At 38.5% G+C, this 50,841-nt stretch overlaps 4 protein-coding genes across 7 annotated transcripts; 1 reads left to right on the top strand and 3 right to left on the bottom strand.

Moving 5' to 3' along the window:
- Positions 1-466: 466 nt before the first annotated feature.
- On the bottom strand, positions 467-12,327 carry LOC128204176 (zinc finger protein 26-like). The gene is made up of 12 exons (XM_052905551.1): positions 12,301-12,327; positions 10,244-10,338; positions 9,361-9,478; positions 8,249-8,358; positions 7,598-7,673; positions 6,953-7,077; positions 5,241-6,434; positions 4,376-4,558; positions 3,679-3,825; positions 2,412-2,545; positions 1,859-2,043; positions 467-1,278 (listed from the first exon to the last, which is right to left on the bottom strand). Exons 2-12 carry the CDS (start codon positions 10,334-10,336, stop codon positions 722-724), a joined length of 2,922 nt encoding a protein of 973 aa, XP_052761511.1. The 5' UTR covers positions 10,337-10,338; positions 12,301-12,327; the 3' UTR covers positions 467-721.
- A 1,944-nt stretch (positions 12,328-14,271) lies between these two features.
- Positions 14,272-30,385, top strand: LOC128205888 (hydroxyacid-oxoacid transhydrogenase, mitochondrial-like). Its single transcript, XM_052907933.1, has 13 exons — positions 14,272-14,451; positions 15,131-15,174; positions 16,939-17,045; positions 17,435-17,589; positions 19,626-19,822; positions 20,208-20,285; positions 24,066-24,171; positions 24,795-24,947; positions 25,920-26,018; positions 26,319-26,397; positions 27,694-27,790; positions 28,338-28,495; positions 29,978-30,385. The coding sequence occupies exons 1-13, from the start codon at positions 14,399-14,401 to the stop codon at positions 30,059-30,061; spliced, it is 1,410 nt and encodes a 469-aa protein (XP_052763893.1). The 5' UTR covers positions 14,272-14,398; the 3' UTR covers positions 30,062-30,385.
- Positions 30,386-30,404: 19 nt separating this feature from the next.
- On the bottom strand, positions 30,405-32,822 carry LOC128205889 (ankyrin repeat and SAM domain-containing protein 3-like). Of its 4 annotated transcripts, none has more exons than XM_052907934.1 (2): positions 32,568-32,822; positions 30,405-30,975 (listed from the first exon to the last, which is right to left on the bottom strand). In XM_052907934.1, exon 2 carries the CDS (start codon positions 30,951-30,953, stop codon positions 30,405-30,407), a length of 549 nt encoding a protein of 182 aa, XP_052763894.1. In that variant the 5' UTR covers positions 30,954-30,975; positions 32,568-32,822. The 4 variants fall into 4 exon arrangements, with proteins under 4 accessions (XP_052763894.1, XP_052763895.1, XP_052763897.1 ...); XM_052907935.1 differs by having other exon boundaries at positions 30,405-30,968; XM_052907937.1 differs by lacking the exon at positions 32,568-32,822 and adding an exon at positions 32,095-32,160.
- A 10,555-nt stretch (positions 32,823-43,377) lies between these two features.
- On the bottom strand, positions 43,378-44,118 carry LOC128204998 (uncharacterized). The gene has a single exon (XM_052906394.1). The coding sequence runs from the start codon at positions 44,116-44,118 to the stop codon at positions 43,378-43,380; it is 741 nt and encodes a 246-aa protein (XP_052762354.1).
- Positions 44,119-50,841: the final 6,723 nt, after the last annotated feature.

Raw genomic sequence — 50,841 nt, 5'->3', positions numbered from 1 at the left:
AACTCCGGAGTGTCTGAAGCACATTTCTTGTTATTGAATTCATCTCAAGGGCAACAACTCCGGAGTGTCTGAAGCAGTACTTCTTGTTATTGAATTCAACTCAAGGGCCATAACTCCAGAGTGTCTGAAGCAGTATTTCTTGTTATTGAATTCATCTCAAGGGCAACAACTCCGGAGTGTCTGAAGCAATACTTCTTGTTATTGAATTCAACTCAAGGGCCATAACTCTGGAGTGTCTGAAGCAGTACTTCTTGTTATTGAATTCATCTCAAGGGCCATAACTCCGGAGTGTCTGAAGCAGTACTTCTTGATATTTAACTAAAATCTATGCTCATTAACAGTGTAACAAAGTTTAGTACACTATAGATTGGATAAGTACTGCTCAGATTAGAGAGAAGCAAAATTTTGTAGATGGCTCTCACTTGCCATGGCTGATTCTTAACATTTTCTGTATAAAATGACAATGTTTTGACATCATATGTTATTAGTCAAAAAATTCCAGGCATATTTATAAACAAATAATGAACAAAATCAGTCAACAAAAACATTAAGAAATTCAAGATAGATATTAATATTAACGCAACTCTAACAAAAAATATTTCCAGACAACAAATCATTAGCATAAGTAAATCGCAGTAATTGGGTTGAAGGAGAGAAATAAATTACATCACCATATGCAATTGACTTTCTGTGAGTTCTTGTTTTTAATTGTTAAATATTTTTACATAACAATATGCAGCTGGTTGTCTGTGAGTCCTTGCTTTAAATTGGGAGGTCCTGAACCCGCCGGGTCCATATAATCCTCAATGGAGGAATAATGTCCGGCAGCTCGGGCCTTTCGTGCTGCAATGAGCAGGTCCGTGTCTCTTATATACGTCACCGGCTGACCTTTGTGAACCTGCTTCACGTGTTTGCGGGTATTACCTCCCGTTGCACAAGTGAATGAACAGTACGGACACCGATACGGTTTGAATCCCTTCAGCTGATGTTGAACGCGAACATGTTCGTTCAATTTTTTACTAGCTTTAGTCTCATAGGCACATTGGTTACATGAGTATATCTTATCCGAATGCATCCACTCTTTGTGACTTCGAAGAGCACCAGCAGAGTTGAATCCACGTTTACACGGTGCGCAGAAAAACGTTCGTGCATCAGTGTGTGTGTTAAGGTGGGTATTGAAGCGGTACAGCAGTATGGCGGTGTAGGGACAGTGAGGACATTGTAACACCTCCCGCTTATCTCCCTCCGCCCTCTCCTTGTGGACGTTGAACATGTGCGCTAGAAAAAAACACATCATGTGACGGGTGCAGTATTCATGAAACAGTTTCTTTCTATCTACATGTATAGTCAACTTTTTTTAATTAATTGTCAATTAAAAGAAGAGCACAAGTTTGTTTAACATAAAACTTTGTATTCCAAAAATGTTCATGAGTACTATCCCAGGTTGATAATGGTTATATTTCATATAAACATTCCCAGAGTATTACAGGTTTTATGGAATTGTTAACCTGTGAAATCGGTGGTCATCAGCATAATTGTAAAAGATCTAAGCCTGGGCCTTGTTTCAATAAGATATCGAAGTCATAAACCTAACGTTGCTTAAGAGTGCTTGGTTTCAATTGTAAAGTTACAGGAAGGTAAATATAAAATATTTTCCTTGAAAACATGGAACAAAAGTTTAACAGTTACTTCACAAACTATCCCTGTGATTGAAATGATACATTTGCACTGAAACATCCGTGTATAATTTCGAAGCTTGGACGGTAACTATTATTTAACAGATATCGATACAGAGAGAAACAACTCGATCATCTAATGCCTATAAATGAAAAAAGAGTAGAGCACAAGATACACTTACTTTGATATGTGCATTTGACAGGCGTGGTATACCCACAGTGTTTGCAGACATAAAGCTGCTCCGCAGCATGCTTACAGTTGGTGTGGGCCTTCAGGTGGGCCTCCTCGTGGAAACTAACCCCACAAATCTGACACAGGAAGGGCCTCACGCCCATGTGGACTCCCTGCACATGCCTCTCATGCGTCCTGAATACATGTGATGTGTAAAATGAGCACCAACAAACACTCCAGGGATTCTGACAGCAGTTAATTGTATGTATCCTAAAAAGTGGCCCGGGGTCTGTTGGAGCATACCATAGGGATACCTGCCCTGGCAATCAAATGGTCCTTCTTAAATTGTTTTCGAAGTCATTAATATTAATTTGAAGGTACTGCCTACTGTTTATGATACAAATGTCCGAGCAATGGGTTGCTTTTTATTGAAACAAATTAGAAATTTTTGTTTAGAATCAGAAAAACCAACAAAAATACCCCAAGCATGTCTTTTAGGACATACACATTTAATAGGACATTTACAATACAAATTGAAATCTTGTACAAAACAATATTCTTACGTGGCTGTTTTGAGTTTGAGTCCACAGTACTGACATGTGAACTGCTTGTCTTTGCGATGCTTGCTCTGGTGATTTTTTAGCCCAGAAGAGTTATGGGCCTTGTAATCACAGCCCGGATGATCGCATGCATACACCTGCAGTAAGCAATGAATTGTGAAATAATTTCCATACAGCTGTACTTTCTATGCTGACATGTGTATCCTGCGCTTTCTTAAATAAACTTATTTTTATTTTTTTTATATATAAAGCAAAGGCACAATTTAAAGCTGCACTCTCACAGATGGACTGTTTTGACAACTTCTGAATTTTTGGTCTTAGAATGAGCCAAATTTTGCGTAAATGTCTAAAAACAGAGATATAAGACTGCTAATAAAAGATCAGATTACAGTTTTTAATATTGACACTTGAAAATTTATGTTTTAAGGCTAAAAGTGTTACTAAACCTTTAAGAAATATGAAAATTTCGGCAGTTTCCAAACAATTGACATCTGTTCTATTGTGTTATCCTATATGACTGATTTGAAAACACTGATGCCAAAATCAGCTGATTCTGAGACAAAAAAATGAAAAAGTTGTCAAATCGGTCAATGTGTGAGAGTGCAGCTTTAAACCAGAATGCTGTGAATAAAATGTGTCACCCGACTTTACCTACTGACATAAAAAACAATAGGGGTCATCTACTGTATCATCACCATTGTGCATATATAGTTTGGAGACTCAAGTCATTCAAAGTCTTTCATAATTGTCTGATATGTTTTGCATGTGAAACCGAATGTCATATACAGAAAAACCTGTTGTTAGTGGCCTCCTTTGGGAAAGGTTGAATTGGTTGTCTAAGACAGGTGGCCACTTAATCCAGGTGCGTAATTCCATTCTTAAGCTTTGTTTAAACAGAAGTCTATGATATATCTTTTCAAATGACAAATGACTGGCACTTCATCTAATGCTGTTATGGTCATCCTTGACATTTAAAGAAGTTTAAATACAGATGTAGATAAAATAACTTGTACCGTTTATAATGATAGCCGTATTTTGGAAAATTTATTAGATGAAGTGTCAGTGACATTTTCGGCCATTAATTATTGTCTATATTGCTCCACGGTAACAAAGATTATTGACCGCAGCCACGTTAGACAGATGACCGCTTAATGCAGGTATTTAATATGGTAAAAACAAATGTGAGAAATTTTGAGTTGCCAGTTAATACAAGTGGCCACTTAAAACAGGTGGCCTTACGACCAGGTTTGACTGTACTGCAGTCTGGTACCTTTATTTTGTCATATGTAGCACCATGAACCCAGTGTTCATGTGTACGTGCCACAGCGCGCCTCGGGAATGTTTTGGGACAATAACGACACTGGTGGGACTTTCTCCTCTCACATGAGTGGACATGCCTTTCAAGCTGCAACCGCACCTACAAGAAATGGGATTAAACATGTGAGCTTATTGTGTAACTCATTTGATAAAATAAGTCTGCCCATCAAATATTCAGGGATCATTTTAAAAGACAAAATGAGCTCTGCTCCCAGATGCCAGCGCCAAGTCTCTTGTTTTTCTCAGTTAGTCAAGTGGAATCACTCAACAATCACTCATACCTGGCTACTCATATCCTACATAATTTTATGGTCATCTATAACAAATGTATTAAGTTTCATGCAAGTTTCTTTTGTTTTTTCAGTTATGGCTAATAAAAAACAAAACATAATGCCGCTGCGGATATTGATAACACCACCATATGGCAATGCCTCAAATTTTGGAATGAGAGTTGTCTTGTGATTTACTCATAGGCTTCCTAACACCCAGGAGGCCTTGGGTTCAAAAACAACTAGGGGCATCTCAGAAAGGACTTCAGTACCAGCATTCATTTAGAAATAAACTTGAGAGTGATTAAAGTCAGCATACAGATGTCTTCAATAAATAAGTGAATAAAAAAATGAAACAGATTGGCTCAAAATTGTTCCTACCCTGAACACATGGTTACAAATGCTGCACACATATTTGAGAAAAGGGTGTGTCTCTATCACGTGGGCGGACATTTCCTCCAAACTGCCTGTGGAATATGTGCAGGCCTTAACGTCACACATCACCGGGGTCGACAGTAGATGTTGCCTAGCAACAGCTTTGCTGTGTGAGTAGCCATGACGAACCTGCGAATGGATTAAAAAATGTCAATCTTCAAAAAGTGGGAATTAAATAGCACTTTTAAAACTTTTAATAGCACCAAAATATGGTGTCACAACTAAATGCGTTAAGGCAAACAATGTATTCTTAGTCCTAATTTCCGAACCTTAGAGTGATAAGTTAAAAAGTTTATCGGCTGTTGTAATTTGTAGTTTGCTGATCATTATATCATTTAAATACAAATAGCTAGCGATCGCTACACTGCTAAAATGCTATGGGCTTTCTCCAAATCTGGATTTCATATAAATGTACATGTAGTAGGGAAATTTTGTATGCCAAGTATTAGTATTTGGGCTCATTCATTCAAGTCTTATTTCAATTTGGATACAGCAATATAATTCAAGCAAACTTACTACATGAATCATAATAATATGTGGAATTTCATACACATGTAAAAGGAACAACAAAAATTATGTTATGATTCCTGTTTCATGCTGACCAAAAACAGGGGGGGGGGGGGGGGGGGGGGGGGGGGCGTTGTATTGTTTACATGTATTCACATTCTGACATTAATGTTTCCAAGAAAAATAAAGACAAGTAAACTGTATAACCTGGGTACAGTTATAATAATTATAATGATTTATCAATATAATTTGACATAAGACATAATTTCGATTTTCATATCTAAAATGCAGTAACACCTCTTACCTCCAAATGCTTGACGAGTGTCAAATCTGAGCTGAGACTGAGACCACAGTCGACACACCTGAACAAACCGCGAGTCCTATCACCATTCTGACCAGAGGTCCTAACTCCAGGCTTTGACCACTGCACATATTGGCCATTCTTCGATTGTACAACCCCATGTATGTGTTTAAGGTGAGCTTGCATGGACATGTTTGTGGCAAACTTTCTACCACATTTTTTACATAAAACACTCTTGTCAGTTTTTCGTCGCTGATATGAACGTTTCACTCTCGACTGGAGGGTCGTAAACTGTTCGTTGACTTTGTTCAATGCTTTTCTGTTCTTTGCCAGCTTAACAGAATCTTTAAGAATCTGAATGATTTTATTGTGCACTCCAATAAAGGAAGTTAAACATTTTCTGTCTTTACAATGTTTGTTATTTATGTGAAATCTAGCAAACTCATATTTAGTAAAAGACCTGTTACAAATTGTGCACAGATAAATTTTCTTTTCTGATTTACGTATTTTTTTAATATTCCTCCAACCTCTGTCAAACAAAGATTGTGATTTTAATATATGGGCCTTTACTCTGCGAAAAAGTTTATTGTGATAAAATAACTGATGTCTATTTAGCGAGAAAAATGACACAAAATGTTTATCGCAAATAGAACATGAGCAATTATTTTTACTTGGAATGAATATTTTTCGTTCATTCAAACCCTCAGGGATACCATTTAACTGCTTAAGTTCAGGAACTTTTTCTTTGTGCCCACCAGGAACACATTTCAACCAATTTTGATCATTAGCTTTTTTCTGCTGCTTAGTTCTTATGGTTAGAAAGATTGTTCCAGGTTTGTTGGATGACCCATTCCGGTTCTGACTTTCATCGGCACCAATTTCAAATACTGTTTGGTGAATGTCTTCTAAATAATCATCACATTTCTTCTGCTTCTGTCTTCCACTTTTTGTTATAACTTTGTTTGAATGGTTCAATTTTCTTGCACTTTTTCCATTTTTGCTATCCACGCTGGGGTCATAATTTGGGTCATTGTTATCATCTTGACCCCCAAAGCCTGACCTTGACCTTTTCCCGCATGTGACGTTGACATTTCCACCTTGTTTCGATAAATTGCTTGTGATATAAGAGTTGTTGGAGCCTATCACTGAGGAGTCATTGCTAGGAAATATTTCATGGACAGGGTCTACATCATGAGCCTACAATTAGGAGAAGAAAATGTTTGATGGAATTACTCAAAAGTATGTCATTATTAACAGGAGTTGATATGCCACTTCTTGTCTGCTATATTAAAGTTGAAAAAGGGGCATAACTCTACCATTTTTATATGCTCTGATGAACATGTGCTATTTTCTCTAGCATATTATGTACCCAGTTTCATTTAAATATTCTAAACAGGTTTACAAATTATGACAAAGATTAAAGTTTTTGCACAATGACAATGCCAACACAAATGACAATACCTTATTTTTTTTTGATAAGTTATATAATTAAGGCCTGGCTATGAAACTTGTTCAAACCTTTAAATAGCTTTTAAGCACCAAAGGCAGAGATTTTTTCAAAGTTTCCCTTGGCAGACCTACTTCAGTTTGCACTCTGAGATCTGTAGAGTTTTCCAGGTGGAGAATCTGGAAGGTCAGCTTATCTAACTTTTTTAAACCTGTTTACTCCTGTTTACTCCCATTTGTAGGTGATTTATCTCCCTTGGCAGACCTACCTCAGTTTGCAGTCCTGCAGAGTTTTCCAAGTCGAGAATCTGGGACGTCAGGTTATCTAACTCATGGTAATCTAGGTTATCTCCCTTAGCGTCACCGCCAGTGTCAGGGGAATCGTTTTGTACATCTGCAAAATAAAATGCGATAAAACAACAAGATCACTGCAAGTGGATGCCAATGCTAGATTTTCAATCAATTACGTGGCATAACTTCACTATCAATAAAGCCAGAGTTATGGGCCTTTATACAGTCATTGAAATTAGACTTTTGGATGAACAAATCCGAATTCTTTTACTATTGCTTGGCATCAAATTTTGGAACAAGCCCTGCTATTTAAAATTTAGAATTTGAGCAAGCCAGTGCAGGGTTTGCGGGCTTGTGTTAATTTCGACCAATGCTTTATACACATGTGCATATTATTACTGGTAACATGGGCACTATTAAAGCTTTAAGTGCATAATCATGAAAGGATTTGGAATTATGTCCATGGTTCATATTTTTGCATTACACTGTCACTGCTGCAGACATCAATACTCCAGACCTTGATGAAAATAACGTTTTGAGTATTTCGTTTTTAACAATTTTTGAAAAAAATGAGTCAACACACGAAATATGTGCCTTTAAACCCAGAAACAGAAGACATCCACCTATTGTGCTAGCTCCTAAAGGAAAGTCTAGATTTCCAGCCAGTTTTTGTTTCATCAGCTCTAAAGCAGCATACACCTGGAGGTAAAAAGAACATTGATAAAACATTTGATGAAAACATTGATACAAGCAACCAAGCTTGGTTGTTGCAATTGTTTTCGGTCAACAATTGACTAAAATTTCACAAGAGATATTTAAACATTGAAGTACTTTTTATACTGTTTTAATTAAAGATGCACTCTTACTCCCAAATAAGATATACTGCAATTAAAACAATTGTTTTAATATACCAAAAAGGATGAATAAATTTCATTAAGGATACCGAGTTTAATTTTAAAGAAATGTGCTGAAAACATTGTATTTCTACCTTATGAGACAAAAGTAAATCACAGTAAATCTTTCAACACTCAGCAATCATGTAATCTTTATGCGTTTTCAGCTATTAAATACACAGTTACAATCTTGTAATCAGTAACTAATATTTTCCATAAATGTATTATTTAGTAAGTAGTTGAAGCTTTATCATTTAAAATTAATGATTGTTATACATGAATATTTTTTAATTTTGAATAAGAGTGTCACTTTAACTACAGCTAGTCACCTTTAGGCAGAGTTTCATTTGATTGAAATTTATAACAAACAACATAACACACCTGTAGACAGGAAGCCACAGAATAGACTGGTTCCCATTGGTCAGCAGACACGTACAACTGTCCCGTGTAACAGAACTCCAGGACTGAGCCAACTGCGTCACTGCATGCATCTGTACAATACAAACATTGTTATACATAACCCTTAGACTGTTCACCACAGGTAACACTCCTCTAGATGTCGCTGGTCAGCTGATGGCATACAAAGCAATCAATTTGTTGTACACATCTGTGATACGAAACATTGATATGTGTAAAGAGGATGCCACCAAAAAGATTTATTCCAACTTGAAAGTGGACATGCTGGCAACTATACTGTGTAACAGAACTCCAGGACTGAGCCAACTACTTCACTGCATGCATCTGTACAATACAAACATTGTTATACATGAGCCATAGATGGAATGTCACAGGTAACACTCGTCTGGTTATCACATGTCAGCGGATGGCAGACACATATTCAACTGTTTTGTGTAACAGAACTCAAATACAGAGCAATCAACTTGTTGCCTGCATCTGTTTAATATGAAACATTGCTATACAAGATATATGTTAATTATTAAATAGGATACCACAGAAAAGATAAATTATAACAGGAAAGTGGAGGAGCAATCTGGTCATGGTCAGCATCTGCAGGTATGTGTATTGTTGAGTGTCTATTATTATCATGTCTGAAAAAAAATTGGCAATTAAAGGACAAGGAGCATACTGTAGGCAACTATTCTGGCTGCAGGACATGTCTTTCTTCATCATTTTTGCATTCAATGTTTTGTTCAGATACCATGGAAACAAAATAGCTGAAAACTTCCAATCTTGAAAAATGGCCATGGGTATGTTTGAATATATTTGAGTATTAGGTAATGACATACTCAATACAAGGGCTAAGGGCTTAAGATTCCTTTTGACTTTGTTTACAAAGACATGATTTCAGTACTAAGCCTGAACTTTAGAACCCCTGACACTCACACATATAATATTATGTAGATAATCCTCACATGTCAACTCAATATCTTCTCATAAAGAAGATCTAATTTACGCCTAAAAGAAAATTACCACACAAAATGACTGAAATCATTTTTCTTATTTTCTTTTAATTATAATTCAGAATGACCTACCGACTTCCACACTGGTTTTGCCCATGTTCGGTACAGACTGAGAGTGTATATATTGTGATGTGGCAGAAAGCACAGCCCTGTGTGCATGAAAAACTTTCCCATCTCTTGTAGATGTCACCTTAGTAAGAAAAAAGCGTAGCAAATAACACAGTAATGTTTTTGGAAATATATGTACCGCCTGTGCCTTGCAAATTGGGAAAAACAGTCCAGATTGGGAAAAATACAAAATCAGAACAAATATATTATGGCAAATATACATGTTTTCACCTTCTTATGCATACATTATGCTGTGAAAGAGTTAGTCTTGTCAATATTTTGTTTATTTTTGAAGGAATTCATTGCTTTTTTATTCATCAATATAATCTGCATTTATCAAATATCTGCATTTATCAAATTGGAAAAAGATTAAAACTTTTTGGGAAAAATGGACATTTTTTGGAAGGCAGTAAAAAAAATACAGATACACAAGCTACCGTGGGTACATGTATGACATACAGGTACTATCAAAAATTCAAATCTAAGAAATATTTAGTACGAAAAAATACTAATACAGTTGATTAGTTTTGCCAATGAAATAAGAAATTATTTCACTGTGCATGTAAAAATTTGTGTAATAATTTACTATTTTCTATTTATTCTCACTACTAAACAATACAGTTCTATTACAAAATAGTGTAGGACAACATTCACATAATCAAATTAATCATTATGAACAAAACACAATTATTAAGTACACTTGTAAACATACAAATCTTTTTTATTCTTTAATACTGAAAGTTTACACATAAGTTTGATTTGGAAAGCAAAACCGTAATGACTTGACCAAATATCTGCAAATGATCATTTTTGATTTTCAGCCGATTTTTCAATCTGTCAATTGTACCTGGAAATCACAGAGAGCATGTTCCTGGTAGAGTCTGTACAGGAATGCCTGTAGGTCGGTCGGGTGGCCTGGCCTTTCTAGTACCTCCATCATATCTGAAATATCAACATATACACATAGTTTCAAGTTAGTAGCGGAAAGTTATTTTTTTACCATTATCTATATTGCAAATCCTTCACATTCATTTTTTTTTCACCATTTTGGGCCATGCATTCAGATTCAGATTAAAGCATAATTTGCCTAAAAAAGATCATAAAAACAAGACACATTACCATTATATGTAATTTCACATGTCGTGCATGGAAAGTCCAGCGAAAAAATTACGAGTTTCAGTTTTATTTTTATTCCTTACTGTTAAAACATAATGTAAGAGTATAAACATGATGGGCACCTGCAGTTCACACATTCAAAATGTCGGTGTCATTAGAAGCTTCCATTACTAGATTTGATGAGATAAGTAAAGTCTGTTTATAATGCATTTAATTCTTGTTTTGTGCGAAACATCGCAAAATATGAATATAACCTTTAATAATCTATTTCAAACATTAAATACTTCTCTTGGTACAATTTCAATATTTTTCAAAACGCACCCTGTTTGATCACTGACTGCAGGGCTTGACATTAACAGATGCCCATTGAATTTTGGCAACCAAATTGCCAGTCTTGGCAAGTAAAACCAAATTGTTGTTGTCCTATGGGTCAAGTGCACATTTTAAAATGGTTATATTTTAAAGGCTTTATTATTGGACATACAGACATGTATTACGTATTGGCATCTACCTTGTTTGTAAAAAAACACACTAACATATGTATGAAAGCGCGAGGTTCATAAAACATTCTATGTCAACGACATCACCGGATACTGCTTGACATAATTTTGCGACAACCTCATTCTACTTAACGATTGTTTACACTGGCAACCCATCTAGTCTAAAATTATATACATGTTATACAGGATTCTTCCAATCCCTAACGTCTAAACGGGTTTGTGCAAAAATCGGGGGAGTTTTGAAAAATATTGAAATTGTATTAAGTGAAGTATTTTATGGTTTAAATTATTCATAAAGGTTTATATTCATATTTTACCATGTAAGTGAAAAGTTATTTTGCACAAAACAAGCATTTAATGCATTAAAACACATTATTTACCTTTCCAATAAAATGAAAGTTGACGGACACAGACAACAATTATGCCAAGCGGAACAACTCGACCCAATTGTAATGGCCGAAATGTTCCGATTGTTTAAAAATTGTGCCTGAAGCCTTGCAGGTGCCCTTCATGTATATATCGCTATGTTTTGACAGCAAGAAATGAAAAAAAACACGTCCAACTCATAATTATTCGTAGGATATGACATTTTTATGTATGGAACTGATATAAAATAACATAATCTAGTAATATTTCTTGTTTTTATGATATATTTTAGATGTTAAATGCTTTAACCCAGAATCCTGATCGGAATAACCACCCACTTATGATACTAAACAATTTGTACGTGAAGGATTTGTCATATCAAAAAAACGTAAAAAAATCCGTAATGTACAATTATTTGGACTAGCAACCCATCTAGGTCAACAAGTTTGAATTTTTTGCACAAAATAGGAAATTGAAAGGGTAATGATGATTCAAAGAAAGAATTATTTTATGAAAGAGAACAAAATGCTGGTTCCATATGCTGGATATTTCTATATATATGCCTTACGCCCTTAGCTGAATATTTATATCATTTGAAACTAATGAAAGTGGTTTATGTGCAACAACAAAGTTCTTCTTCTTTGTAAGATTGACAAGTATGTCCTTTTGCGCTGACTCTAGAATACAAGAAATAGAAGATGAGAATTAATGAATCCAAAATGTACACAAAAACAAACGAAAATAACAAAGACAGATTTTTTTATTTTTTTTTGGTCAGTCAGTCTCTAGAACACACAAAAAAAATAAGTGGAGCATTAATTGTGAGCTCTACCCCCAATAAGTGTGCGCTAGCATTTATCAAAGTAATGTAATTACACTTCAGATAGGAAAATAACAGAAAAAAAGCAAAAATATACATTACGTTTCAGGTTTCTTAGATCAGTATGTTTGTGAGTAGCTTCCCTTTGTAATATTTCAATAAAAACGGCGCAATTGAAAACGGTCGAAAACTGGACATTCGGAACTCCTCGGCCATTTTTTCAAAAACAACCTCGGATGTTATGGACGGTTTACATACTTAAAAAGTGGTACGTTTAAGTCCGCTGCAAATAGATCGCGTAGTAATCTTATTTAGTAGTTAAAATTTATGACTTAACTCTTGGGAATCGTAATTATGTTTGCAATAATACACTTCACTGGCAATCAATTTAAACTGAGAGCAATGAATACAACTCTTAAACACAACATTTAATTAATGCTTTTATTCAAAAAAATTCGGACTACTTCAACAGATGTACCGGCATACATCCGAGGTTGTTTTTGAAAAAATGGCCGAGGAGCTCCGAATGAAAACTGGAACGGCGACCCCATTCGGAACTCCTCGGCCATTTTTTTCAAAAAATGTTTTCGATAAAATGGCCGAGGAGTTCCGAATGCGGCGACCCATGGTGCACAGGGTACGAGAGAATGACACTAAATTCTCATTAAACAAGAAAAGTATGCCTTAAATGTATTTATCTCTTATAAGAACACCATCCAGAATCCAATCGGTCCCCCACATCTCTTATCTCTTATCATTCAGCATACAATTGGCCTCCCAAACCATAACTAGAAAAACTGCTGGGGCCTAAATCTGGAATGCATTTATAGCTAAGTGGTAACACGAATGGTATTACGTTAACTAGTTAGTATGTTACTTATTAAGTGAAATTCGAAAACCATAACAAGATAAATTGTTGGCACCATGGAATCTGGAATGCATTTATAGTTTAATAAATATGATTGATGCATTGACTCAAAATTGTTCAGTAACAGTGTCAGTGGCTTCCCGTTGGCCGTGTGGTTTTGATTCACTGCCAAATAGTATTGTACTGAGAAGGCGGGCCCGGTTCAACTCGAAAATCGCTAGAATATTTTTCAACTGTAAAGCATCTGGTACTTTGCGGAACCAATGAAACTGCCTCATCAATTATTCATGATTACGAGATTTTCGTAGCCAAATTGCCCACGGTACACAACGAAGCATTGCGTACTGTGTATCGGAGGTATCCGACGATGACGGCAGTTATATGCCACCATATTAACTAACTGTTTTGTGTTTGAATAACTTAAGTGAATAGTGGATAAATGCATTCTAATCAAAAGCCTAATTGTTTTTAACACACTTATATAAATGTATATTAATATACAAAAAGGTAAAATATGTTATATAAATTCCCGAAATTACACGTGGACATATCCGCGGTGCCACCCAGTGTACTCCTAATTTCTAACTCAATGATATTAGGTTATCAGATTCACATATTTCTATTGTCCAAATATTATCATGGGCGGTATTAAAGGGACTCGCCCATGGTTGGTAAAATCTGGGAGTTTGTTATTGGTCCAAGGTAAAATGCACATTTTTCTTTACGAAAAAAAGGTTGGCAAACCATAAGAAGTAATAAAACTAAAATACCCAAAGCTTGAAACCTTGAGCAAATGCTGATATTTGCTCATATACCGTCTTTGAAGACTAATATTTTCAATACCGTAACTAACGGGTTTAACGATTACAGCGAAACCATTCAGGATGTGTGATTGGTTGACTGACATTATCACGTGATGTTAACAATGTATGATCAAATTGTCAAAGTTTCCAGACCTTTTGTTTATGTCCTGATGGCCTAGTTTTTTTTCTTGAAGTTTACCGGCGTGAGTTCGCACCCCAATAAAACCAAAATAATTTTACTTTTTAAAATGTAATTGATTTTTTCCCATCAATTTCGATATCAAAGAGTAAAATAATGATAAAATAAGTGTTTTCAAATTCGTAACCGGAAAAACTAATTTCTGGCCCGAAAACATAAGCGAGTACCTTTAACGGTCAACAAGTAGTATTACTCGATTACTCTTGAGGCTTATCTGTTTCCCGGCTTTAGATGCTCTTGTTTTATCCTACAGCGTACTACATTTCGGCCAGTTTTGATGTAGTTTGTTTAAACCTGGATTTCAATAGGGTTTAATTTGCAAAATTCACAATGTCAGCTTTAAAAAACGCTGCCATAGGAGTAAGGAATACTAACTTTAGCAGGTTTGAGTTTTGCCCTTTCCATTAAATGTTTCTGTAATGAATATAACAAGTGTAGATTTATTTGTACATGCATGATCAAAGGTTTAAAAATCTATTTTAATACTTTCAATGAGAACGCGGTTAACATACACTATATATCTAGGATTTAATGAGCCGTGACAATTGATGCCGTTCATAGAAGTTTTAGTACAGTTATAATAAACACGCTTTTAAAAAAAACGTGCAGTCCAGTACTAACACAATATGAGATGCTTGCTATGCTATAATTTGCTATCGAACAATTTTTTTATCGATATGAAACGAACTCTGTAACTGAACGTTGTTATGTAAAATATTCATAAACGTAAAAATTGAGTACTGCGTAGCGCTACAAAACGTTCGTTAGTCTATGGACTAATCATTACCATACTGCATGCTAAGCATTTTTTTATCATATTTTATGTAAAGCTGAAATAATATGCTACTCACGATAAGGTTTAAGTATGCTGTTATCATGACTGCTAGATACACATGTACTTGCTGCGCGTTCTTGGTGAATATATGTAGATGAATAAATGGAATACAAAGTTTTGGTTGTATTTTATCTTACACAAACTCCAAGCATTTAACATATGCATCATGTATATTAACCCCTCTGCATCCTGTTATCATATAATAATATTCTAATATTCTGTTTCAGATGCTTGCTGTCAGCTTTGCAAAAAGTATCCCAGCATGGATCAGGTAATAACAATCAATGGTATTTAAGCCATCTTTTGATTAAAAGGGCATACCTTTGTATAGGTTTTTAAATTTCGGTCGGTCGGTGCGCCCCTCTTTTGATTAAAAGAGCACACATGTGTATAGGTTTTTAAATTTCGGTCGGTCGGTGCGCCCCTCTTTTGATTAAAAGAGCACACATGTGTATAGGTTTTTAAATTTCGGTCGGTCGGTGCGCCCCTCTTTTGATAAAAAGGGCACACATGTGTATAGGTTTTTAAATTTCGGTCGGTCGGTGCGCCCCTCTTTTGATAAAAAGGGCATACATGTGTATAGGTTTTTAAATTTCGGTCGGTCGGTGCGCCCCTCTTTTGATAAAAAGGGCATACATGTGTATAGGTTTTTAAATTTCGGTCGGTCGGTGCGCCCCTCTTTTGATAAAAAGGGCACACATGTGTATAGGTTTTTAAATTTTGGTCGGTCGGTGCGCCCCTCTTTTGATAAAAAGGGCACACATGTGTATAGGTTTTTAAATTTCGGTCGGTCGGTGCGCCCCTCTTTTGATAAAAAGGGCATACATGTGTATAGGTTTTTAAATTTCGGTCGGTTGGTGCGCCCCTCTTTTGATTAAAAGAGCACACATGTGTATAGGTTTTTAAATTTCGGTCGGTCGGTGCGCCCCTCTTTTGATAAAAGGGCATACATGTGTATAGGTTTTTAAAGTTCGGTCGGTCGGTGGTATCTCTACCTTATGAGACGATAGTAGACCACAGTAAATCTTCACAAATGATTTAATATTTTTGCGTTATCAGCTATTAAATAGAAGGCTACAATCTTGTTTTCAGTAATTAATATTATCCATAAATGCATGATTTAGTATTTAGTTAATGGTATATCACTCAAAATTTATGTTTGCTATACATATGTATGTAATGATTTTGAAAGAGAGTGTCACTTTAAGTGATCAAAAGATCAAGGTCACAGTCTTATTAACACCTTGTCAGCACAGTAAAGAAAAAAGACCTAAGCACCGCGAAACTTTAGTCTGCACAATAGCTCAAAGGTTCAAGTTCATGGACTTCAGTCTTAGGTCCGCTTAATAATTCGAGAACGATTTGTCGTATGTCCATGACACTTCAGTTACAGATTACCCTTGACCAAATGACGACCACATTGATGTTCTGGTCAGTACGTCAATGATCAGTATCTCGATTGATAGTCTTATGAACATTTTGTCCACACATTAACTCTAGACCCGTCTTACCTAGGACATTGACTCTTCAGCGGTATGTTGCGGCTGACCATCAGCTGAACCCTTTTATTTATGAGTTCAGTGGGTCATAGGTCAAGGTCATGTACAGCGATTTTATGAAACATTTGTCCACGCAATAACAGTTGGATCTAGGACAGGTAGCCCTTGACTACCAGATAATCCCTGTTGATTTTGACCTCATTTGCTCAAAGGTCACGGCAAACAGTCTTACTCCACCCAATAACTCGGGAATGTTGTAATCTAGGATCATGAAACTTTAGTGGTAGGTTGCCATTGACCAGGCGATGACCCTCATTGATTTTGAGATCAGTTTGTCAAAGGTTATGGTCAGCTGTAGTATGCAAACTTTGTTCGAACATTAACTCGAGAACCGTACATTTATCAGATCGAACACGAGATGTGCATGTACTTTTAGTCATAGCCACAAGTGTAGTGGCCGTATACGCGCATTGTCATTCATTCTTAGAGTAATAACCAAGAATGGGTTTTCAGCTTTGTTTACTTTGTTCGCACAGCCCCATACAGCAGCGGCGGTGGAACGGCGGTTGAGAAGGAGTACGCCTTGGAAATGGCCTGCTCTAACATCCGGTATGGCGCAGGCGTAACCCGCGAGGTTGGCATGGTGAGTGTTATATTTGTATGTGAGTCCAGTATCCGTGCAGAAGAGACGGGCCGGGTTCGCGAGTAAAGAGTACGCTTTTCGAATAGCCTGCTCTTACATTCGGTACGGAAAGGACATCCCACACAAAGCCGGCATAGTGAGAAGTATGTCGCGAGTTCAGCGTAAAAATGAGATAATTTTAAATAAATAATAAGCAAATCAATCTAAGTAGCTGTAAAATGTTCTGCCTCTGGTGAAAACTATCAAATTCCTTAAATCTCTAATCTTGTGAAAAAGGCTTTAAAATATCTTACTTTTTTGACGGTGTATCTTGGCTTCATATATTTAGCTTTTTTCCAAAGTAAGAAGTTCCAAAGAAACCATATTATTATTTATTTGTCTGCTTCAAGGATTGCGAAAACTTCGGCGCCCGGAAGGTGATGGTAGTGACCGACAAGCGTCTGTCGAAGATGAAGCCAGTGCAGACGGTTCTCCAGGCGCTTGACGAACAGAAGATCGGATACCAGCTGTACGACGATGTCCGGGTTGAGCCCACAGACGAGAGGTAAGCTCATGGGCGAGTTACGCTAGCATAGAGTACCACATAGCGCTATATGAAAAACCACATTACCTAGACAACGATCTGAGGTAACGACTGGGGCGAGTTGCGCTAGCATAGAGTATCACATGTAGCTATATGAGAGACCTCCGTACACCTGAGGTAATGGCCGGGGCGAGTTGCGCTAGCGTGAAGTATCCCTTTAAAAAGGAGTGTTTTCTTTTAATTCCCGTAGTGTGTCATTTTCATTCATCAGAGGTTTGGCAATGATAAATCCTAGGCCTAACATCATCGCTCTGGTGTATGAGAATGGAAGTGTGTCTGGCAAGACTCGTTTGAGAATTCACAATTACTTCCCTTTGTTTACATGTTCTATTTCCATGCTAGCGCGCTTCATGGAAATTGCTCGCGTGCATACATCATAAACGCAAGAAAAAATGCTATCAATCATTAAATATATACAATTAAAGAAAAGGTAAATTAATGTATTTTATTCGAGTTTAATATATTTTACCCATTTCGTGTGCGACAGGGGAACAAATATATATATTCCCATGTACATTCATTTTAAGGACTTAAAATCTAAGTAACATATGTACATTTTTGGGTTTATCATATGTCAGTATCAAATGTCATTGCACAGTTATGATAATATTCAATACATAACGTCATTGATAATTTATTAAATAGATCACATATGTAGTTGTACAGTCACTTTCATTTTACTTTTCTATTGGCGACCATTTGGCAGAACAAATCTTCCAAAACAACCTGAAGCCTATCAAACAATGCTTACATTTCGATTGGCTGATCTGTTGAAAAATTAAAGCTTATAAAACATAGCCGTAATTGTGAAACACTTACAAAATACTGCTTTTGATGAGGACACCAAAATGTTCCGTGAAAAACAAAACACCCTTTGTTCGTCTTGTGTATAGTTAGATTCATATGATCTTGTGTATATTTAGATTCATATGATCAAATGAAAATAAATAAGAATGATCAAATCTCATTTTCAAGTCAAGCTGGATCAAAAGCAGTTAAACCGTCAATACAATCTTTTATCTGGCTGTGATTGTAGCTTCATGATGACAGAAGTTTACTTTGTGCAATCAAACAAATTTATTCATCTGCAATGCAGTTAACTGATTTATCATGATATTTTTTGGTTATAATACATGTTAAATTAAAAACCACAACACTTCTTCATTTGTAGCGCATTTAGCTATTTTAACATTCAATATTCATGTTATATGAATCTTAGAATTAGCAATCGCCATACTGTAGCCTTACTGCACCACCCTTTCATTTTGAAAACCTGGCTAAAACCTTACTGAGGGCATATGTATGTGAAATACTACATTTCAAATTTGTAACCATGGCAACAAAAGAACACATTGATAAAAAATAAAAATAAAAAATCTCTTAACACAAGCTACTAAAAGATAAATTCCCATAGCATGCTTCTTGTTTTAATTTTTTTCTGATCTTACGCTAGAACATCATACTAATGCGAAAAACAATATTGTTTTGTCACAGTATTTCGTAATCTACGCTGTTTTACCATTCCATGATCATATGATTACTATTTTATATGCAAAAGTTTTGCAACTAAAACGATTTAAGTTGCTTTAAGGTTTTATAGAAATCCATAGTAACATTAATTGATAAATGTTTTTGATGTTGTCATAACACTTTTTCCCTTCATATGTGTAAGTGTGTTTTTAAACTATTCGTTTAATGTGTTTTATAAAATGTGAAAAATCATTTGTCTTTATGTTTATAAATGCCTCAATATTGCAAGCAATATCTGGTTATTTTTCATGTATTCTAGTTAAACGAACATTGCCATATCAACGCCAAAAGTTGAGATATTCTGATGTTCCTTCCCCTGAAATACTCCTAAGATAATAGTGCTTCGGGTTCAGTAAAAAACCCTAAACTCTGATATTTCCACCGTAGGTGCCATTTTTACAGGCGTCGTTACAATGAAAGTTTTATGGGTCTGTTTGTGATACTACCTTTTCGTAAACATTTTTCAGTTTTAAAGAATGTATCGACTTCGCGAAGGAAGGCAACTTTGACCTGTTTCTCGCGGTGGGTGGGGGAAGTGTGATTGATACGGCCAAAGCGGCCAACCTCTACTCCACCAAACCGGAAGCGGAACTTCTCGACTTTGTCAACGCCCCCATCGGGAAGGGGATGCCCGTCGAACACAAGCTGAAACCACTCATTGCTGGTAACGATCATGATCTTGAAGCTCATTCATTGCCAATTCATCCAGACTGGTCTGATTTTTTTTTTGGCGAAATGATGAATTGGCTGCCATTCAGATGGTTTGGGGGTACATATTTTATTAAAACTTTAACGTGTTTCTGACAAAATGGCGCCCTATTTGTTTTACATATATGTACTATTACGATTCGTATCATCCCTGCTCATTCAATCACTTATTTGAATGTTCAAACTGACGAACTCCCTCATTCGAGTTATGGTAGAAAATGTATAATCATACTTTAACCTATTCAGCCGCATCTTTGATGTCTTGCATCAAATTTCGTCTTGTATTAAGTATGGAGTAATGCACGAGCAATGTATGTAGTAGTGTCCGTTTTTTTCTCCAGTGCCGACCACGGCGGGTACAGGCAGTGAGACAACGGGGACGACTGTATTCGACTACCTTCCGATGAAAGCCAAGACAGGTAAGAGCGTTTTGCATAGAAGATGTCGCTTTATGCGCAATATCCGTTATGACGCATTCTGATATATCACATGGCAATAACGCGCTCCGATATATCGCGACTTACGTTAACACGTGACAATATAACTCGACGCGATAATGCGCCGGTATACTGCGGCGCGACTATAAGGCGATTCGATATACCAGTGTGTGTGTATACCACGTGATAAATTACGTCATAAATGACTCATCGGAAGGTCATATTTTGCTTCGAATGATGAATTTAAACAAAGATAACTTCACTATTTTTTACCATTTTAAATGAAACATAGCACAGTCTACTCCGCTTACGGAGCTCCTTTAAAACTCTGGTAAAAGACCGAAGGCGGGGCTCCTTAAGCGACATCGAATGCCCTTTGTTTCATTTAAAATTGTGAAATAAAAGAAAAGTTATCTTTGTTTAAAGTCTTCATTTTAAGCAAAAATGTTGCCTTCCGACGTAGCATATATGACGTAATTTATCACATGGTATACACACACTGTATACCGCAGGTCTCGATTATGCGTTTTGATTGACCGCGGTCTGCGATGAAACGTCCTGGTACATTCCTGATCGCCATACCGCTTTCCAAAACACCTTTGATGACGATAAAGCATTCCGATATATGGAGGGCCATGATTCGATTTACCGCGAGCCTTGATTCCATTTACCGCCAGCCGTGATTTGAAATACCGATTCTATAAACCGCGGGACGTGATTCGATATACAGAACCAATATGCCGCGGTCCGTGATTCGATATACCGCGAGCTACGATTCGTAAACCTCGTGCCATCATTTAATATACCACGTACCGTGAATCGAAATATTGCGTGTCATGATTCGATATACCATGGGCCATGATTCGATATACTAGTACCTCGAGACTTGATTTGATATACCGCCGGCCGTGAGTGACTTTATTGCAGGCCGTGATTAGGTATACCCCGGTTGGTGATTCGATATACCACGTGCCGTGCTTTGATAAACAGATTCAATATACTGTGGGCCGTTCTTCAATATACCACGAATTATTTATGCAATATTTTATCAACGCTCGTATTGTGCGATCGATATTTGGAATCCTTGATACTTAGTTGTAATGAGACTAATAACTTTTACCCTATCCTCATTTAGTTTTACAGGTTTAATTTCTAATCATATGTCTGAGGCAGGTAGGTAAGTACCGAACGCTTGTTAAAGTGATGGCACCAAAGTGTATTTTCCTGTTCATGTATGCATCGTAGGCTTGTTGGAGTGATGGCAACATAGTGTGTTTTCCTGTTCATGTAGGTATCGTAGACTTGTTGAAGTGATGACAACATAGTGTGTTTTCCTGTTCATGTAGGTATCGTAGACTTGTTGAAGTGATGACAACATAGTGTGTTTTCTTGTTCATGTAGGTATCGTAGACTTGTTGGAGTGATGACAACATAGTGTGTTTTCTTGTTCATGTAGGTATCGTAGACTTGTTGAAGTGATGACAACATAGTGTGTTTTCCTGTTCATGTAGGTATCGTAGGCTTGTTGAAGTGATGGCAACATAGTGTGTTTTCCTGTTCATGTAGGTATCGTAGGCTTGTTGAAGTGATGGCAACATAGTGTGTTTTCCTGTTCATGTAGGTATCGTAGGCTTGTTGGAGTGATGGCAACATAGTGTGTTTTTCTGTTCACGTAGGTATCGTAGACTTGTTGGAGTGATGACAACATAGTGTGTTTTCTTGTTCATGTAGGTATCGTAGACTTGTTGAAGTGATGACAACATAGTGTGTTTTCTTGTTCATGTAGGTATCGTAGACTTGTTGGAGTGATGACAACATAGTGTGTTTTCTTGTTCATGTAGGTATCGTAGACTTGTTGGAGTGATGACAACATAGTGTGTTTTCTTGTTCATGTAGGTATCGTAGACTTGTTGAAGTGATGGCAACATAGTGTGTCTTCCTGTTCATGTAGGTATCGTAGGCTTGTTGAAGTGATGGCAACATAGTGTGTTTTCCTGTTCATGTAGGTATCGTAGGCTTGTTGAAGTAATGGCGGCATAGTGTGTTTTCCTGTTCATGTAGGTATCGTAGGCTTGTTGAAGTGATGGCAACATAGTGTGTTTTCTTGTTCATGTAGGTATCGTAGGCTTGTTGAAGTAATGGCGGCATAGTGTGTTTTCCTGTTCATGTAGGTATCGTAGGCTTGTTGAAGTGATGGCAACATAGTGCGTTTTCCTGTTCAGGTAGGTATTGTGGCACACAGTGTGTTTTCCTGTTCATGTAGGTATCGTAGGCTTGTTGAAGTAATGGCGGCATAGTGTGTTTTCCTGTTCATGTAGGTATCGTAGGCTTGTTGAAGTAATGGCGGCATAGTGTGTTTTCCTGTTCATGTAGGTATCGTAGGCTTGTTGAAGTGATGGCAACATAGTGTGTTTTCCTGTTCATGTAGGTATCGTAGGCTTGTTGAAGTGATGGCAACATAGTGTGTTTTCCTGTTCATGTAGGTATCGTAGGCTTGTTGAAGTGATGGCAACATAGTGCGTTTTCCTGTTCAGGTAGGTATTGTGGCACATAGTGTGTTTTCCTGTTCATGTAGGTATCGTAGGCTTGTTGAAGTAATGGCGGCATAGTGTGTTTTCCTGTTCATGTAGGTATCGTAGGCTTGTTGAAGTGATGGCAACATAGTGTGTCTTCCTGTTCATGTAGGTATCGTAGGCTTGTTGGAGTGATGGCAACATAGTGTGTTTTCTTGTTCATGTAGGTATCGTAGACTTGTTGGAGTGATGGCAACATAGTGTGTCTTCCTGTTCATGTAGGTATCGTAGGCTTGTTGAAGTGATGGCAACATAGTGTGTTTTCCTGTTCATGTAGGTATCGTAGGCTTGTTGAAGTGATGGCAACATAGTGTGTTTTCCTGTTCATGTAGGTATCGTAGACTTGTTGAAGTGATGGCAACATAGTGTGTCTTCCTGTTCATGTAGGTATCGTAGGCTTGTTGGAGTGATGGCAACATAGTGTGTTTTCCTGTTCATGTAGGTATCTTAGGCTTGTTGAAGTGATGGCAACATAGTGCGTTTTCCTGTTCAGGTAGGTATTGTGGCACACAGTGTGTTTTCCTGTTCATGTAGGTATCGTAGGCTTGTTGAAGTAATGGCGGCATAGTGTGTTTTCCTGTTCATGTAGGTATCGTAGGCTTGTTGAAGTGATGGCAACATAGTGCGTTTTCCTGTTCAGGTAGGTATTGTGGCACACAGTGTGTTTTCCTGTTCATGTAGGTATCGTAGGCTTGTTGAAGTAATGGCGGCATAGTGTGTTTTCCTGTTCATGTAGGTATCGTAGGCTTGTTGAAGTGATGGCAACATAGTGTGTCTTCCTGTTCATGTAGGTGTCGTAGGCTTGTTGAAGTGATGGCAACATAGTGTGTGTTCCTGTTCATGTAGGTGTCGTAGGCTTGTTGAAGTGATGGCAACATAGTGTGTCTTCCTGTTCATGTTGGTGTCGCGAGTCGTGCTTCACAGCATTGGGCCATATTCATACTAAAGATTACTAAAGATGTTTTAAAACTAAGAATAGGAAAATAATAAAGACAATGATCCAATTATCGAGGCGTATGAATAAATTTTGATGACAAATAGAGTTCATTTCAAATATTCGTTGTAAAAAAATAAAAAAGAATGACGAAGTATTTTTACTTAAATATGAATACGACCCCTGATTTTTTCATAATTATATCGTAGGCTTGTTGAAGATATGGCAACATAGTTATTTTTTCTGTTCATGTAGGTATCGCGAATCGTGCTCTACGTCCTGACCTCGGCATCGTGGACCCCGACCATCTGATTACGGCACCGGAACGCGTCACCTGTTACACCGGGATTGACGTTCTGTGGTACGTTCCTGCCACCAATTTACCTGACGAGAGTGTTGGAACCTTTTGACGTACATTTTTATACTTATTCGTTTCAGCTCAATTAATTTTAGCGTGACAGCTGATAGCTGATATGAATCAGACTCGAATCCGTTCCCTGGTAAAAACCAGTACATGTGTACTTTTTGAGGGACGATGAGAAAGTACCCTTATTGGGGGAACGCACTCTCGACCTCTTTGATGAGAGACGGGAACCTTTTTCCGCTGAAATACTCTCAACCTGGTGGGTATCAAACCCGCAACATTATGGTTGAGAGGCTGACACCACCAGGCAACTCACCCTTGGCGACGTGTCTTTTAGGACGGTCATTCCTTTAAAATACAAATTTGAATTCCTTACTAGTTGTAATACACATATTGTGAACTGTTATCTTTAATACGCATGCCATTAGGATGAAATTCAGGCATTAAGCAGAGGGGTAATGGACATGTATTTGGCACAAATCTTGCTATATTTTTAGCATTAAAATCTCTAATAACAGCTGGCTTAGTTTCCGAAGCCTTTTACCAGCGTATATAAGTTTTAAAATCCACTGCATGTTCAACGGAAGTTTACATTTCAACATCTCTCTATTGACGTTCAGCCACGCAATCGAGTCCTACACGGCCAAACCCTACACCGAACGGACTCCACGACCTGCGAACCCGAAACTGCGGCCCTCCTACCAAGGATGTAACCCTATCAGCGACATCTGGTCACTGTTCGCATTGAACCTCACGTCCAAGTACATCAAACGGTCAGTAGTTTACCACATAGCAGGGAAGGGATGATTTGCAATGATGAAAGCATAGAGTATAATCCTAGCTTGTCTTTCTGGGACAACATGCTGAGGACAACGAAGCGCGCTCTTAAAAAACATGAAAGCACATTGACCTTGGGTTCGGATATATTTTTAATAGTCCACGGAAAAAACACAATCACATGGTGCAAAGAGTGAAATTTTCGGTAAAATGTTAAAAAAAATAAAAGTGAGAATTTCTGAAATTTGGAAATAACGGTGTCTAATTTTGCAATAAAATTACCAGAATTACTGAATTTAATAGATATTACAGTATAATATACATAAAGTATAGAAGCAACGTATTTTGTGAAAGATGATTTTTAGGATAAAATGTTTGAAACATTAAATGGAAATGAGAATGTCTGGAATTTGCCATCAACTTTGTCAGATTTTGCAATAACATTACCAGAGTTACTGTATATAAATAGGTATTATATTGTAATATAGAAACTACTTAATTATGTGAAATGTGATTTTTGGGGTAAATTGTTTGAAAACGTAAATGAAAATGAGAATTTCTGGAATTTGCCAATAATTTTGTCAAATGTTGCAATAAAATTACCAGAATCACTGTATCTAAAAGATATTGTTCTTCAGTATAAGATACCTTTAGTAAAGAAACCACATATTTTGTGAAATGTGATTTTTGGGGTAAAATGTTCGAAATATAATTAAAATTAGAATTTATAAGTATGACTATGAAAAGAGATTCCTACATAATTCCGAAACACTAGGTTGTTAATGTTGTAAAACATGTTTTTGGAGCAACGTATAATGTGGACGACTTCGAAGCACGCTCCGCCATGCTTCTTGCAAGCGTTGTGGTGACGTACATACCTTGGAACACATGTATATTCTGTTCTATTATGTTCTGTTCTATTATAACGCATGAAAACACGAGTCAACACCAACGTTTTGTGTTTCTAGGGCGACGTTTAATGCTGACGACTATGAGGCGCGCTCCGCCATGCACCTCGCTAGCACGTACGCCGGTATCGGCTTCGGCAACGCCGGATGTCATCTCTGGTAACTGCTTCCGGTTACAAAAAGTGTTATTGCAAGTGAATCCTATATGTCAAATTTGAATAATTAGAAAAATGATAATGAACGGCTCTTTGATGTAACGCAATGCGACCATGTCTGTGTTAAATTGACCTCCGGTATACAAAAATTTAATACGAAGTTAAAAATGATGTATGCCTTTGTAGGCAGACGATTTATTTACCATTTCTACATTGCGTCTTTGCGCATATAATATGTTAACACATAAAGTTTAAGCAACTTGCTGAATCAACGTCATGGTGTTTATCCGATCATGTTTTTCAGCCATGGTATGTCGTACCCTATTTCCGGTAACGTGGGCACATATATGGCGGAAGGCTACGAGCAGGATCTGCCACTTATTGTAAGTGTTCGTATGTTTGCATAGGGGTGGGGGTCTTGTAGAAAGTTTATGAGTAGTGGTCACGTGTCAACGTCTTTCATTCATGATGTAAGCTCGGCACGTGACTGGCTGAGGCCATGTCCCTACATTGTGAGTAGACGCTTGTTTAGGTTGCCGCTGCGTGCATGACGCCTGTAGGGGGTTGTAGACCTATATGGAACTCGTGTTGTCTGAAGTCGTCTTCCGCGGAGTTAAACGTTAATGTCCGTTCTCTTCATTAATCATTTATTTTCCAATCTTTATCAAACTTGGTTACACTGTTTGTTGACTAAGTTCGATCAACAGGCACTATTAACTCGCCTACTTATGGCACTTGGATGGACTTTGACCAAAGGATTTACTTTGTCCTAAATTGATTTTGTCTGCTCTTGAACTTTGAGTATTTCTTGTCCAATCACACCGAACCATGTAAAAATGTTTTAAGACATATTATCTTAACTGAGTTTGACCAACAGCCAGATCACACTATTAATTCCACAGTCATGGTCCTTGAATTGACAAAGTTTGACAAAAATCTCATTGTCCGCTCTCTTACCTGAGCAGTTCTTAGCCAATCTTTACCAAACTCGGTTACAGTGTTTAAGGGCGTACTATCTCAACTGAGTTCGATCAACATTCCGACGTTATTATTTACTCTGGAGTTATGGTCTTTGAATTGTAAAATAAAAATCAGACTTTTCCTAACTAATGCATTTCTTTTTCAACGCTTACCATAAGCGGTCATGTTTATAAGGATTTTATCTCAACTGATTTCAATAAACAACACCACCACGCTATTCACTTCATTCCAGCTTTTGTCAAACTTTATCAAATTAACCTTATATGCTCCTTTACTTATTTAATTCTTATGCAAGCAAGGTTTGTAGGCTCACAACATTGTGCAAATTTGATGACCTTTCAGATTGCGGAAATCAAGTTGGATTTTTTTTTTCAAATTTGACTATCTCTGTATATATTGCATTGATGTTCGAACTAATCAAGTTCAATAGTAAAACATACCACTAGTCAACAGAGAAACATATGAATATTAAAACATATGCTCTAGTTACACCAGTCCTACTCATATTCAATAATCGTTTATCATTTTCCATTCCACGAATTGGGCGCTCCAGGCAGGCACATATTCAATTTACGGAACTGTAGTTATTTTATTGAAATGAGACTTTTGTTTAAGAAATATTGATATTAAAGGAATTGGATGGCACGGGGTGTTTAAAACATGCTTTGGTTCCTATCTTATTTGTTGTTATTTTCCAGCCACATGGCTTATCAGTGGTTGTGTCCGCTCCGGCTGTGTTCGAGTTCACCGCACCCGCGTGTCCAGAGCGCCACTTGGAGGCCGCGAAAGCACTAGGTATTGTCGTCTGCTTTCCTCTTAATGAAAAATCATCATAGCAGAAAAAATATGACAATTTAAATATAAAGATTTTATTTCGACATTCGGAAAAACGTCGTAGTTTCTTCCCATCCCGATATGTAATAGATTCTTCGCTAGAACTGTCCATACTGTCCTAACTGTTCACCAATAGTCACCATGTTATCGCACCTAGCAATCTGATTCGGTATTTATCAAGTTCCGTCAGGCGCTTTTTAAAGTGGCAACATAGCACTTTGCTGAAATAGTTGATACCGAATTTCGACCAAAAGCTTTAACTTTTCTGTATAGAACAATGAAATCTGGTGGTGGGAAACGCTCACGAGGCCGTGGCATATGAAGAAACGGTGTATATTGTCAAAGGTCATGCTGAGAAATATCCCATGTTAGGCATCGAACCCACACCATCATGCATGAGAGGCGTACCCCTATACCAACAGATAACTCGCATTTACTGTTTGACCAAGTGAGAGACGGTCATATCCGCATGCGGTGGACCTGTTCGACAATATGTTATTTTTGTTAGGCGCTGATGTGAGCGGCGTGCGGAACGAGGACGCGGGTCGTCTGCTGTCGGACGTTCTCCGAAAGTTGATGTCGGAACTTAAGGTGCCGAACGGACTCCGTGCGCTCGGGTACAAACCGGACTGCGTCCCCACTATGGTCGCCGGCGCCATGCCACAGGTACGCTACTAAGGTTGATTTAATAAATGGTGATTATTTTGTCGGACAGTTTAACATACGACTTAAGCAAATTGGAAACAGTGTTGTTTAGTTATACACAAACATCTTAACGAACAGTAAATATAATTTTATTCAATTTTAAATTAATACGTAGCGCATGTACTGGTTCACACGGTTTCTCTCGATTTTTTACCTTATAAACAGTCAATAGATTATTTATAGGATAACAACGAGAGGGACCTCTTAGTTTTTGTTAGGGACAGTCCCAATCCCGTTTTAATATTCCTGTTACCCTGTAAAATCCTACTTCAGCAATTCCAGTATAATTGTTGTTGTTTCTACAAATGCTACTTTGGGCTGAAATGAAGCTCTTAAATAGGAAAACTTACAGTTTTCTCTGTTAATGAGCAATTTATCAGCAATATTAAAATCGCACCAGGCTGCGCTATACTTCTCTCAGTGGAGGGTATCCATAATAACCACTCAACAGAATGGAATTTATTTCACCCAAAATATTCGTTTAAATAGTTTAATCGTATTTAATTATAAATAATAAACAGACGATGTATACATATTTTCGACAAACAATATTATTGTACAATTGGGTTGGGCCACAAGTTATGACAAGATTAGAAATTGGCCCTCCCCGAAAATATTCGTTTAAATGGAGTAATACGTTTAATTTTATAGAACATAAAAGGAAACAACATATTATTTTGTCAACCAGGAACATTTTTTTTAATTTCTACAGTGAGCGCACTATTGATACAAGAAAAGTTATTTTACATAAGCTACTCACCAGCTCGAAGAGGTATTTTCCGCCATTGCGCTAATCAAATAACATATCAATATTGCAACACAGAAACTGGCAGATAGTAGTTGCATAAAGATAAAATTTAATTAAAATAGCTTTGGCAAAATAACAAGAAATAGATAGAGCATTTTAAACACACGAGCATATTGCAAATTATCACTTACTAGAAAGTGTGTTTATTAAAAATATACTATCAAGATTATTTAGATATTACTGCTTATGTCAGAAATTAATATTAAAAATATATTTTGAACTAAAATCCAAGTTCAAATAATATTAAGACAAAAGCAGATTGCCAAATGAAATACAAAAAAACCCAGCGCAAAGCACATGCATTCTCATCCATCAGAGGCTCAATAATGATAGCATCACCGCTCTGGAGTACGAGAATGACCACATATGGTATTGGAAAAATACATACATATGAGGAAAATGTGACAAATGAAAATGTTTAAAATTTGATAAGAAAAAAGAGAGCAATTTTCCTTTTAGTTTTAGATATCCACTTAGCTGTTTTATGGAAACAGCCGCAGGCATCTACACTATTAGTACAATTGTTGTTAATTGAACTATCAGATGAAGTTGGCAAAGTTTAATTGTGGATCTAATACACTAAATCGTTAATTATTACAATCCCATTGGCCAACATAATCTTGGTTTCGCTTCAGCATCGGTTGATCAAGCTGTCTCCACGCGAAGTGCACGAAGATCAAATGGCCGAACTGTTCGAGAACTCGATGACCATCTACTAGCACGTGCTTATGACGTCATGATATAGCACGTGATTCAAACGTCATTTGCTTGCATCACGTTTCCACGTGCTGTGAGGGGACATATTGAGTGACAATATAATTTCATAATTGCGCCTTGCGTTGTTTATATAAGGTGAAATTTCCTTTCGAACAAGGATTGTTGTTTATAGAATATGACGAGCTCCTAAACATGAAAATAATATTCTTCTTTGTAAATATCATAAATCTAGTCCAAAAAATCATGCACTTATTGTTCAATGTTATATATGGAACATGTATTTGTCAATATATTTCCCAAGAAATAAACGTGTGTTTTTATGATTAAAATAACACTGTATTCCCCTTAAAAGAAACAGAACTTCATAGGTGATGCCGTTGGCGTGGTACACTCATTCCAGATCACTGGAAGTTGCACAGCCGCCATATTGGCGCCCTTGTCTTCCAGTAGCCGCACGATGTGCCGATGACGTCGCTTAACCGCGTACATAACGGGCGTCCGTCCGGAGCCGTCCACGGCATCCACATCCGCCCCATGGGAGAGCAGGAACTTTGTAATGTCACTGTCACCGCGCCAACACGCGATATGCAGCGGCGTGCAGCCGCGAGGCAGTCCTTCCGGCTGCCCCATAGGAATGTTCACATCCACACCGGAACTGAGAAACACTTTTAATAGTTTCTTTGAGGCGTGTAGGACGCACGCATGTAGTGGCATCCATCCGTCTATTTCCGTACACAATGCTTGAGTAGCGAATGTCTTCCGTTCTTTGATCATTCTTTTCATCTGGCAAAGCAACTTTGACTCGTCATCACGCATGCGCGCTAAAACGGAAACGGCCATCTCCCTCACCGCACCGCCATGTATGCTGATACTCGCCGAGCGCGTGAGTCGCATCCTTGTGGAAGCCAGCTGTAAACTAAAGTATATTGTAAAAAATTGCTGGCCCTTATAATCTCTCAAACATCCTAAGTCACTTATAAAAATTTTTGTTTAGGTATAATTTCTATAATACTCTTTTTTTGAAGAGTTCTCAGATTTTTGTAGGAAATTAGTTTTATGATAATCACATCAACTATATTTTAAATTTTATAAACTAGAGCTTGAGTAATTTAGCGAAATAAAATAAGATGCTTAATCTTATTACGCTTAAGATGTTTCGAGATAATTGGGGCGGAAGACCATGCATCTGTATTATCAACGGTTTAACGAAAATGTATTAGTTCTATCATTAGATGACGCGTTAATTAAAGGGACTCATTTACGTTTCATAGGGGGTAGACATCGAAACAAACACTACGTGTGACATGTGAACAAAATGCTTGTTTCATTGTGTAAGCACCAGCAAAGGCGCAAATAGGGATTGAAAGAAAATTACAGTACACTTGACTGACGAAATGCGTAAGTAACACAATTGAAAATAATTTACAAAATTCTGTTCAAATGCGTATCTGCCATTTGCTGTTTGTTCATTAGACCAAGTTAAAAATACTCAACTTCAATCTGTGAGGATGTCCCTTTAATATTTAGTAGGTGTATAAGCGTGAAACCAAATCAAACGTTTTTCATGCAATCTAGAATATGAAAAAAATGTTAATTATCATTTAACATTGACACACTGACAGACTTAACATTGTTCAAAAAACTAAGTTAAAATATCTTAATCTCAACAATTTCTTAAAAATTCGTTGCCAACATAACATCTGTAAGGATGCCCATTTAATATTTAGTAGGTATATACGCGTGAAACCAAATCAAACGTTTTTCATGCAATCTATATAGTTCTTGATTAAATGCATTTAAATAATTGTTTTTGAGATTAACTTTATAATTTTCATCATGAAAATCGATCATGAAAATTAAGCCTTTTAACGTTAAAATAAGAGAAACTCGTTTGATCGTAATACCTTAAAACTAAAACCCACTATATGAACTTATAACGGTAACAACATGTAGTTGGTTTTAAGAAAAGAGAAAGAAATAGCATTATGTATATTAGTTTCTTTTAGTTTGATTATGACGAAATGTTATAGCTTACAGACTCACTCTCGCGTTCGTTTTCTAGAAAGACTTGAAACCATCCCCAAATTCCTCGAACCATTTTAAGTCCCTTTTAACAGGATTAAGCCTAGCTCAGTACTTTATGTATTGAAAATAATATTTACATCCTCGAGTTTTTGGAGTTGAAACGGAAATTATACTCATGATAATCTCGATAAACTACTTTTGCTTAGTAAAATCAAGTAAGATATTTTGTCTTAATTAAATAAACCACTTAAATAGCTTGTGACGGTTAAAAATGTTCTTCAAGTTTGGGCCAGTACTGGTGCCCATTTTAGAAGGCCATGAAAAAGTAACCCAGGTGGGTATCGATCCCACAACTTGGATAAGAGGCGGACACCTATACCACAAGTCCACTATTGTAGTCTTAAGAATATGATTCTCAAAACACCATTGAAAATACAACTCACTGATAAAATAACAAAGAAAACACAAATATTTCCAACATACCTTGTGTCTTCAGTGTATACAATAACCGTCTGAGATTCTCAAAGTGTTTAATTCCAGTTGGTTTGAAAGTCTTCCAGCACTATTGTATTACTTTGTTATGGTTACAGCTCACAAGTATTTCGCAATTACAAAAACAACTGTAAAACTTAATTGAAGCTTTCATAAATAACACATAAATAACATCCGGAATAATTAAATGTTTCACTCTCAAGATTGCTCCATTCTATTCTATCGTTGTTAATTGATCTAATATCACCAAGGATAGCGTGCACGGTATGTGACGCAGTGAACACGCGCTATAACTATGGTGCACGGCCTGGGCCAAAAGTCGCATTTCGTAGGTACAATGGTATATGGTTCGCCATATATAAGGAATATATTCCTATATCGAAACAATAATACGTAGTCGGAGCTTAACGGTTCAGTAACTAGCATGCGGATAAATTACAGTGTTTTTTCACTTAAGGTATGACGTCACCAGTGCGTCATATGTACTTCCGTTGTGTGGAAAATTCTCAATAAAAAAATAATGTTTTTATGACTGATAGACATGTTTTCACATGCTCAATACACTGTAAATCATAAATATCATTATTCCTGAAACTTTTGGTGGTGTGTAACCTTAACATCCCGCATGCTTGTTTTAGAACGTTGTCTTTGACAACATGGTTAAAATACTACCCTCGTGGTGGTCAATATACATTTGTACTTTGTATTGCTTTTTCAGAGAAGGAAATCCTTATTTAGGAGCATAAAATGTTATTAATATTGAGCTTTGATGGGTTAAGAAGATTTTGCATGATAACATGGATACAGATCGATGTCTAAGTTCAAGACGGGCCTTATTTCATGAACAAATACAAGGAGATACAACTGTCTTGCATCGAGCCCTCGATTTGAAACCCTGGCATCACGAACTTGGCTTGGAACTGTTTACAGTATTGATCAGGATATTATATTTGATCTTGAGGCCATGAATAAACAGCAGGATTGTTAATATTATAAATGACACAGTGGCTTAAGTCTCTCTATTAAGGAATTTCTAATACATATAAGTGGTTTTATGTTCGCGACTTCGTACAAATCAATAGCGACAAAGAGGAATAGGTCGCTACCATAGACGACAGTATTAGGCAGAGCTATATAGATACATATATTATTATATATATATACGAGTCTCCAAGATCGTTTTCTTCACTTGTTTAATACACCTGCATTTTTCAAGGAATGAAACAACTTAATGAGCGTTTAAACGCGCTCTGCTTTTTTTACAAATAGTTCTTACTGCATTCACCATTTCTGTCTGATATTGTCGCAAGAAGGCAGAATTATTAAACCCTCTAAGTACATTAAAGGCCACTTCCAGTCAATATATATTTAATTTAGATATGAAATACTATTAACTTAGTAATAACGTCTTGGCCACTTGCACTCGCCTGCATTAATGAAGCAGAAACCAACATTTGTGACGCGCGGTATTCAGGGGATTTGTCAAACGGAACACCTCAGCAATCTCCGCCATACGAGGAACGAACATGGCAGAAGAGCTCCGATATCGGCTTTGTACATAGTAGCCATGACTTAAGCGAGTGGTACACAGGAACCCAGATTTGTCATTTCTAAGGACGCAGACTTGCAAAAACGTTGAATGTTTTCTTGAATGTTTTCTTGTAACGCAAGGTCCGGAGGAAATGAAGGAGTATCCGATACACAAGAGGGAAGTTTTGTTACAACCTCAAAAAGCTGGTATCAAATAATCATTTATCCGTGTATGGAAGCCAGAGTTGTTAGATTTGCTACGCCAGTTGCCATGACACTTCAACCAATATGTTTGATATAATTAAGTTTTTTTTTACTTCTAATATTTTATTTCCTTTTTTTTAATCTGTTAAATATTCCCTTTCAAAAGAATGTCATCTGGGAAGTGATCCGTCGCGATATCCTAGTTTTTGCGACCTCTATAACGTGCTTGATGTAAAGCACCGATACACTGGATAAAACTTTACTGGGTCGCACAAGTACTGAGTACATCATTTTCCCAGTACTAATTACCCTTTAATTGCCGAGCGCTAGGCAAGGGAACTACTGCTACACTATTTTAAACGTCTTTCGGTTTGAAGCGTCTGGGGTTTGAACCCCCAACTTTCAGCACCCGAAGCGAACGCTCCTACACTGAACAATTGATGCGGTTTGTACTATGAAGCTCTTCTAGGAATCCTTATGAAACGTTCCTTTGTACTGTGGGTGCATAACTAATCTCTTATAAAACGGCCCTTTGCACTGTGGGTATGGAGGTCTTCTAGGGATCCTTATGAAACTGGGCTTTGTACTGTGGGTATGGAGCTCTTCTAGGAATCCTTATGAAACAGGCCTCTACAGTATGGGTATGGAGTTCTTCTAGGAATCCTTATGAAACGGGCCTCTGTACTGTGGGTATGGAGCTCTTTTATGAATCCTTATGAAACGGGCCTCTGTACTGTGGGTATGGAGCTCTTCTAGAAATCCTTATTATACGAGCCTCCACACTGTGGGTATGGGGCTTTTCTATGAATCCTTATGACACGGGCTTCTGCACTGTGAGTATTGAGCTCTTCTAGGACTCCTTATGAAACGGGCCTCTGTACTGTGGGTATGGAGCTCTTCTATGGAATCCCTAAGAAACGGGCCTTTGCACTGCGGATATGGAGCTCTTCTAAGAATCCTTATGAAACGGGCCTTTGTACTGTGGGTATGGAGCTCTTCTAAGAATCCTAATGAATGGACCTGTTGGTAGGGAGCTCTTCAAGGAATCCTTATGAAACGGGCCTCTTCACTGTGGGTATGGAGCAACTTTAAGAAATATTATGAAACGGGCCATTGCACTGTGGATATGGAGTTCTTCAAGGAATCTTTATGAATGGGCCTGTGTACTGTGGGTATGGAGCACTTTTAGGAATCCTTATGGAACGGGCATCTACAATGTGGGTATGAGGCTCTTCTAGAAATCCTTATGAAACAGGCCTCTTCACTGTGGGTATAGAGGTCTTCCAGGAATCCATAGGAATCCGTATGAAACGGCCTTTTGCACTATGGGTATGGAGCTCTTCTAGGAATCCGTATGAAACGGGTCTCTAAACTGTGAATATGGCGCTCTTCTAGGAAGCCTTATAAAATGGGCCTCTACACTGTGGGTATTGAGTTCTTCTTGGAATCCGTATGAAACGGGTTTCTACACTGTGGGTATGAAGGTCTTCTAGGAATCGTTGTGAAACGGGTCTCTACACTGTGGGTATGGAGCTCTTCTAGGAATCCTTATGAAACAGGCCTTTGCACTGTGGGTATGGAGCTCTTTAGGAATCCTTATGAAACGGGCCTCTACACTGTGGGTATGGAGCTCTTCTAGGAATCCTTATGAAACGGGCCTCTACACTGTGGGTATGGAGCTCTTCTAGGAATCCTTATGAAACGGGCCTCTACACTGTGGGTATGGAGCTCTTCTAGGAATCCTTATGAAACGGGCCTTTGCATTGTGGATATGGAACTCTTCTAGGAATGCTTATGTGAGTATGGATATCTTCTAGGAATCCTTATGAAACGGACCTCTACACTGTGTGTATGGAGCTCTTCTAGGAATCCTTAAGAAACGGGCCTCTACACTGTGGGTATGGAGCTCTTCTAGGAATCCTTATGAAACGGGCCTCTACACTGTGGGTATGGAGCTCTTCTAGGAATCCTAATGAAACAGGCCTCTACACTGTGGGTATGGAGCTCTTCTAGGAATCCTTAAGAAACAGGCCTCTACACTGTGGGTATGGAGCTCCTCTAGGATTTCGTATGAAACGGGCCTCTACACCGTGGGTATGGAGCTCTTTTAGGAAGCCTCCTGAAACAGAACTCTACACTGTGAGTATGGAGCTCTTTTAGAAAGCCTCATGAAACAGGCCTGTACACTGTGAGTATGGAGCTCTCCTAGGAATCCAAATGAAACAGGCCTCTACATTGTGAGAAAGCCTCATGAAACAGGCCTCTACACTGTGAGTATGGAGCTCTCCTAGGAATCCAAATGAAACAGACCTCTAAATTGTGAGTATGGAGCTCTTCCGTGAAGTCTCATGAAACAGGCACCTACACTGAGAGTATGGAGCTCTCCTAGGAATCCAAATGAAACAGGCCTCTACACTGTGAGTATGTAGCTCTCCTAGGAATCCAAATGAAACAAGCCTTTACACTGTGAGTATGGAGCACTTTTAGGAAGCCTCATGAAACAGGCCTCTACACTGTGAGTATGGAGCTCTAGTAGGCATCAAAATGCAACAGGCCACTACACTGTGAGTATGGAGCTCTTCTATGAATCCAAATGAAACAGGCCTTTGCACTGTGAGTATGGAGCACTTCTAGGAATCCAAATGAAACAGGCCCCTACACTGTGAGTTTGGAGCTCTTCTAGGAAGCCTCATGAAACAGGCCTCTACACTGTGAGTATGGAGCTCTTCTAGGAAGCCTCATGAAACAGGCCTCTACACTGTGAGTATGGAACTCTAGTAGGAATCCAAATGAAACAGGCCCCTACACAATGAGTATGTAGCTCTCCTAGGAATCCAAATGAAACAAGCCTTTACACTGTGAGTATGGAGCACTTTTAGGAAGCCTCATGAAACAGGCCTCTACACTGTGAGTATGGAGCACTTCTAGGAATCCAAATGAAACAGGCCACTACACTGTGAGTATGGAGCTCTTCTATGAATCCAAATGAAACAGGCCTTTGCACTGTGAGTATGGAGCACTTCTAGGAATCCAAATGAAACAGGCCCCTACACTGTGAGTTTGGAGCTCTTCTAGGAAGCCTCATGAAACAGGCCTCTACACTGTGAGTATGGAGCTATTCTAGGAAGCCTCATGAAACAGGCCTCTACACTGTGAGTATGGAACTCTAGTAGGAATCCAAATGAAACAGGCCCCTACACAATGAGTATGGAGCTCTTCTAGGAATCCAAATGAAACAGGCCCCTACACTGTGAGTATGGAGCACTTCTAGGAATCCAAATGAAACAGGCCTCTACATTGTGAGTATGGAGCTCTCCTAGGAATCCAAATGAAACAGGCCTCTACACTGTGAGTATGGAGCACTTCTAGGAATCCAAATGAAACAGGCCTCTACACTGTGAGTTTGGAGCTCTTCTTTGAAGCCTCATGAAACAGGCACCTACACTGTGAGTATGGAGCTCTCCTATGAATCCAAATGAAACAGGCCCATACACTGTGAGTATGGAGCTCTTATAGGAAGCCTTATGAAACAGGCCTCTACATTGTGGATATATAGCTCTTCTAGGAATCCAAATGAAACAGGCCTTTGTACTGTGAGTAAGGACCTCTCCTAGGAATCCAAATGAAACAGGCCTCTACACTGTGAGTATGGAGCACTTCTAGGAATCCAAATGAAACAGGAATTTGCACTGTGAGTTTGGAGCTCTTCTAGGAATCCAAATGAAACAGGCCCCTACACAGTGAGTTTGGAGCTCTCCTAGGAATCCAAATGAAGCAGGCCTTTACACTGTGAGTATGGAGCTCTCCTAGGAATCCAAATGAAACAGGCCTCTACACTGTGAGTATAGAGCTCTCCTAGGAATCCAAATGAAACAGGCCTCTACACTGTGAGTATGGAGCTCTCTTAGGAATCCAAATGAAACAGGCCCATACACTGTGAGTATGGAGCTCTTCTAGGAATCCAAATGAAGCAGGCCTTTACACTGTGAGTATGGAGCTCTTCTGGGAATTCTTATGAAACGGGCATCTACACGGTGAGTATTGAGCCCTTCTAGGAAGCCTTATGAAACAGGCCCCTACACTTTGGGTATGGAGGTCTTCTTTGAATTATCATGAAATAGGCCTCTACACTGTGGGTATGGAGCTCTTCTAGGAAGCCTTATGAAACAGGTCCCTACACTATGGGTATGGAGCTCTTTTAGGAATCCTATTGAAACGGGCATCTTCACTGTAGGTGTGGATGTTTCCAGGAATCCATATGAAACGGGCCACTACGCTGTGGGTATGGAGCTCTTCTTGCAATCCGTATGAAACAGGCCTTTGCGCTGTGGGTATGGAGCTCTTCTAGGAATCCTTATAAAATGGGCCTCTACACAGGGAATATGGAGCTCTTCTAGGAAGCCTTATAAAACGTATCACCACATAGTGGGTATGGAGCTCTTCTAGGAATCCTTATGAAATGGGCCTCTACACTGTGAGTATAGAGCCCTTCTAGGAAGCCTATGAAACAGGCCCCTACACTGTGAGTATGGAGCTCTTCTAGGAATCTTTATGAAACAGGCCCCTACACTTTGGGTATGGAGGTCTTCTTCGAATCATCATGAAATAGGCCTCTACACTGTGGGTATGGAGCTCTTCTAGGAAGCCTTATGAAACAGGTCCCTACACTGTGGGTATGGAGCTCTTCTAGGAATCCTTATGAAATGGGCCTCTACACTGTGAGTATGGAGCTCTTCTAGGAAGCATATAAAACGGGTCACCACACTGTGGGTATGGTGATCTTCTAGGAATCCTTATGAAATGGGCCTCTACACTGTGAGTATGGAGCTTTTCTAGGAAGCCTTATGAAATTGGTCACCACACGATGGGTATGAGGCTCTTCTAGGAATCCAAGTGAATCAGGCCTGTACACTGTGAGTATGGAGCTCTTCTAGGAAGCCTCATGAAACAGGCCTCTACACTGTGGGTATGGAGCTCTTCTCGGAAGCCTCATCAAACAGGCCTCTACACTATGGGTATGGAGTTCTTCTAGGAATCCTTAAGAAACAGGCCTCTACACTATGGGTATGGAGCTCTTCTATGCATTCTTATGAAACGGGCTCTACGCTGTGGGTATGGAGGTTTCCAGGAATCCGTATGAAACGGGTCTCTACGGTGTGGGTATGGGGCTCTTCTATGAATCCTTATGAAACAGGCCTCTATACTGTGGGTATGGAGCTCTTCTAGGAATCCTTATGAAACAGGCCTCTACACTGTGGGTATGGAGCTCTTCTAGGAATCCTAATGAAACAGGCCTCTACACTGTGGGTATGGAGCTCTTCTAGGAATCCTCATGATACAGGCCTCTACACTGTGACTATGGAGCTCTTCTATGAATCCTTATGAAATGGGCCTCTACGGTGTGGGTATGGAGCTCTTCTAAGAAGCGTTATGACAGACAGACAGACAGACAGTTTATTGACTTGCACATAGTACATCGTCACAACACATACATATTATAATACAATTTGTCAACGTGTATGGGCAATGATAATAAACAATAATAAATACACATTATAACAAACAAATATGTAGAAAAAAAGAAAAAAGAAAAAAGACAATAAATAATAAATGAGAAGGTGAACATGGTTTATAAATGAAATTAAGTATTGACATTTAGTAAGTTTGATCTTATTTTAAGAGATTCTTTAACAAAGATACAAAGTTTTATAAGTTCCGTTCTGTTAGTTGAATTTATTAACTGGATATATTTAAATACTGACGGCTTTACAAAATAGTATTTCTTTAAATATTTTCTTCTAAGAGCATCAAAATGAGAACAGATGCATATAAAGTGAAATTCATCTTCGATATCCAAAGAATTACAGCATTGACAATATCTTTCAGCTCTAGGTATGTTATTTCTGGCATATCTACCAGTTTGAATACGAAGCGGATGAACAGATAGACGTAATCGACTAAAGTAAAATCTTAAATTTCCTGGTAAAATATCTAAGTAAGTTTCATATGCAAAACATGATTTAACTGTTCTATATATATCCAATACGCTACTATTTTCAACTGTTCTGAACCAATCTTGTTTGAAAGTATCGTATAATCTACACTTGAAAGATTCAATAAACACAGCTACATCAATATTTAGAACATTATCAAAGACGTGGCTAAAGCCAAAATCATTTAACATTTTTTTAACATTATAAACCCAATTGCGACAACCTTTAGTGCAATAGTACACAGCTCGGTTATATACTGTTTTGATAATAATATTGTCAGTGGTAACAATCTTGAACCAATATTTTAACATATGAATGTATCTATGCAAATACAAAGGATATCTGCCTAATTCCCCATAAACACACGCATTGCAAGTATTAGTTCTAAATCTCAATAGTCTTTTACAAAATTTTAAGTGAATTCTCTCTATTTCTTTAGATTTAGTAAATCCCCAGACCTCTGCTGAGTAATTTAATATGGAACCAACAAAGGCGTCAAAAAGTTGACACATAATCTTGGGTTTAAAATCAAAATCATTACACTTATGAAATAAAACATTCATTGCCTTTAGGGCTTTTCCAATCAAATGTTCTTGGTTCAAACTAAAATTACCAGTATAATTAAATACAACACCTAAATAATTAAAATCGTTAACCACTTGTATATCCTGACCATTATAAGTCCATCGTTCGTTAGGCAAAAGCCCGCCTCTTTTTCGAAAAACCATAATTTTTGTTTTATCAGTATTTACCTTTAATCCCCATGCATTACAATAACTTGATAAATTATTTAATTGAATTTGAATATCTTCAGGAGATTTGCCTACAATGGCCATGTCATCAGCAAATAATAACAATATTAAAATAATATCATCTAAGTGCAGACCAGAGTTAACATCATTCTGTAAATACAACTCTAGATCATCTACAAATAAAGAAAATAATAAAGGAGACATAACTTCTCCTTGGCGTAAGCCAACAGCGTAAGAAAAGAAATCAGAATATGAAGACATTGATTTTACACAAGATTTGACTTTTTTGTACATGTCGCGAACAATTCTAAGTATTTTCCCTTGTATTCCACATTTGTACATCTTTAACCATAGTGCATTTCTATAAATAGTATCAAAACACTTCATCATATCGACAAAAATAACGTATAATCTTTTTTTTTCAAACAAATAATTCTGAATTAATGAATAAAGTATAAAAATGGCATCCGTTGTAGATCGCCCTTTTCGAAATCCGAATTGAGCATCCGAAATAATGTTATGATCGTCACATAATTTATCTATACGTTTATTAATGACAGAAGTAAATATTTTTGATAAACAACTAACTAATGTTATTCCCCTATAGTTATTAACATCCGATTCAGAACCTTTTTTGTGCAGGGGGATAATAATACCTTCCGTCCATTGCTCTGGGAAAAACCCCGAATCTAATATATTGTTAAACAGGTCACAAATATGCGATGATAAAATGTCTACGGTTTCAATAAAGTATTCATTTAGTAAAAAGTCATTCCCAAATGCTTTACATCTTTTCAATGATTTAACAGCAACTTTAATTTCTTCAACAGAAATAGTTTCATCAAGTTCTGGGAAAACTGCATTTGGTTGATTAAAATCAAATTGTTCATTAAAATCCTCCGCTTCTAAGTTATGATTACCAAAATCATTGTTACTTATATTTTCAAAGTATTTATGGAATTAGTCAAGAGGAATTTTATTGGATTTGTTGGAACTTTTTGTTTTAAAATGCTTCCAAAAATCTCTAGGTTTACATTTTCTCAGATTTTCGATGTCATTCATTCTTTTTCTATAATCAACATTTTTCTTTCTTTTTATAATTGCTTTGTAAATCGATTTAAGGTCACAAAGTATCAGTCGGTTTTCATCAGATTTGCAATTATTAAAAGTTCGAAGTGCCTCTAAATACAAGCTTCGGGCATTTGAACATTCTTGATCAAACCAATTTTTATCATTAACTGTACAATTGTCAAAAAATACATTATCCTTATAACAACAGTCTTTAGCAAACAATGGGTCGGCTACATCTCGTATTGTATTTGTAAACATAGTTAACATAGTATTCGCCGACTCCCTGTGCGAGCAATCTTCATTACTAACAATATTATTAAACACTGGCAATTTTGCTATAATCCCTGAACGAAATTGTTCCCGAAATGATACATTCCATTTATATTTAATCTCTGAATGAAATTCGGCGTCAGGTATCTTATTGTTGCATAACAATGAAATATTTAAAGGGGCATGATCACTCCATTCATTAAATGATTCGATAGTAAACTGATTTATCTTAGTAAAATTACGCTCACTTGTTAATAAATAGTCAATCACAGAACAGCCGTTATGAGACAAAAAAGTGTACTGATCTGTATTACCTAAACGACCGTTAGCAATGCGAAGGCTTGACCCCTTACATATATCTAACAACTTTGTTCCGTGACTATTACTTGACCTGTCGATGGAGGCCCTATCTGGAGTATAATCAAAATTGTCATCTTGGCTGTCAATACAGCAATTAAACTTATCATGTATAACATAATCCTTTTTATTACCAACTCTACTATTAAGGTCACCACAAACAAAAACACAGCCCTTATCATCATATAAAGATATATCATTTTCTAATATGTCAAATAAATCAACATTGACTACATTATATATAGGTGAATCTTCTCCCCAAATGTAAGCTCCGCATAAATAAATATCTGCAGCGGTGTTAAAAAAAGCATGATCTAATTTTAGCCATAAAATCGTATCATAATGATTCTTAATAATTTCAATTCCTTCACTTAGATAATCCCTATAATACAAAACCAATCCCCCACTATTACGTTTAGCATATCTATTTTGAAATTTGCGATATAAATTAGGTGATTTAAAACCATTTAAATCGATCTTACTATCGGAATCACACCAAGATTCATATAAAAAACAAATATCATATTGTTCTAAAATATTAACAAATCCAGAACTTTCCTTCTTCTGTCGGGATAGTCCGTGAACGTTCCACGACAAAATTCGAAGTTCACCTTCCTCGTGTCCCTACAGCTTCACTGGCTTCCCGTCCACGTACAACGTGTTATACACGATCCACGAGCGATGACCGTCCTTCCGGGCTTCCTTCATCTTCGGGACGAGTCGGCGCCGCTTGTCGAGCACTTCCGGAGGGAATTGTTCAAACATTTGGCAGCCCGTTCCTGCCAGGTGTTTCCACTGACGTCGCACGACCTCTCTGTCCTTGAAAAAAGTGAACTTTGCCACAATATTACGGATCTTGCCAACCACTGGTTGCCCCGGGGAACGATGCACGCGCTCAAAGCGCATAGCGTTGGCCGTCTCCTTTGCGATTTTGAGCGTCTCATGAAGATGGTTCCGTAGCTTTGCTTCGGTGACATCGGCAGGTTCGCTTCCAGTCGCGTTGTCTTCAGGGATGTTAGTGAAAACTAAATTGTTCCTCATTGACTGAGATTTGAGGTACGCTATGTCATCCCGTAGCTCCTCCCGCTGTCTTTCTAGCATAGTCACCCTCTCAGCCATCACACTTGCATCAACATCCGCCGATTCCACCTTGTCCTCAAGTTTATTAACCCGATCGTCGGTACGTTCAACACGGTCCTCTAGAGCAATCCACAATTTACGTAAATCTTTCTCAAAGTCTGTTACCTTGCGCTCGAGGGCCTCGATTGAATTGAGTTTCTTTTCCATTACACAAAGCTTCTCACCCATTTTCTTCATACAGTCCAGTAGGTCATTGTTAGTCGGCTCACGGCCGCCTTCCGCCATTTTGAATGAACTATCAGATTCGATTTTTGTAGATGTAGCAAAAACTTCAGTTGTATCGTCGTATGCAGATTCGTTAGAATCTTGAAATAGTACAGCACTAGCCCTTCCCAATACTTCACTCACTGAAAAACTATTTTCATGTTCCTCGGACGGGCCTCTCGGTTTTGATGATTTGCTTTTGTTTGAATTATTTCCACTAAAATTTCTATCTTTCCTCTTTTTAGTCATGATTTAAAAACACACAATACATCCATATGCACAATAGTAACATGCTCAATGGTATTTTGTTTAAATCCAGGTGTTAGATAATGAATTAGACCTAAAAAATCCACAAAATTTATCCGCGCTCAAAAACACGTCCGTTCAGCTCCATATCACGTGTTATGTAACGGGCCTCTTCACTGTGGGTATGGAGGTTTCCAGGAATTCGTATGAAACGGGTCTCTACGCTGTGGATATGGAGGTCTTCTAGGAATCCTTATGAAACAGGCCTCTACACTGTGGGTATGGAGCTTTTCTAGGAATCCTTATGAAATTGGTCACCACACGATGGGTATGAGGCTCTTCTAGGAATCCAAATGAATCAGGCCTGTACACTATGGGTATGGAGCTCTTCTAGGAATCCTTATGAAACAGGCCTCTACACTGTTGGTATGGAGCTCTTCTAGGAATCTTTATGAAACGGGCCTCTACACTGTGGGTATGGAGCTCTTCTAGGAATCCTTATGAAACGGGCCTCTACACTGTGGGTATGGAGCTCTTCTAGGAATCCTTTGATACAGGCCTCTTCACTGTGGGTTTGGAGGTTTCCAGGATTCCGTATGCAACGGGCCTCTACAATGTGGGTATGGAGCTCTTCTAGGAATCCTTATGAAACGGGCCTCTACACTGTGGGTATGGAGTTCTTCTAGGAATCCTTATGAAACGGGCCTCTACACTGTGGGTATGGAGCTCTTCTAGGAATCCTTATGAAACGGGCCTCTACACTGTGGGTATGGAGTTCTTCTAGGAATCCTTATGAAACGGGCCTCTACACTGTGGGTATGGAGCTCTTCTAGGAATCCTTAAGAAACAGGCCTCTACACTGTGGGTATGGAGCTCTTCTAGGAATCCTAATGTAACGGGCCTCTACGCTGTGGGTATGGAGCTCTTCTAGGAATCCTTATGTAACGGGCCTCTACACTGTGGGTATGGAGCTCTTCTAGGAATCCTTAAGAAACAGGCCTCTACACTGTGGGTATGGAGCTCTTCTAGGAATCCTTAAGAAACGGGCCTCTACACTGTGGGGATTTAGCTCTTCTAGGAATCCTTAAGAAACGGGCCTCTACACTGTGGGTATGGAGCTCTTCTAGGAATCCTAATGTAACAGGCCTCTACACTGTGGGTATGGAGCTCTTCTAGGAATCCTTAAGAAACGGGCCTCTACACTGTGGGTATGGAGCTCTTCTAGGAATCCTTAAGAAACGGGCCTCTACACTGTGGGTATGGAGCTCTTCTATGAAACGGGCCTTTGCACTGTGGGTATGGAGCTTTTCAAGGAATCCTTATGAAACGGGCCTCTACGCTGTTGGTATGGAGCTCTTCCAGGAATCCGTATGAAACTGGCCTCTACGCTGTGTGTATCGAGCTCTTCCAGGATTCCGTATGAGACGGGCCTCTACGATGTGGGTATGGGGCTCTTCTAGGAATCCTTATGAAACGGGCATCTTCACTCTGGGTATGGAGGTTTCCAGGAATCCGCATGAAACGGGCCTCTACACTGTGGGTATGGAGTTCTTCTAGGAATCCTTATGAAACGGGCCTCTACACTGTGGGTATGGAGGTCTTCTAGGAATCCTTAAGAAACGGGCCTCTACACTATGGGTATGGAGCTCTTCTAGGAATCCTTATGAAACAGGCCTCTACACTGTGGGTATGGAGTTCTTCTAGGAATCCTTATGAAACGGGCTTCTACGCTGTGTGTATGGAGCTCTTCTAGAAATCAGTATGAAAAGGGTCTTTGAACTGTGGGAATGGAGGTTTCCAGGAATTAGTATGAATCGGGTCTCTATGCTGTGGGTATTAAGCTCTTCTAGGAATCCTTATTAAACGGGCATCTTTACTCTAGGTGTGGAGGTTTCCAGGAATCTGTATGAAACTGGCCTCTACGCTGTGGATATGGAGCTCTTCTTGGAATTCGTATGAAACAGGCCTTTGCACTGTGGGTATGGAGCTCTTCTAGGAATCCTTATGAAACGGGCCTCTACACTGTGGGTATGGAGCTCTTCTAGGAATCCTTATGAAACGGGCCTCTACACTGTGGGTATGGAGCTCTTCTAGGAATCCTTATGAAGCTGGCCTCTACACTGTGAGTATGGAGCTCTTCTAGGAATCCTTATGAAATGGGTCACCACACTGTGGGTATCAGGCTCTTCTAGTAATCCAAATGAAACAGGCCTCTACACTGTGGGTATGGAGCTCTTCTAGGAATCCTTATGAAACGGGCCTCTACACTGTGGGTATGGAGCTCTTCTAGGAATCCTAATGTAACGGGCCTCTACACTGTGGGTATGGAGCTCTTCTAGGAATCCTTAAGAAACGGGCCTCTACACTGTGGGTATGGAGCTCTTCTAGGAATCCTTATGAAACGGGCCTCTACACTGTGATTATTGAGCTCTTCTATGAATCCTTAAGAAACGGGCCTCTACACTGTGGGTATGGAGCTCTTCCAGGAATCCTTAAGAAACGGGCCTCTACACTGTGGGTATGGAGCTCTTCTAGGAATCCTTATGAAACGGGCCTCTACACTGTGGGTATGGAGCTCTTCTGTGAATCCTTATGTAACGGGCCTCTACACTGTTGGTATGGAGCTCTTCTAGGAATCCTTAAGAAACGGGCCTCTACACTGTGGGTATGGAGCTCTTCTAGGAATCCTTAAGAAACGGGCCTCTACACTGTGTGTATGGAGTTCTTCTAGGAAGCATATGAAACGGGTCACCACACAGTGGGTATGGAGATTTTCTATGAATCCTTATGAAACTGGCATTTACACTGTGGGTATGGAGCTCTTCTAGGAATCCTTTTGAAATGGGCCTCTACACTGTGAGTATGGAGCTTTTCTAGGAAGCCTTATGAAATTGGTCACCACACGATGGGTATGAGACTCTTCTAGGAATCCAAATGAATCAGGCCTGTACACTATGAGTATGGAGCTCTTCTACGAAGCCTCATGAAACAGGCCTCTACACTGTGGGTATGGAGCTCTTCTCGGAAGCCTCATCAAACAGGCTTCTACACTATGGGCATAAAGCTCTTCTAGGAAGCCTCATGAAACAGGCCTCTACACTGTGGGTATGGAGCTCTCCTAGGAATCCTTATGAAACGGGCTTCTGTACTGTGGGTATGGAGCTCTTCTAGGAATCCTAATGTAACAGGCCTCTACACTGTGGGTATGGAGCTCTTCTAGGAATCCTTAAGAAACAGGCCTCTACACTGTGGGTATGGAGCTCTTCTAGGAATCCTTAAGAAACGGGCCTCTACACTGTGGGTATGGAGCTCTTCTAGGAATCCTTATGAAACGGGCCTCTACACTGTGGGTATGGAGCTCTTCTAGGAATCCTTATGAAATGGGCCTCTACACTGTGTGTATGGAGCTCTTCTAGGAATCCTAATGTAACGGGCCTCTACACTGTGGGTATGGAGGTTTCCAGGAATTCGTATGAAACGGGTCTCTTCGCTGTTGATATGGAGGTCTTCTAGGAATCCTTATGAAACGGGCCTCTACACTATGGGTATGGAGGTCTTCTAGGAATCCTTATGAAACGGGCCTCTACACTGTGGGTATGGAGCTCTTCTAGGAATCCTTAAGAAACGGGCCTCTACACTGTGGGTATGGAGCTCTTCTAGGAATCCTTAAGAAACGGGCCTCTACACTATGGGTATGGAGCTCTTCTAGGAATCCTTATGAAACGGGCCTCTACACTGTGGGTATGGAGTTCTTCTAGGAATCCTTATGAAACGGGCCTCTACACTGTGGGTATGGAGTTCTTCTAGGACTCCGTATGAAATGGGCCTTTGCACTGTGGGTATGGAGCTCTTCTAGGAAGCCTTATGAAAAATGCCCCTACACTATGGGTATGGAGCTCTTCTAGGAATCCTTAAGAAACGGGCCTCTACACTGTGGGTATGGAGCTCTTCTAGGAATCCTTATGAAACGGGCCTCTACACTGTGGGTATGGGGCTCTTCTAGGAATCCGTATGAAATGGGATTTTGCACTGTGGGTATGGAGCTGTCCTAGGAATCCGTATGAAAAGGGCCTTTGCACTGTGGGTATGGAGCTGTCCTAGGAATCCGTATGAAATGGGCCTTTGAACTGTGGGTATGGAGCTCTCCTAGGAATCCGTTTGAAAAGGGCCTTTGCACTGTGTGTATGGGGCTCTTCTAGGCATTCCTATAAAAAGGGCCTTTGAACTGTTGGTATATGGAGCTCTTCTAGCACTCCGTATGAAAAGGCCTTTGCACTTTGGGTATGGGGTCTCCTTTGAATCCGTATGAAAAGGGCCTCAGCACTGTGAATATTGAGCTCTTCTAGATTATTTTTTCTTTTCCAATTTAACTACCGTTTATCTCCAAATGACCATAAAGTAAGCTCTTTCATGATTATAATTTAACAACCAATCAGGTGTGAAATGTTTCCCGCCGTTTGTCTGAAATCCATCGAGTTGAAAAAGAGTCTAATCTAGAAGTGGTATTTTTGAATGTAAATATTCTTGTTATTCTTGGTAGACAGAAGTTTGTTAAGTACTGTGATTTCTTTCTATCTGCTTATTGCGTGTTTACATCAATATAACTGTAGTCTGTTTTATTCCATATATTATGTCGATATATGATTCATCGGCCACAAGTAATTGTATGAATGAGTGGATGTGCTAACAAATGTATATAAAGTATATTTATTCCGAATGGAGAAAGTTTTCCTCGTAGAAGTAGCGTTTCAAAACGTCTATAATGTTAAAATGTAGGTGCTTGGTCAATCCATATGATTTAAATGAGTATTACTTAAGTAATGTATGTATAATTAGTGACACAAAACAAAATATAGATAACGTAATTGTATTGCTTATGCCTTATAAGGAAGACATACAAAACGTATACTGTTTGCACTGTTCGTACGTAAATAAATTGTTACGGCCGTAACTTACTTCAATTGTATTCGAATTTCGATCAAACTGCACACAAATATAACGCAGCATGTGCAGATATGTCGCGCAACGCAATCGTGTTATAGCATTGAAGGTCAAGGTCACACATAAGGGACATTTGACTATCACTTCTACTAGGTCAAATCCGTACAGGGGCAGTTGTAACGTTCCTATGACAGCTCTTGTTCAGTTATGCTCATTAACTTAATTGAAATATTGCTGAAATAGCCTAGTTAGCGATCATTCGGGGACGTAAAAGGTTATTTGTAATATTACATCTTAAATAAAAAACATCGACTTTTTAGCGATTCCAGAGTAATTGCTGGTGTTCTACAAATCCTATTTTATGCTGAAATGAAGCTTTATTGATAGGAAAACTTATGTTTTTCCCTGTTAATGAGCAATTTATCAGCAATATTGAAATCGCACCAGGCTGCGCCATTTTCTCTCAGTGGAGGGTTATCCATAATAACCACTCAACAGAATGGAATTTATTTCACCCAAAATATTCGTTTAAATAGTTAATCGTATTTTATTGTAAATAATAAACACACGTTGTATACATACTTTCGACAAACAATATTATTGTACAATTGTGGGTATGGAGCTCTTCTAGGAATCCTTATGAAACGGGCCTCTACACTATGGGTATGGAGTTCTTCTAGGAATCCTTATGAAACGGGCCTCTACACTGTGGGTATGGAGTTCTTCTAGGAATCCTTATGAAACGGGCCTCTACACTGTGGGTATGGAGGTCTTCTAGGACTCCGTATGAAACGGGCCTTTGCACTGTGGGTATGGAGCTCTTCTAGGAATCCTTATGAAACAGGCCCCTACACTATGGGTATGGAGCTCTTCTAGGAATCCTTATGAAACGGGCCTCTACACTGTGGGTATGGAGATCTTCTATGCATTCTTATGAAACGGGCTCTACGCTGTGGGTATGGAGGTTTCCAGGAATCCGTATGAAACGGGTCTCTACGGTGTGGGTATGGGGCTCTTCTATGAATCCTTATGAAACAGGCCCTTTTACTGTGGGTATTGAGCTCTTCTAGGAATCCTTATGAAACTGGCATTAACACTGTGGGTATGGGGCTCTTCTAGGAATCCGTATGAAATGGGCCTTTGCACTGTGGGTATGGAGCTGTCCTAGGAATCCGTATGAAAAGGGCCTTTGCACTGTGGGTATGGAGCTGTCCTAGGAATCCTTATGAAATGGGCCTTTGAACTGTGGGTATGGAGCTCTCCTAGGAATCCGTTTGAAAAGGGCCTTTGCACTGTGTGTATGGGGCTCTTCTAGGCATTCCTATAAAAAGGGCCTTTGAACTGTTGGTATATGGAGCTCTTCTAGCACTCCGTATGAAAAGGCCTTTGCACTTTGGGTATGGGGTCTCCTTTGAATCCGTATGAAAAGGGCCTCAGCACTGTGAATATTGAGCTCTTCTAGATTATTTTTTCTTTTCCAATTTAACTACCGTTTATCTCCAAATGACCATAAAGTAAGCTCTTTCATGATTATAATTTAACAACCAATCAGGTGTG

Source organism: Mya arenaria, chromosome 10 (assembly GCF_026914265.1).
Source record: "Mya arenaria isolate MELC-2E11 chromosome 10, ASM2691426v1".
In the NCBI taxonomy this organism is placed as follows: Eukaryota; Metazoa; Mollusca; class Bivalvia; order Myida; family Myidae; genus Mya; species Mya arenaria.
Note: the sequence above shows the minus strand (reverse complement) of the source record. Positions and strands in the feature narration are given on the sequence as shown.

Bases quoted from the DNA above. Each gene is read 5' to 3' on its own strand.
- LOC128204998 (XM_052906394.1), bottom strand. From the start codon at position 44,118: ATGGCGGAAGGCGGCCGTGAGCCGACTAACAATGACCTACTGGACTGT.
- LOC128205888 (XM_052907933.1), top strand. From the start codon at position 14,399: ATGTCAGCTTTAAAAAACGCTGCCATAGGAGTAAGGAATACTAACTTT. The intron at 17,046-17,434 runs GTGAGTGTTATA...GTCTGCTTCAAG, and splicing joins TAACCCGCGAGGTTGGCATG to GATTGCGAAAACTTCGGCGC. The intron at 24,172-24,794 runs GTACGTTCCTGC...ATTGACGTTCAG, and splicing joins ACCGGGATTGACGTTCTGTG to CCACGCAATCGAGTCCTACA.
- LOC128205889 (XM_052907934.1), bottom strand. From the start codon at position 30,953: ATGCGACTCACGCGCTCGGCGAGTATCAGCATACATGGCGGTGCGGTG.
- LOC128204176 (XM_052905551.1), bottom strand. From the start codon at position 10,336: ATGATGGAGGTACTAGAAAGGCCAGGCCACCCGACCGACCTACAGGCA. The intron at 9,479-10,243 runs GTACAATTGACA...TTTCTTACTAAG, and splicing joins ATGCTCTCTGTGATTTCCAG to GTGACATCTACAAGAGATGG. The intron at 1,279-1,858 runs GTAAGTGTATCT...GTTTTTTTCTAG, and splicing joins TGTCAAATGCACATATCAAA to CGCACATGTTCAACGTCCAC.